Below are 72,089 nucleotides of genomic sequence, written 5' to 3' on the forward strand. Positions count from 1 at the left end.
GACAAGTCTGAGGTAGAACCGGAATTAGACATGCCAGTCTAATGGTTATTGAATAATTAGACGTGTGGTCTAATTAATGAAAGTTAAACTTGAGTCTAACTCCTTTAGACAAGTCTGAGGTAGAACCAGAATTAGACGTGCCAGTTTAACTCAATGGAGTTAGACGTGCCAGTCTAATGGTTATTGAATAATTAGACGTGTGGTCTAATTAGAGAAAGTTAGACGTGCGTCTAACTCCTTCAGACAAGTCTGAGGTAGAACCGGAATTAGACGTGCCAGTCTAACTCAGTGGAGTTGGAGGTGTCAGTCTAATGGTTATTATAATTAGACGCGAGACTAATTCTATTAGACCAGGCGGTCTAATAGACGTATTTCCATTAGAAGGAAATGACTTATTTCATTACACTGATTTTCACAATTCGTTTAACTGAAATACGTCTAATACTCAGTTTAAGCAGTACGCTTGAATCTAGCATTTCTCCTACCCACGTGCTATAGCTGTACCCTACTTCTGCTCCACTTTCTAGTGAAGATTAGTACAGCATCTATATGCATCCAATCAAGGAATGCCATGTAAGAGAATTTTCCTCACATTACCCGTTTTGTAGGTACATCCCTGATGGAATATTCGGCGCACTACCAGTTCTGTACGGCAACGATCCTTGTGCTCAGAACCTGCTGTGTACAATGGAGGCTTTCCAATGGAAGAGTGCCACGTATCATTCTTGAAGATTCGACCGTTAGCTCCTGCTCAGTATTTAATCAATCCTAAGGACAACGGACGAAACACTGGTCTTTCTCGCCTTACGAACAAGAGAATACAACGAACAAGCAATCTGATTTTGCAGAGAGAGAAATTACTCAATCATCTTGCTTACTGAACTTATTCTGTGAAGCTTCTTTCTGATTGTACTATGTGTGAATCGAGAGAGAAAGCTAGAATCAAAACACCTTTAGCTGAGTGATATTCTTCATCTTGTAATTGAACAGAAAGTATTTTGTTCAATAGTGAGCTAAGTGTGTGTGTAAACTGTATTTGATTCTAATCATATTATAGTGAATTCTTCCGGTGGTTGGAAGAAGGGGTGACGTAGAAGAGTTTCTCCGAACATCCATAAACAAACTGTTGTGTTCTTCATTTCTATCATCTTTTCATATTTCATCTTGTGCTTCGAACACAAGTAAACAATTCCGCCTTGAATCCGTTTCAAGTGTTTACACAAGTTTGCGTAGAATAGAAAGCGAATTAAATCCCTAACAGGATTTCTTTCAAACTGTTTTTCATAAGCCTTCATCCTTAGCTAGACCCCTGTCTCTATCGATAAATTCGATCCTATCAATTTCTCTCTCAGCAAGCAAGATTGTAGATTGGCTAATCAGTTCGTTCGGTTAGACTGATTGTCCGTTGTCATTGAGATTTGATAAATACTGGGTAGAGACTAACGGTCGAATATTTTAGAATGATATGTGGCACTCTTCCATTGGAAAACCTTCATTGTACACAACAGGTTTTAAGCACAAGGATCGTGGCCGTACACCACTAGTAGTGCGCCGAATATTCCATCAGAGATGTACCTACAAAACAAGTAATATGAGGAAAATTCTCTTACGTGGCATTCATTGGTAGGTTGCATATAACTGTTGTACTAATCTTCACTAGAAAGAGGAGTAGGAGTAGGGTACAGCTAAAGCATGTGGGTAGGCGGGTGCTAGCCTCAAGCAAACTGTTTAAGCTTAGCATTATACATATTTCAATTAGACGACCTCGTCTAATGAAATCAAACATCCCCGTCTAAAGAGTAGAATTCATTAAACCGCCTGATCTAATGGGATTAGACTTACGTCTAATTACAATCACTTCAGACTAATCTGAAGGAGTTAGACTTACGTCTAACTTTCACCAATTAGACTACACGTCTAATTGTTACAAACCATTAGACTGCACGTCTAACTCCACGAGTTAGACTGCACGTCTAATTCCGGTTCTACCTTAGACTTGTCTGAAAGAGTTAGACTCACGTCTAACTTTCAAGTTCTATTAGACTGCACGTCTAACTCCGTATATATTAAACTGCACGTCTAACTCCACTAAGTTAGACTACACGTCTAATTCTGTATACCTTTGACTGCACGTCTAACTCCACTGAGTTAGACTACACGTCTAATTCCGTATACATTAGGCTGCACGTCTAACTCCACTGAGTTAGACTGCACGTCTAATTCCGAGATCTATTAAACTACACGTCTAACTCCGCTGAGTTAGACTGCACGTCTAATTCTGTATACATTAGACTACACGTCTAATTTTGTGCATTCATTAGACTGCACGTCTAACTCCGCTGAGTTAGACTGCACGTCTAATTATGTGTATCTAATGCCAAAATCGGTCTAATGAGCCTCATTAGAGCCAAATCTCATTGAGATATGATTTCGATATACCTGCATCAAAACGCATAAGTCATTTCATAATCAAAATCCCAATAGGTAAATTATTTCAACACTTAGTCAAAATAATTTGACCGAACAATGATCGAGTCTTATTTACTGCTCGTCGTTCACTTTACAACACTCACGCAGTGATGTAATACACTTTTACAACAGAATATTTAACGTTTACAACTATTTCACTTTGATCAAAAGAACTTTGTAGATTCAGTATGTTTCTGATGTTTTTTGAGCTTGATCAGGTGAAAGCAGGTTGGTTGTGCGTGTGTCTCTTCAGAGCTTTGGCTTCCTCTTATATAGAAAATATGACAACGGTCATATTTCTCATTCTTGAGCTGATTGGTCATAGGTAGTCGAGCCGGTCAAAGTAGGTAGTTTTGCTTTTCGTACACATGACAGCCATGCAAGAGGGTGGTCGCCTGCACCTTGAAGGGTGCTTGTGAACTTGGATAAAATCTACAATCATTAGATTTCTGCATGCCTTATCTCAGAACCTTCTTTTGTATATTTACAAGATATATTCATTACGTCATCTTCAGATTATTCATAATTTTGAATAATCTTCCTGTTGGCTTTGTGATCTTCAATGAGTTGAGCCAGCCGAAACTTATCGGTTAGCACTTCTAGTCGGACCTGAGTTTGAGCCGATCCGGTTTGACATTGAATGAGTTTGATCCGATTCTATTTAACCGAGAGAATAGATCAGGTTGAGCATTTCGGTTTGGCGATCTTGTTGATAGATTCATCTAATTCAGTTGAAGCTGTTCCTGCACAAATAGTTAAGGATTGATTAAGTTCTTTAGATAGTTAAATAAATTAACTATTTTGATTTTTCTAACAATTTCTCCCTTTTTGATTATTTAGAATAAATATTCAAAATTTTTGATTGTTGGCCGGGGTTTTTTAAAGAACTTAATTTTTAATTGGCCGGGATTTTTAGAAATTTCTCATCGATTCCTCCCTTTTTGATGCTTTTAGCTGAAAAGTATCAAAAGCAGTGTAATGACTAGAGAGTTATAATATATGTATTGTAAAATAGAGTCATAAGCCGAAATTTCAAAAAATATATAGTACTTAGTAGATTATAATGAAAAGACAGAAAATAAAGCTTAAGTTCAAGAGTTCGGATTTTCTCCTGTTCTTTTTCCTTTGCCTTCTCCTCCTCAATCCACTCTCTTTCCCTCCTATCCGCGTCGAAACACCAACCAGATATGAAACTCGGTCTCGAAGCGGTTCGGTCGAAGTTGAAGAAGTCGCCTTCCGATTTGGTCGGTCGAGTCTGATTCCCGGAGGGTGGAGTTCTTCCACCCCGTATGAAGTTGGCAATGGTTCCGGCATTTGTGCCCTGATTCGGCTGAGTGGTTGGCGTAATGGAAGGAGTTGGTACGGTTTTGCGTTTCCTTGTGTTTAGAGGAGTATCATCATCTTCTTTGTCATCGGCGAGTGGAACAACATGAATTATAGTCGTTTAAGGGTTTCTCTGTTCCACCCGAGATAATAGTTCGTTTATTTTCTTCCTTTTTCTTTTATTTGTCTATGCCCTTGTCGTCATGCCAATCAACTACTCGGTTGATTGAGGATTTTGAGTCGCTTCGGCATCTTCTATTTCGGCTACTTTTGTTTGGCCATTTCTTCTTCTTGAATTTCTCGGACTAAACATGCATCGGTTGTTTCAAGTTCCTTTCTTTGTCGTTCTTGTTCTTCTTCAACGGCCTAGATTTTTAGAGCCGTTTCTGTATCGACTCGGATCTGCTCTTCCGTGGTTGTAGCCTTGACTCTTGCAAACTCCTCAATCTGAGCGGACATAACTTGCATCATTTGAAGGAGTTGAGAGGTGGTCGACTCAACCGTTGACTTAACCGTTTCAATCTTTGAATCGGTTGTGGAAGCTCTAGCTTCCAAGGATGCCTGCCAGTTGGCCATTGATTTGTCGATAGCATCAATAATAAGTCCTTTCATATCATCCGAAAGATAGGCAACTTCATGACTTTGCACAGGATGAGGTGAGTGGACCAATAAAGCCATTCTCGGTTCGCCTTGGTCAACCGAATTTGTTTCTGCAGAGTTAACATTAATAAAGAACTTACTTGCAGATTTGACCGATGGGAAAGCGGTGCGACCGTCTTTTTCTTCAGGAGATTTCGGGTGACTTTCTTCATGCTGGTCCCCGTCGGTCTGGATGACTGACCGACCTCAAAAATTGACTTACTCGGGTAATCTTTGTAATTGTCAGAATCTTCGTTATCCGGGTAATACCCTTGAACGTCTTTTGCCAATTTTTCTTCTAACCTTGCGATCTCGGATTCAAGACTTTTTATGATTGTGAGGGCGGTTTCCTTTACCCTCTTTTCCACCTCGGTTGGTTCCCTTTGAGCGTCCTCCAGCATTTCGGTCAGCGCTTTTAGTTTTGCGTTTGCGTCAACGAGTTTCCCTCTGGCCATGGACAGCAGAATATTTTTTTTCGCAAGGTCGAATACTGCGTCTTCCAAAGCCACTAGTTTCGGCCCCGTGTTCGTTTTCGGTGTAGTTGGGGAGCATATGCATGAAGTGAACTTTATTTCTAATTTTAAACCAATTGTAAAATGGATAGGATATTTCTTTGGTCAGATCCTCCGACACACTAAGAAGCCGATTAACCATGTTGTCGACTTCTTGTTGAGAAACCGGATCTTTAGGATCCGGTATAGAGTCGCGATTATCCGTCTCCTCATGAGGCGGATTTTGATCGTGTCCGGTTGAAAGAATTTCTTCAACAGCCGGACCGGTGGTATCTTTCATAGATTGACTGTCTCCTTACACTAGAGGATCTTCCATAATCATTTCTTTTTCATTTTCGGCCGTTTCTTTGGCCTTGTCAGTATCAATTATCTAGTCTTCTTCAATTGTCTGACCGGTTTCAAGGAGTTTGCTCGTCACCTCAGATTCCATAACCCGATTGACAACAGCTACAACATCATTGATTTGATCCGAAGTCCTCTGAGGGACTTCTTCATCCGCACCCCCAGCAGGCTGGATGGGGGAGTTTCTAGTTTCAGGATTAAGAGATAGAATAAGGGTACTTATCTCATGCATTGAGCCCCTTTAGATGTAGACTTGTTGTCTTTACTTGCCGATGATTCTTCTGGATTTGGTAAAGGGACCCGTTCAGCCATATTCTGCTCAACACCCATAATGGCCGTGGGAAACTCCATATTGATCGGAATCGGATTAGGGGAAACCGTGCGGTTTCCCGAGTCGGCTAGTTTTGTAGATTGGGTTCTTTTGGAGGAATCTGACAGACTCTCCAATCTTTCAACCGCCGGCTTTTTGCCCTTCTTAGCCGCTTTCTTGACTGAAGACTTCTTAGCCTTTGGTTCGACTACAATTGCTTTCGGCTTCTTTGCTCTCGGTTGGGTTTCCCTTGGATCTTTTTCCCTTGGAGGCTTTTCTGCCTTTTGCAGACTTTTCTCGATGTTTTCGTAGTTTAAAATTTTGGACGAAGGAAGAGGAGTACCTGGTCCGTTTGGGATCTCAAGAAATTGAAGGATCTTGTCGATTTGCATGGCATACCCAAGTGACCGTTTCTTTGTTTCGACTACTATATCGCATAATTTTTCAAACAGCACGCCGACCTAGTCCACCTTATCTCCTCTAATGATACTGGCCATCATCTCGAACTTAGGTCGAGTCAAATTATCAAAGTTACCTCATTTCCCTTGAAGGGACTTGGAGACAATATCAAGGAGCCAACGGAATTGGAAATCCAACGTGCTCTTCTTTCCGGTGTGTTCAACCAGTTTATCCGAATTTGACATAGTCTTCTTTACTTCCACAACTTCGGCTTCCGTTAGGTTGGTCGTAAAGTCGCGCCCTTCCGAGGGTAATTGTAGAGCCGCCGCAAAAGTTTCCTCCGACAGATCAAAGGTCTTTCCGCCCACCGTAGAAGAGATCACCCTCTTCTTCTGACTGGCATTCTCAAAGAATGTTGTAACTTCCTCTTGATACAGGGTGAACGGTCCGCCTAGGAAGGTTTCCAGCCCAAAATCCTTCAAGGATTCTATCATGTTTTTGATGTCAGTAGTTCCGTTTTCTCGAATATCCTCGAATTCGACCTGTAAGATGTAGACAAAAAGTGCATTATCACGTCCCATTTTGAGTTGAAAAGATTGAAAATTGGGAGAGTTGAAGGTTTTTAAGAAAAGCAGTTTTCAAAGAGAGAGAAAGTAAACGTGTGTATTGTAAGTAACCCACTCTTTATATAGGGGTTTGGTTGTGACGGTTATGTAACCGAACCGTCACGTCATCTTAGATAATGGCGCTAAAAACTCCCTCCAAAAGTTATTGCAGTAACTGTTTTGGCGATAAGTTATGGGCGGTAAAACAACGCGGTGAATTAGGGGCGGTAAACTATGGGCAGTTAAGTTTGAATATAACCGGATTGGTTTTGTCGAGTTTTGATGTGAAACCGAGTTTTTTGGTTTATCCGAAACTGAGGAATGTTGGATCGAAGTTATTTATTTATTTTTTATTTTTTTTACCTAAATTTTGATTTTAAGCCGGTGTTGTTTCAGTTCACCGAATGACTTAGGTTAAAAAGTAAGACATGCATTTTAAGTTTATAATAATCAATTGTACAACAAAAGAACCGATTAATTCATAGAGAAATAACATCCTAGTCTAGATTGTGCAGTCTCTCTATGGTTGTGCCATCCTTGCTTCGATTCTTTGAATCCATCTTTCCAGCAATTCATTCGTCAGGGTGTTGGTCGGTCTTACTAGGATCCTTAGACCGAAACTGGGAAGGATAGAGTGGAGATATCGGCTGATTTGAGGAGCAAAACCGATCCTTCTTCTGTTGACCGAAATGCACGCCTTCAAATGATTGAATATGAGAGAGGCCTAGTTGATGGGCATACGTTGATGTATTGCGATCATGATTTCGAACACTTGCCGAGTGTAGCGTTGGTTAGGCATGTGTCCCATGATAGAACGTTGAATGATATCCTGGAGGATTTGAATGAGCGGATCTAGATTGTCTTTTAGGCCGTGACAATCGACCGAATAGGAGGAAGAGCCAGAGAAAATGTAGCCGAAACGCTCATTTATCTGGGTGGAGAGTGTTGGAAAATCCGAAAAACCATCGGATGGAAGATCGAAGAACTCTGCAAATGAGTCCTCGGTGAGCTGATAGATGTCGGAATCAATGTAAGATTTTATACTTCCATCATTTCTTACTTCTGCGTTGTTAAAGAATTCGGTTACCTCCTCTTCGAGGATGTTGTCCGAACTTTCAAGAAATTCTCTCAGCCCGGTTTCAATCAGCGGGTAGAAGATCATGCCCTTTGCTCTTGGGTCTTGGATTGATTCAAAATCAACGATTAGGGAGTTTCTGATTTGAGCACTCATCTTTGGCGATTTGAGAGAGATACCAGTTTTTGAGTTTAGAGAGAGAATGATAAAGAGTTGTGATTAGATTTATGAGAGGGTAGGCTTCTTATATAGGGAAATGATTACACATCCTTTAATGGGAATATTTAAAAGAATGTCTGACCGTTACGTGTTGTCAATATTCTCACATTAACTGTTTGTTTGCTTATTCAAGAGAATACTTTGAAAAGGAACAATTGTAGACTGACCAGCCTATTCGTACTAGTCACGACTTTTGAGGAATGAGCGCGTCTTTTCCCAAAGTTTTGAGTTTGAAAATTTTCAGTTTTAGTTGATTTTCGGTTTGAATATGTGAGAGAAGAGGTAGCTTCTCTCTGAGAAGATGTCGGATTGGCCAGAATATTTAAAATTTTAAAGTTGAACCGATCCGAAAAAGAATTGATTTCATTAGATGTGATCCCTAACCGATATTACAGCAAAATTATCGGTTAGAGACAGAAGGAACCTAGATTTAATAATGAGATGGACCAATTGCCGGAGTCTTCTTGGCCTTGGCTTTGTTCCATCGATCAATTTGTTCTTGAATCCTCTCCTTTGTGAGTAGCTTGTTCGGATGAAGAATGATACCTGAACCACGATGGGTGTTGGGATCATTGAATAAACCGCTTAGCTGTGGAGCATAGCCGGTTTTCTTGAAGATGATTAACTCTTTCAAGTTTTCAAAGATGATATGTGACCAGTTTACCGAAGTTCCTTCGGTGATGGCAACAATCATCTCGAAGATTCGTTGGGTGTAGGATTGAACCTTTTCCCTGGCAAGAACGCATTTGCCCAGAATCTCATTGATAATCTGGTATTCATTAGTAAGGAGGCTCATGGGTCTCCATGTGTTAATCGGGGTCATAGAACCAGAGAAATGGTGGCGCATCTCGTCGATGAACACCGGAGAGTAAGTGAGATCGGTGACACCTTCAGTAGGCAGTTCACAAGCTATTGCGAAGTTAGTCTCACAAAAGAGAAAATATTTTCCATGAACTTGAGCAAAAATGATATCTCGGTGTATCACTCTTGCGGTTTCGAAGAATTCATTGACTACATTGTAGTCAATAGCATAACAGTTTTCGAGGAATTTTCTCAAATCGGAGCTTTGGAGAGCTTGAAAAATACATTGGACTTCATTTTCCTCGGATTGAGCAACCGATTCAAAATCGGCTAGAAGGACTTTCTTAGAGAGAGAGCAGGGCATTTTTCTTGATGATTTTGCTTAAGTGTTTTGTGATGAACAGTGTTTTGAAATGTGATTTAGATGTGTGGTTTAACTAGCCAAGGGATGATTAGCATGTCATCATTACACTTAGGTAGAGTTAACGTGTTAAGCATAATGGTTATTTCCAATGAAAAAATAATGATGAAAAAAGATTTTCATTATGGTTTAAAGATATTTGGAAGGGATGTTAGTCTTTCTCTTGTCAGTGATGGACACGTGTCGTCACCTTAATTGAGATTTAGACTGTTTTTATTTTCATAGGGTAATTATCAAGCATGCACAATAACAGTGGCCAGTTGTCCCAAGTTAGCCGAAAAATTCACTTACCGAAATTATGATGTAACTTATCGGTTGGTTTTCTGTGACTGGATTATTGAGATAGCTTATTCCGGTGTGAGGAAATATCGAGTTTAGACAACATTTATTCAGGTTGCGGAATAGACCATTTGTTTCGAACCGAGTCATTTTAACCATTCGATTTATATACAGATAATTTGCTATAGTGGTTTTGCCAGGCATAGCTGGAGACATCTGTCCGGTTAGCATACTTGAACGTTTAATTTCCCATTAAAGCGTTTGAGCTGATTTTCCAAACGTAAATTTACCGAGCATTGTTTGAGAAGCGTGAGCTTCTCCCTAAAATCATGCCCCGGTTTTTCATGAATGTGTTTTTGAAAGACATGCAAATTTAGTTACGGCAAAATTTTCTTACTATCATCAAGTCCTAAAATATTTCAAAAGAAGGAAAACTTAGCTACATGTAGTGGCTTGGTGAAGATGTGGGCCACTTGTTGTTCGGTTGATACATATTCCAGCCGAATATGTTTCTGTTGCACGTGTTCCCGAATGAAGTGATGTTTTATGTCAATGTGTTTTGTTCTTGAGTGCAACACCGAATTATATGTAATTGTTATCGCGCTGGTGTTGTCACAGAAGATCGGAGATTCCTTAGCGGTTACTCCGAAATCCTTCAATTGTTGTTGGATCCAAAGTAGTTGAGCACAGAAACTTTCGGCTGCTAAATACTCTGTCTTTACGATTGAAGTTGCAACTGAAGTTTGTTTCTTGCTGTACCAGGAGACAAGCCAGTCTCCCAAGAATTGGCATGTACCACTGGTACTTTTCCGGTCTATCTTGCAGTCTGCATAGTCTACATCAGAATAACTTATTAGATTGAAACTAGAATCCTTCAAATACCACAGTCCCACATCTTGAGTGCCTTTTAAATATTTTAAAATTCTTTTGGCAGTGGTGTAGTGAGATAATTTCCGATTTGTTTGGGATCATCCGCATACGCCAACTGCAAACAAAATGTCTTGTCGACTGGCTGTTAGATATAGAAGTGAGTCGATCATCCTTCGGTAGGCCGTAATGTCTACTCCTTGTCCATTTTCATCTTTATCCAGCTTGATGGAGGAGCTCATTGGGGTAGCCGCTTCGGCACATGTGTCCATTTCAAATTTATTTATCAATTCGATTGTGTACTTTGATTGGTTGATGAAGGTTCCTGTTTCGATCTGCCGAACCTGAAGACCTAGAAAGAAACTAAATTCCCCCATCATACTCATTTCAAACCTATCAGTCATCATTTTTGAAAATTTATTACATAATTTTGGATTAGTTGACCCGAAAATTATGTCATCCACATAAATTTGAACAAGTAAGATGTGTTCCTTTTTCTCGAATTTGAATAAGGTCTTGTCTACCGAACCTATTGTAAAATTATGATCAAATAAGAATTTTGTCAAGGTATCATACCAAGCTCTAGGAGCTTGTTTCAAGCCGTAAAGGGCCTTATCCAGCCGATATACATGACTTATTAATTTTAACTTCTTAAAACCGGGTGGTTGTTCAACATAAACTTCCTCATTTAGCTCATCGTTTAAGAAAACGCTTTTAACATCCATTTAAAAAACATTGAAATTTTTGTAAGACGAAAAAGCAAGAAATATTCTAATGGATTCAAGTCTAGCAACAGGAGCAAATGATTTTTCAAAATTAATGCCTTCTTCCTGTTTATATCCTTGGGCCACTAATCTGGCCTTGTTCCTCGTAACCAAACCGTTTTCATTAGTTTATTTCTGAACACCTATCTTGTTCCTATAACCGATTGGTGTTTCGGTCTTGGAACTAGATGTCATACTTTATTTTTCTCAAACTGGTTTAATTCCTCTTGCATTGCCAAAATCCAATCGGGATCTAACAAAGCTTCATCCACCTTTTTCGGCTCAAATTGTGATATGAGAGCCGAGTTTTCATATTCTATTCCTTTTAAAGTTCAGCTCGGTTATGTCTATAAAGTTTCGGTTGTCTGATCAAGGTTAGACGGATCAGTAGGCTGATCAGAGTCAGGACAATCGATTTCCTCAGTGGACACTGAGGTGTCAACTTCCTATTGTAAAGCAGCTTGATCAGGCTGAGTCTCAGCATTAACCGTTTGATCATGGACAAATCTTCTATAAACTGGAACCTCATCTTTATCATCAGAATGAATATTAAAATTTTCCATTATGTTGTGTAGATCAAAGGATGATGCAGTATTGTGTTCAATAGATTTATCAAAAACAACATGCGAAGATTCTTCAACAATTAAAGTCCTAAAATTGTATACTCTATATTCTTTGTTAACAACCGAATATCCCAACATTATTCCTTCATCTGATTTTGCATCGAAAGCGGTCAAATATTTGTTACCGTTGATATGATTGTAACACTTACAGCCAAAGACCCTAAAATACTGAATATTAGAAACTCTATCACGGTATATTTCAAACGGTGTTTTAGTTAGCCGTTTTGTAATTAAAAATCGATTTTGAGTATAACATGCAGTGTTGATAACCTCTGCCCAAAATTTTTTAGCAACACCCGAATTGGCTATCATGGACCTTGCGGCTTCCTTGAGAATTCGGATTCTTCTCTTAGTCAGTCTGTTTTGTTGAGGTGTTCTAGCACTAGACAACTCGTGCCTAATACCGGAATCCTCAAGAAAAGTAGTAAAGGTACTGTTTGTAAATTCGATTCCTCTGTCACTTCTAATCTTATTTATTCGAATTGATTTCTCATTTTGCAGTCTTATAAGCAGTTTAATCAAATTCGGTGTGGCTTGATTTTTAGATGCCAGAAATGTCACCCAAGTAAATCTAGAATAATCATCAATAACCACCATAGTGTAATGCATACCGCCTAGGTTTGTGACCCTAACCGGTCCAAACAAATCCATGTGAAATAGTTCTAAACATCGGTTAGATTGATAGTTTCCTTTACTTTTGAACGTTGATTTTATTTGTTTTCCCATTTAACAAGCAGGACATACTTTATCTTTTGCAAATTTAATATTTGGAAAACCATGAACTAACTCTTTAGAGCATATAAAATTTATCGTTTTGAAGTTTAGATGGTTTAGTCGTTTGTGCCAGAGCCAATTCGGGTCATTCCTAGCCATCATACTTCTCATTCTCAAAGGATGTTTCAACCAGTTCATAGGTCTTGGTTCCACTTGACTCGCCGATGGTTCCACTTGACTCTCCGGTGTCAACGTTTGACCGGATCGGTAAGATTTTGGATAGGTTTTTGAACTCAGCAACCATGTCGTTGAGTGCAATAACCAGATCCTCTTTAGGGAATTCTTCACTTGAAAAATCAAATTCCTCTTGAAAGTTAGGTACCTCCTCTTCCTTTTCCATGAAGCAGGTGACTCCTTCTTCGTCACTATCGGAGTAAGCCCACTCACTTCCACCGTCAGAAGCTATTAGTGCTTTTTGAGTCTCTTTTCCTTCACCATTTTGTTGGTTGTCACCCCTCTGATAGTTGTTTGCCGGTTTTCGGTCATCTCGTCTCGGTCTTCTGCATTCCGACCTGTAATGACCCAAAGCGTTACAGTTAAAACATCTTACATTGGATTTGTCGGCGTAATCATAGTTGTAGTTGTTGTTTGATGGTTGGTTCTTCTTCATGAATCTTCCAAATTTCTTTGCAAGCATAGCCATCACATCATCACAAATCTAATCAGGGATTTTGACTGGTGCGGATCGGCTGATACATGAGCCGTTTGTTCCACCGAAGTCACCAAAGCTCTGGTTGCGATTGAGGTTGAAGCTTCATCTTCGATTCGAGACTTCATCTCAAACTCATATGCTTTTAGATCCTCAAACACATCATGAAATTTCATCTGCCCAAGATTGCTCGATTCTCGTATCACCATGGTCTTTATGTCTCATGCACTTGGTAAGGATCTCAATACCTTAATAATGATTTCTTTGTTATCGTATCTTTTTCCAAGTGTGTATAACTCGTTTACCACACTAGTGAACCGATCATTAAATTCCTTCATGTTTTCTCTCGGCTTTATTTTGATGTTCTCAGACTTCTGAATTGCCACTAGTATCTTAATTTCCTTAGTCAAATCGTTTCCCTCATGGAGCTGAATAATTCTTTCCTAGGCTTCCTTTGCACTTTGACAATCTCTGACTTTGCCAAAAGTGTTGTTGTCTAGAGATTTGAAAATGTGTCTCTTGCAATGGTTGTCCAGGTTGTTTCTTCTTCTGTCTTCAACCGTCCATGTATCGTTCTCCTTCTCAATCTTTATAGGACCATTTTTTAGGATGGAGCTCATTTCATCATCCATAGTGATCAAATGTAGATACATCTGAACCTTCCAGTCAACAAACGCCTCACTATTCAGCATCGGGGGTCTTTCATTGTGAGTCATGTTTGTCAGCTTTTCGGTTGCTTGAGTGTTAAGATCCTCGCTCTAATACCACTTGTTATGATCGGGATCGTCGATAGTGGACTGGGGTCCGGCTAAAGGTAATCACTTACAACAACACACACACAGACTGACACTAATCCGGTTAGAGATTAGAATCGTTCTTAACACTACGCAGGTTGTCACAGACTCTTGAACCGAGTTCAAGGGCGGAAATGTCTGTTTCAACCTGAAGCAACTTCACACGATTCGGTTAAAGAAAGTAGTATGGAGAAATCGGTTTAGGTGAAGTGAGATTGGTTCGGTTGGAATGGGGAGAGATCTAGTTCGGTTAGTTCAGCGATAGAAGGTAAATGAAGAACACAAACACAGGTTTTTATGGATGTTCGGAGCAAACTCTTCTACGTCACCCTTCTTCTAAAATAGTGAGAAGGATATTCACTAATGGAATATTCAAACAACACAATAAGATCAAGTCTTATTTACTACTCGTCGTTCACTTTACAACACTCACGCAATGATGTAATACACTTTTACAATAGAATATTTAACGTTTACAACTGTTTCACTTTGATCAAAAGAACTGTGTAAATTCAGTATGTTTTAGATGCTTTTTAAGCTTGATCAGGTAAAAGCAGGTTGGTTGCGCGTGTGTCTCTTTAGAGCTTTGGCTTCCTCTTATATAGGAAATATGACAACGGTCATATTTCTCACTCTTGAGCTGATTGGTCATAGGTAGTCGAGCCGGTCAGAGTATGTAACTTTGCTTTTCGTACACATGGCAGCCATGCATGAGGGCGGCCGCCTGCACCTTAAAGGTTGCTTGTGAATTTGGATAAAATATGTAATCATTAGATTTCCGTATGCCTTATCTCAGAACCTTCTTTTGTATATTTCCAAGATATATTCATTACGTTATCTTCAGATTATTCATAATTTTGAATAATCTTCCCGTTGGCTTTGAAATCTTCAATGCGTTGAGTCAGCCGAAACTTATCGGTTAGCACTTCTAGCCGGGCCTGAGTTTGAGCCGATCCGGTTTGACTTTGAATGAGTTTGATCCGATTATGTTTAACCGAGAGAATAGATCAGGTTGAGTATTTCGGTTTGGCCGATCTTGTTGATGGATTCAGCCGATTCGGTTGAAGCTGTTCATGCAGATATGGTTAAGGACTGATTAAGTTCTTTAGATAGTTAAATAAATTAACTATTTTGAGTTTTTTAACATATAGTATATATATATATATATATATAATTGTTGTTTTGTTCAGTCTCTGTTGAAGATGAACATTGACTGTAATTTCTCAAATTTCATGGCTATGAAGGTCTCGGCCTAGGTTTATCTGATCTTCTTTAGTATATTTGTAACACAGCTTTGTAGATCTTCTTATCTAAGTTTTTATAAGTTGATGATTCTGAAGGCAACAAAAGGAAAATGGTAGCCTTTGATATTTGTTAATGTATTATGGGTATTCATCTTTCCCTTTAAGCAAATGGAAGATAATGATGATAGTATCCTTCTAATAAACCATTGATATTGGCTCTCATGTTTTGTAAATTTGAAGTTGATGGTGGACCAGCGGCGAAGACCCTGAAACCGAAGTTCCAACATCTTCTTGAAGCATGTGACTAATCATACTAGTTTGAAAGTGCCAGATGTTGAAGTAATAATCAACTAGTCAATCTGATATAAGATAGTTTTGAAAAAAAACGTAATTGTTTTAAGATATGATTGTGCTTTTCTTTGGCAGATCAAACATTTAATTGCAGCTTCAATTGTTATGAAGGGATTGAGAAGTTTTCTTTTCATCTTTAGGAGTTCAATTGGAGTCTATTTGTTGGTCTGTAGTGGGTATAATCTTTTTCTTTTTTATCAGAATTTTAATATTGAATTCATCTCATAGTTTAGTTTTATTTTAGCTTCTTCATAAATTGATAGTCACTCCAATCTTGTATGACTTCTACAACTACGATGATGACAAAAAAAGAATATGGTCAACTTTTTGTTAAGTTTACACAGGTACAAATAACAGTCCATTTTCTCTTTATGATTGAAGATAAGGAACATAATTGATGGTCATTTTTTTTTTAGAGTCTGGCATTATTTGGGGCAATACTGTTCTTCATCGGTATGAATAAAAGATCTTCATCACTCTTTGTTCTTCCCATTTCGTGATTTGTAAGTATTCCTCCTTCATTTCATAAAATTTTTATCTATAGATTTGCATTTATCCATGTAATATCATCTCTATTAAGTCGATTCGAGCTTTATCCATTTCCGATCTCAATTTCTCGATCTTATATGAATTAGAAAAGTATACACCATAGGTTAAAATTAAATGATGAATTCTTTTCATGATTTGTGATAATTAGGTATTTTTTGAATCAAAGATGTCAACAGCTATTGATGTTCCTCCTAAAGGTGGAGTTAATCTCGACCTATGTCGGTGAAATGAAATGCTATTGAACAAAGGACTGAAATCTTTGTCTTTTCTTAAGACTGGAACTACCATTGTTGGCTTAATCTTCTAGGTAACTTGTTTTCTTCACGGTTCTATGTCTTCTCTGTATTGAACAAGCATTAATTATCATTTCTAAATTGATTTGCAGGATGGTATTATTCTTGGAGCTGATACCCGAGCTACTGAAGGACCAATTGTGGCTGATAAAAATTGTGAGAAAATTGATTACATGGCTCCTAATATCTATTTTGTGGAGTTGGTACTAGCTGATACTGAGGCTGTTACATGTGATGTTATAGTTTTCTATATGTTATTATGATAGCATCGATTTACAAAATGTTAAACGTCTTTTGTCGTTTCTATTTTCTGTTTAGATATGGTTAGTTCACAGTTGAAGTTACATCGATTCGATACTAGTCGTAATTCGAGAGTGGTGACTACTCTTATATTGTTGAAAACTCGTATTTTCGGGTATTAATATTATCTTGTTATTTGGATGTTTGTTATTTAGATTAGTTTATAAACTTAGATTTGATGATTCTTTAGTTACCAAGGACATGTCTTTGCTGTTTTGGTTCTTGGTGGAGTTGACATTACTGGTCCACATTTACACATTGTGAGTTATATATATAGAAAAATAATCAACTATATAAGAAAATGTTATTTTTTATACAATAATCGGTTTACAGATTTATCCTCATGGATCAACTAATACTCTTTCATTTGCCACGATGGGTTCTGGTTCACTTGCTGCTATGGCAATATTTGAACGAAATATCGTGAAAGACTTACTGTAAGTAAGATTCTGTTATCACTTATTAAAAAAACAGTCTTTTAAATTATTTTTCCTGATTATGGCCTTCGGTCCTTAGAAGGAGGAAGGGTCAAGTTGGTAACTAAGGCTATTTGCTCTAGTATATTCAATGACTTGGGCAGTGGAAGCAATGTTGATGTTTGTGTGATCACAAAGGTTAGTTCACTTTCTCACATTATTTTAGGAGACAGACAAAGATGACCATTTTTACCATTTTGAAGAAACACTTTCTTAATGTCAGTTATTTTAGGTTTTATATTAGACATCTAGAGTTTGTTTGATGTTATATGAAGGATAATTTTTTGATAGTTTGGTTGATAATGAAGTGAATTATGATGGACCCTAATGTTTGATTGTGAACGATCTTTACAGGGACAAACAGAGTATTTAAGAAACCATCTAGCGCCTAATCCCCGTACTTATCTTAGTGAAAAAGGCTATACCTTCTCAAAGAAGACTAGTTAGTAAACCTCGTTTATTCTGATTTATTATTCTACATGTCTGCATCATGTGTCCTAGGAGAAAATGTTTCTTCATGTTTGTAGTTCATGTCTTAGTCATACTCCTTTTTCTTTCTTTGAAAATAAATGACTTCGTTACTTGTGATAAAATACGAAAGTAGAACCAAACCTAACATTAACTATGACTATTTTCTTGGTTTCAATTGTCTGGATTCTTTTGCTTTCTAATTTATGTTCTATATTTAATTAGGGTGAAGAAATAGAGGTTTTGCTTCTTGAAATGACAATGCCAGACTACAAAGTGAGGTAAAAACCTACAGTTATCCTAACATTAATGGTACTGAGTTATTTGTCTAATATGTTTTCACAAGTTCATTAATAGAAGTTGAGAAGCAAGTTGAGAGAATTGTGCTATTAATAGAAGCTGAAGCAATTATACCAACACTCAATGAAGCACTCAAATCGCTTAAGGATCTCAAATCGTCAAATGATCCTAAATGAAAGTGTGACAGAAAGTAATTAAATTATTTTCAGGAACTATTTATTTGAAATTTAATGCATTTTATTTAAATAAATTGAATATTAAATGTAAGTTAACTAATTAATGTTCTTTTTATTTAATTATTAAAGTTTTTTTATTACCTTTGAAAATTGAAATGATGTTTTTCTTTAATTATTTAATTTATAATAAAAATTAAATAAAAATGTAGAATTATAAATAAAAATAAATAAAATTTTAAAAAAATTGTTAAAATAATAGGTTAAAAATAAATTAGACTTTTGGCGACGTTTAATTACTGTTACCAACGCTTAAGCGTCGTTAAAATTTCTCCCTTTCGACAACGCTTAAATTTTTAATACCGACGCTTAAATAAACGTTGTTAAAACTTGATCCCACCCTGCTTTCGGCGACGCAAGAATAAGTGTCGGTAATATTTTTGGCGACACTTTTAAGGGATGGCAGAGATCTTTTTAAGCATCGTCGTTGGTCTTTTTTGTTGTAGTGAAATATATATGCAATGTAGTTTACAATAATAACATTTTATACCATTACAGAACTGGTTGCAAAGAGATTATATATAATAATTAATGCATAACTTAATTCTATATTATTACGAATATTTCGAAAAAAAATTACAAAATTATTATATAAAATTATAATATAGTTTGTAGTATTATATTATAATATAATTGCAGTACCAATTGCGAATATATTATTTATTTGTATTAATATAATGTTTATTACAGATTTACTTATCAATATTATCTTAGTTACTTGCAATTTTAATTTGTAATAATCACATCCTTATTTATATAATATTTGTTACTATAGTTAATAAAAATAAATTTATTGCAAAATTTTTTACAAAGATTGACGTGAATATATATTAGTATTATTATCAGCATTAATATGTGGCTTTCTTATTACTAGTTTAGTTGCAATCATATATTAATATAAATTTAGAAAAAATATCTGATTTTTTCATTTCTAGTAATATATTTTGCATTAAATATTTTTCAGATTATATTTTTTATGAAAATACGTTTTCGTTGAAAATATATTTGGAAGATTTGCAAAATTCAAATTTTTATTGCAATGTGGATTGCAGTTCTTCAAAACTTGCATTAAAAAACAAAATATTGCAGTTATATGTTGCGATTTGACAATTCTTTTGTAGTATATATATAAGAAACAGGATATCATTGATGGGGATTAGAACACACTTCTGAGGCAAATTCCAAAAGGTGTTAAAATTCTTGAGTTGATAAATCAAATTAACATTCATGATCGAGAAGATTTACACTTGTAAAAGATTAAGACAAATGGTAAGTTCAACTCTAGCTTGACTTGGCACATTATTCCTAAGAGGGGGAATACAATTGAGTGGGATAGATTAGTTTGGTCTTCAAAGATCATTACTTGACATTAGATTACTCTTTGGCTTGCATTTCGGGGAAAGATTATGACAAGGGATATGATAATAAAATATGTACATCCCTAATACTAGTTGTGTTTTATGTTCGAATGGAGAGGAAACAATTTCTCATATTCTTTGAGGGTGTTGTTATACTAATACAATTTGTGTGAAATTTTCTTATGTCATGAGATTATAGAATTTTCCTTTAGATTGGAATCAAATCAGAGAGATGGTGCTTGGAAAGGTCAAAAGTGATTCATTTTTCGCTAATGTTATGAAATGCTACATTGGTGTGATTGTTTATCAAATTTGGAGGGAAAGAATGCAAGAGTGTTTTCAAGGACAAGAAGGAATGAAGATCAAATTTTGAATGAAATTGTTATTGACGGTCATGCTCTCATTCACACATGAATGAGAATTCCCGTAAATTTAGATAATTGAGAGATTTGTCGAAATTGGTCAATCAAATTTGAAGAAGTCGTGAAAATTTCTTTGTTTAAGACGAGATAGACTTTTATTTTTTGGTTTGATTGTAGGTTGTTGTATGCTTGATGTTGGTTGGTTCTTGTTTTTTTTTATGGATTCATTGAAATTAGGATAAATAGTTTCTACTACAATAATTTTATGTCCCATAACGCCCAAAAGGTCTCTACTACAATAATTTTAGCTTTAGAAATTTATTTTTACCTTTCATATTTTAGTTTCTCCATTTTTTTCTTGTTTAACCTAAAAGAAAGGATGATTGTCCATATTTATGTGGATTTTTTGTTTTGTTTACAAAGTATAGAAAAACATACAAACATACGTTTACAAGCAAAGAAAATACAAGAATGAACATATATATACAAGTAAATAAAAGACCTACAAAAGATAGAAATGATTAGACAAAAGCTCATAGGTATCATATCTCAAAAATAATTGTCCATTCAAAGTATATCATGATAGTCTCAAATATATTGATTTTAAATTTTTAGACAAGTGATTTAAAAGATGTAGTAATTCAAAATGGAGGAAAAGTTTAGTTTTTGTATGTTTTGGTTATGGATTTTATTTAAGGTCTAAAAAATAAAACAAACACAAACTTACACAGAGAAAACACAAGCAAACAAAACCTAAAAAATGGAAAACATAAGCCAAAAAATATGGCTAATTTTTTTCGGTCGAAAACTTAGCCAAACCAAAATGCGATCGGATGTCTAAAGAATCCTCAGTCAGCTGCATATAGAGACTCTCAATTGAATGACAAGGACATCTCAGTCGAATGGTAAATGAATTCTCAATCGGGTGCAAAGGAGGTCATTGATCGGATGCAAAGGGAATTCTCAGTCAAGCTCTCGGTCGGCCAAGAGACTGACTAGAAATTCTCAATCGGACGCGTTTTGGATAGTTTTGTTGGTTGACCCATAGGTCAGCCCTCAAGAACACGGTGATAAAGTTACCCAAATCCTAACCAAGAACACACGACACCAAGTAACAAAGAACAACCGAAATCAAATATCTTTTAGGTTCAAATTCTTGTTTTAACTTTAATAACAACAATGTTATCAAATTTCAAAATATAACATCAATTAACCATGAATATTGAAGAAAATCATCCAAAATCTTTTAAACCAATCTCTTTTATATTTTAATAATATCAAAATATATTTTTTTTTAATACTACAATTATTTTATTACATTAATATAGCATATTAGGCATCTTTTCAGTTTTTTCTTTTTAAATAACCAAATCAATATAACAATTTTGTAAATTCAATTAAATCATGCAAATTTGAGTTTTTTTATCTAAATTGAATTTGTGCAATTGGAAAAGATAGAAAGCTTTTAAACACACCGAATTTCAATACCATTAACTCAATTTGATAATTAAGCCAACATATAATGTAAAAATATAAGATAACCAAATGCAATTTTATTAGAAATTAAAAATTCAAATGAAAGAATTACAATATAAGGATCCTTACAATGATTAATGGTATCCTCTAGTGGTGAAATGTAGAATTTCAAAATAAATTGGACCTAGTTAAGTCACCAAGAAGATAATTCTTTGGTTTTGGCTATCAAATTAAAAAAAAAAAATCTGGGAGGTCGTCCTTACTGGCGAGGGTAAGCTAGGGTAGTGTATTTATAAGGTGTAAAAAAAATAGGTTACAACTCCAACCTTATCCCATGGAATTTCGATATTAATCATTTTTTACCTAACAGCGTTTGATTCGTACTAGCGATTTCTGAGTTTATGATTTGTTAAATTTGTTTCCACATCTTCTTACCACGTAGAATTTGGATTTGAATTGAGGGAGAAAAAACGTTTTTACCACATCAATGTTTTTCAAAATCGCTTTTGACCAGGTTTTTCGGAAGTTGTTGAAGAACTTCAAGAAGTCCTACGACTTCCCATTTCTCGGTCGGGCTTTCGGTGGAGTCTTCCAACATTTTTTTTATAATTCTCCATCGAAACACCTACAAAAACAATATATATATATATATATATATATATATATATATATATATATATATATATATAAAAAAATTGATTGGGAAAGGGTATTTGAGTGAGGGAATGATGTGGCGCAATTTGATTAGCCAAAAAAATAACAAAATTTATCTCTCTTCTCTCTCCTCATCTTTTATCTTTTTCCAATGATGTAGTGACACATCATTCCCTATTCTCTCTCTCAAATTCTCTCTCTCAAATTCCCTCTCTCAAATTCCCTCTCCTATCACTCATCTATATATATATATATATATTAATTATAAAATTAATTTATAAAAAAAATCATTTATATATTAATATATCAGTTTATTTCAAAAAGTCTTTTTCTAAATCAATTTATTAAATTTGCTTTAAGTGCAATTGCCACACAATTGATTTAAAAATAATTTTTTTTTGTAAAAGACTTGATCAAAGATTAGTTATAAATTAAGTTTTCAAAATTCATTTACATACTAATATTTTATATGTTTAAGTCAATTTAAAATCTCAAATCAATTTTTAGAGTTTAATCCACAAATAATTTTCTTCAAAACTAAATACTCATTTTAGAATACTAAACTATAATAATAGTTCAAATTATTTCAATTTAGTCTATTATCATTTCACTGTTTATTTTAAACTCGAAATCAACTCACAGTGGCTCTAAAAATAATTGCTTGTGTTGTAAATTTATATATTATCTTACATAAACAACATACTAAATATTTATTAAAATATATAAATTATATAATTTGGGAGTAAAAAAATAAGTGTATATTTTATTATAAATAAATTTTAAAATAAACTAATATAAATAAATGATTAAGAATAGAGAGGTCATAATTATTTAAGAAAGAAAAAACAAGAGTTTAAATATACCAATTTTAATATATTTGTTATATATAAATAAATGAGCTTTTTTTCCTTTAATTTATTTCAATTATATAATGATGTATAATATATTTTTTAAATAAATTTAAGATATAAAACTATTATTAATATCTTCTATGAGAAATGTTCTTCAAGAAATTTTAGGGATCAAATGCTTTGACAGTTCATGATGAAACTATCAACTATAAAGGGGTTGATTGGTATTGAACTGGATATTGTATAGGGTTGATTGGTATTGAACTAGATACTGTAGAGTCATAAGATAACCTCGTAAGGAAAGTTAACTTAGAATTTTGCATCCAACTAATATTAAAAAATGAGTTTTGAATAAGTGAAAGTTGTGTTATTTTCAGTGAAAGGAGACAAAAGTCTAGGACATGTTAGTTTCAATGTAAGCTTCTTCAAATAAAACTAAGACATTATTGGAAAAGATGTTTGTGATGGTGTTTTGGAATTCTTCCAGAATCAAAAAATGTTGAATTAATGGAATGTGACATTGTAGAATTTGATTCAAAAGAATTCAATTCCAAAAAAAAAATCAAGAATTTCGTCATATTTTAATTCCGTAATGTTTTATACAAAATAATTTCCAAAATCCTTTAACAACATTTTAAAGTAGTCATTGATAAACTTGTTGGATTAGGTCAATCAACATTTATTCATAAACGTTTTATTTTCTATAACATCCTACTTATGAAGAATTTATTAAAAAGATACGGTAGGAAATCCATATCACCGTGTGTGGCTTTAAAAATCGATATTAAAAAAGCTTTTTATTCGATCAAATGAGACTTCATCCACGAATTCATTTTAGCAGCAAGGTTTCCAATCATTTTCATTGAATGTATTATGCAATGTGTTTCGACTCCTCACTTTGTGGTAAGCGTGAACGACATTCATGGAAGCTTCTTTAAGGGTGAAAGTAGAGTTAGGCAAGGAGACCCTCTGTATCTTTACCTCTTTGTCATAATCATGGAATTTTTTGATTGCATCTTTAAAAAGATCATGAGAAGTCGTACTTTTAAATTTCACACGTATTGCAAAGAGGAAGTTATAACTCATATGTTTCGCTGATGATCTATTTATAATGGCTAATGGAGATGTTGAATTTGTTATTACAATCAAAGAAGCATTATCAATTTTATTTTCAAATATTACAGGTTTACACATCAATGAAGATAGAAGTCAAGTTTCTATAGAGGGGTAAAGGATTAACTGAAAGAAAACATCTTCAACATCATGAGAATAAAATAAGGTTCTCTACTAGTGAAATATCTTGGAGTTCTCCTATCATCTAAACAACTCCAATGCTCACATTTTAGACCACTGATTGAAAAAGTTAGAAACTCTGTCTTAGGATGGACAACTAAGAAACTATCTTATGAATGAAAAATAGAACTCATGAAAAGAGTTATAATGAGAATAATTGATTACTGAACGCAACAAATAATCATCCCAAAAAGAGTTATGGTTGAAATAGACAGAATCATGAGAGAATATATATGGGGTACACAAGGTAGAGGGAAAAAAATCAAATAGGAGAATGTTTATACTCTCAAAGAAGAAGGAGGTATGGGAATAAAGAACTTCGTTGAATGGAACATAGCACTCACTATACGTCATCTATGGGAACTAGAGCATAAAGCTGATTCTTTATGGGTAAAATGAGTTCATACGAGATTTATGAAAGGAGAATCAAGCATCTGGACATGTACAATCAATTATCAAATGGCATGGTCACTGAAGAAAATCATAATATCAAAGAAGGATACTTACAAAAATGATACAATGCACCATAAGAAATTGAAGGGAATTACTATTATGTCATGATCCTTGGTTAAAAAGTAATCACATAATACTCAAAGTTGAATTTCAATGATGTAGAATCAGAATAAGTTGTCTAAGATTCTCGATTAGAGAAATTTATGAAGGAAAATGTGAATCAATTTTGAGGTGAATTTCAGAAGAAGATTGAATTCTGAATTTGATTAGTAATTTGCTAGTTAAATGAAAGAAGTGACAATTTATCATGGGAAATCGAAAAAAATGAAAAATGTGTCGCTGGTTTGGCATGAGAAAGCATTAGAACAAATGAACAAGTGGTCGACTGACATAAAGTGATCTGGTCTACAAAGATAATCATTCGACACGAGTTCATCCTTTGGCTGATTTATAGGAAGAGACTGACGACGCGAGATAGAATTCAGAAATACATGAATATTTCTGATGATAATTGTCTAGTCTGTGAAGGGAACGAGAAAAACATAAACTATTTATTTGTGAAATGCTCATTCGTATTTATACTTTGGTCTAATTTTACAAAGAATATTAAAAACTTTAACTTCTCATGACATGAAATGAAAAAACCAAATAAATGTAATGATGAAAGGGAAAAAAGACAAATTTTACACAAATTTGTTGAAATGCTTTTATGGAGCACTAATATACAATGTGCAGATCAATGGAGAAAGTCTGGGAAGATGTAATTGCATACGAAAATGTACTAATTCATACTTGAAGAGGAATTCAAAACAATGAAAAAAAATTAGAGCTTAAGTCAAAGATGAAATGTCCCCTATAAAAGTAGTCACCAACAAAACCAGATTCAAAATGTTTCTTGTTTTTGTCAAAACTAGAATTTGTCTATATGGATATCATAACTCTCGAACTAATCTCCTATTTTTTAGTTTTTAATGAAATACCACTAAACTTTTCTTTAAAAAAAATTAATTTAATTTACTTTGAAATTTTTCTTTCACCAAACAATAAAAAAAATAAAGGGAAGAATGTCAATTTTACACACCAAAATCAATTTACTTATTAAGTATCAAAATCTTATTTATACCTATTAACTTGTAAAAAAATGTCAAATTTATTTGAAATAACGGAAATGTTAAACACCGTCAAAAATTTTGCCACATATAATATCCACATATTTTATATTTATTTTTATATTGTCATTACTTTGATTATTTTTTCATTCAAACAAATCATTAAAATTGTCCTTATCCATTATTTCTCTCTCTTTATTCCACAACTATCCATTTTTCTTCTTAACTTTTCCCTCTTCATCTCCTCTTTAATATGCATAGGGATTGCATACACAAGTCTCTTCCTAAAATAAAATTGAGACATTATCCTTGTAATAAGTTCATTCAATATTTATCTCTATTTTTAATTCAAATGGAGATATAAACACAATCTATTTATATTATAAATCAAAAATAATTTATATTAAATTGAGTCTTTATAAGTATCCAATAAAACTGTAAAATTAAGAATTAAACTACAACAAGTTCAACTAAAATTGACATTAAATGATTCAAAATGAATTATGTGTGACAAAAATTTACTGTCAATTTAATATAATCTATTAATTTTGAATAATGTAGTGTCATTTTAGTTGAACATGTTGTAGTTCAATTTTTAATTTTATAATTTTTTTGGATTGTTTAGAAGTTAATATAAAAACTCAATTTAATATAATTTATTTTTTGTTTATAATATAAAGAGATTGTGTTTATCTCTCTTTTCATTTGAATTAAAAGTAGGGATAAAATGATACGATGATAATATGATATGTAGAGGTAGAATGAACTACTTACAAGGAAAATGTCTGCTTTCCATTTTAGGAAGTGATTGGTTTATACAATCCTTATGCATATGGAGAGAGAAAATTAGAAGAAAATAAATAATTGTGAGATAAAGAGAGAAAAAAAATAAAGAAAGATTTAATGTGTTGTTTAAATTGAAAAATAATTAAAGTAATATCAATTTAAAAAAAAATATTACATGTGACAAAAAAATTAACGGGTGTTTAACATTTTCGTTATTTTAAATAAAATTGACACTTTTTTTGACAAGTTAGTATATATATATAAATAAAATTTTAATACTTAATAAGTAATTTTACAAGTTTGGTGTTTAAATTTGACACCTTACAAGTGGTGTATATAATTGACATTCTTCTACCCAAACAAAATAACAAACAGCTGGAAATAGGATTCCCACTAAAACTATTTTCTGTTGGTTCTATATCTTAAAAATTCAAGTGGGAGCCCGTATGCTCAATTTGATTCCAAGAGTATATAAATCAACAAAAAATGGGCTTTTTTAAATTCAATAGTACAAAATCAAATCATGCATAAAATCTAGAGTAATTTAGGGGGGGAAATTAAAGTTCAGTTTTGAATCTTGATCTTCTGGTTGTCTGTTACAAAAGATGGAAGGAAATAGACAACTGATTCTAATCCTGTAGGTTGAGCACCATTTTCAAGAAGATAAACTCTAAAGAGTGGAAGAAAGACCGGTTATGAATCTACCGCTTTCCACCACCACCACCACCAATCTTCTGACCCTTTGGCGCACCGCCCTTAGGTATGTTAACTCCCTTATTCACCTTCTGAGACTTTGACACTGTTTCAGCCTTCTTTGCCTTCTTTTCATCCTTGGTCTTCTTTATCCTCTCTTTTATTTCTCTGTCAATAAGTATATTTTTGTCATTTTCTATCCCTTGTCTGATCTTAATCTAAGTATTTTAACATTTTGGTTGATGATTTGAATGATTGATATTTAACCTAGATCAAAAAAGGGAGATAAAAACATACCTCAAAGCAGCTTCTCTAGCTGCATCTCTGATCTCTGGCTTTTCACTTCTTTTCTTCTGGATAACTTCTAAGGTTGCACCAACAATGGACCTTGAGTAAGGCTTCTTCGCGGCTCTGCGCCTCTTCTTCACTGCCTCAGCAGCAATGTCCTACAATTGAAAATTAAACACTTACAGTTATTGATTTTGTATAGAATTCAGATGAGATAATAAAGAATTTCAGGACTGCCCTCCGCCAGTAACGATGGCAGACGTGTATAATAGAGAAGATAAAAAAAAATCCTAAATACTTTATTCAACACTTATTGAATTGAGAAGGTTAGTCATTACATAATAAACATAAGGTAATCAAATCTTAAATAAAATCCAATTAAACTCAATGATATTAATATTATAATCTAAAAATATAATACATTTCAACAAGAAACAACTAGGTAATTTCTGATCATACGTCTGCTGACTAAGTTTAGATTCCTAAAAGAATCTCATCCAGGTACATTTCTAGATCCAAAATTTTGTATACATATATTCTCAGATAAGGGACATTTTATGTACTGGATAATATTTGGTTACCTTCTTGTGCTGTTTTCTATACATTGCTGTCCAGGTAAGCTTGGATGGTTTCAGGCGGTTATGGAAATACCTCTTGCATTTTGAATTAGCAAAGAGGAAAACCTTCACAATGAGAAAGATCGAATTGTTATGCACCCTAAAGCATACATAAGGGCACAAAGGAATGGAACACATAGATTAATTGATACCTGAGAATCTGAACGGATAAATCGAATACCCCTTCCTGGGTAAATCTTGGCACCACTGAAACGGCATAATTCTGTTCTGATAATTCAATAACAAATAACGTGTTAAGATATCCTCATAACACATAATAAAAGAAGTTTAGACATCAACCCTAGAATTGTGTCATGGAAAGACCTCCATTCTGTTAAAACAATGCAATTTCCAATCCCTAGAAAGGGGGACAAGAAAATGATGCAAAGAAATAACTTAAGGGGTTCACTAAAAGCATTAAACCCATATAAGCTATTTCAGCAAAATCATGTTAACATTTGTCTAAGATTAATTAATTGGCAAATGAAATAAATAGTCTTTCCTGTTTCAAGAACTGTAGATACAAGACTCCTGATTACATCAACTACAATGCAAAAGGGAACATGGTGTCTTTAAGGGCATTTTCAAGCGAGTAAAAATGGCACTAGAAAACAAATTCAAAAAAGAATTAGAGTACACGTGATGGTAATCACATGAAAGATATTCTCATTGATCGTATTAATAGATCTGAAATTTCTGCAGCGTGCGTTTCTAAAGCTACTTAAGATTAAGATATGACTATTAAAATCGTGAATTAGAAAAGAGCACGTCGATTGGACAAGCAGCAAAAGTATGGTAGAATTGGAGAAACGTACTTGAGAACCATGGTGGTGCTGCTAGAGTATCTTGAATCACACTCTCTCTCTCTCAAGGGATATGTCCTTCCTGTTGAATGTTGAAGAAAAGAAAGAAGAGAGCGCCTTTCTTTGATCTACAATAGTGCAGAAAACCTAGACCGAGAAAACCAACAACTAAAGCCCAACAACAACATTTATCTCTTTTAGATTCATGAAACTGGCCCTCTTTTTAATTACTTCATGGCCCATCAATTTTTACGCACACAAATAATAATAATAATAAAAGATAATCATTAAATAAAATAAATAATAATAATATAAGTTATAATTACAACATCAATTTATCTAAGTTATAAACTTTTTTAAATATTTTTTTAATTAAGAAAAACTAGAATAACACTTAATAATTATGACACTCTACTTCCATTTTTTAGTTTTTTCGGTGAAAATTAGGAATCGAACAGTGAGTTTTGATTTCTTAAGTCGACTTTTTTATCGGACCACTTTAATGGGTCTAAAATATAAATATAAATTCACTTTATTTTTATAAAATTATATAAAATTAAAATAATTTTAAACTCGTAAAATTATAAATTTATAAATCGTAAAAATTTAACTAATTTAAAATTTTACATAAAACTGAAATCGTTAAACTTTTATAAAATCATAAAATGAGATTTTAACTCTAAAGTTAAGTTCGTTAAATTTCAAAATGTTATTGTTAATTTGTTCAATGAACAAAACATACAAAATTTTCAATAAAAGAAAATTTACAATCAGAAACTATAATAAATAAATTTAATTTAGTAATTAAAAAATACCTTTAAATTATAAACTGATTTTAGTATCCATTATAAATAATTTATCAATTGTAAAAAACTATAGATTTCTTAATTGCATTAGTGTTTTTAATAAGCAAATCATGTATTTGTAAAACCCATTTTTTCCCACATCAATTCTTTGAAGAAGGTTAAAAACATATAAGATTATAGTTCTCTATTCAAATGATATCAGATATCATATAAATAAGAATAAACCTAACTTTGGAGCGGTTTGATGACAATGAATTAGGCTTAAAAGGCTCAATTATAATTTCTGTTTTCTGATCCTGTCTAAATCTAGATGAGAAACAATTTCCAAACATAATCTCATTCATAAGCATTATAAATTTTTGTATCCATGTATTTCTAAAAGGGACCATTATAATACAAATGAATAAAGAATATGTACAATATGATAGCTTTACCTGACCAAACTTGACTTTGCTTGAACATCTTCACCCATATTTACATTGAATGTATTTGTCTCAGCATTATGCATTTTTAGCTGGGTCTTTTAATCACAAACATGAATGACAATGTCAATCATGAATAGGGATCCTCTGTAGGAGGGGTGATCAAGGATCAGATTTTTCTGTTTTTCTTCTGGGATATTCAAGCTACGTCTTTGAGACATAGCCTCCATTTCCGCAAAAACAATGTGAAGGATTTGTTGACAAAACCACTTCACGTTTTTTGAGCTGTTAATCTTCTAACAAATTTTCTTTTCCCAACTCTTCTCTTCTTCTCTATCAATGTAGATTTCTCTAACTTTAACAATTTTTCTTGCCTACCTGTCAACTCAGCCTGAATAACTCTATCTCTTTCCTCATCAGTCATTAGAGCCAATCTTGCAAATTTCTTCGGCCTTATTTGCCCAAGCTTCTCACTTATGTCATTAAAAGCATGAATGAAACCACGTCTAATGAAACACCCTTCAAGTAAGCGCATCGAGTTCAATTTGGGGAGAGAAGGATTGTTTTTAAGCTCCAGGTCCAAACAATATGGCGAGTCTTTTAGCCACATCCTAAGGGAGTGTGCTTTTGCAATAAGGAGACCAGTTCGTGTTTTGCAGGGGAGAAATGGTGAACCCATTTCCCAAAGGTATGCCTTCAGTGTGCTATTCAATGAAACTCCATTGTATTCTGAATTACCAGTAATTAGTACAACAGATTTTGGAGACTGTGGAATGCCTCTCAGAGATGCGTCCTGCAAAATAGTTTGGGACAAATGTCAAGGACTAACTAATCACATAAGCAAAATGTCCCCTTCTCAGAGACTAATCATATTAGTAAAATGTCTTCTGAGATCCACTCATATAGAAAATGTAAGGAGATGCTAATCAAAGCAAGAAAAACTAGGTTTTTTTTTCTCTTTTCGGAGGAGGCTAACACAAGATCCCGTTACAGAATTCAAATTACCAAAAAATGTACTTTTGCCCAAAATATGGATGAACAAATCTCTAGCTCATGAGCTCCCAAGTGTCCATTCTTAACATATGTTAAAAGAAAAAAAGTTATAGCCTTCCTTTCGCCTTCTCATCCTACTTCTATAGCTTTTGCAAGCAATCAAGAATATACTAAGCCTATCCAAGGAGTTCGCTTCCCACGAGACACCAATCTGTTGGACAAGTATCAAGAAATACCAAATGGTTTTGTATTTGTTTCTCATAATAAATTTACTCTTTTTTTTGTGAAACTCGGCTACAAATCAATCTATGTTACTAAAACAGTGTTTTCAAATGGGCTCACTAATCTAGGCTTATAATAACAAAAATAAAGAGAAACCTGTAAGTCAAAATTTGTGGGAATTATTGAAGAAAGAGAGATTGATAGGGTATACACCAAGGTGTAATGGATATAGGCCTCAATGAATGGTAGGACTGCCTTAAGTCTATCAGTTGAAGAATATAATTAGTTAGATGTTGTTAGGATTACTATTATAAAGAGAGAAAATAGCTTAGGGCATTTGTTATCAAATATATATGTTGAAAGACAAAACTATCCCTCAGGTTATTTCTTTCTCAACTATAATATTCTCTTGTTCTCATTTCCTTTCTCATATGAGCCCTAGTTTCTCAAGACTAATTCTCCCTCAAGTTTAGTATATTTCTTTCTAAAAGTCTTATCTTCTTTCTTCTATGAACCTAGTTTCGCAAGATTATTCCTTTCTAAACTATAATATTTTACGATTCTCATCCCTTTCTTCTATGAACCCTAGTTTCTCAACACTATTTCTCACTCAAGCTTAGACTATTCCTTTCTCAACTGTAAAATTCTCTAGTTCTCATCTCCTTTCTTCTATGAACCCTAGTTTCTCAAGATAATCTATCCCCCATGCTTAGGCTATTCCTTTCCTAACTATAATATTCTCAAGTTCTTGTCTCTTTTCTTCTATGAATCCCGGTTTCTCATTTTACTTGTATAAACCGTAGAGGTGTGCCCCTTTTATATCACAAATATTTTTAAGGGTAATCACATAGAAATTAAATATAACTGGATTCCTGAATTTAGAGATTATCTCCACTTTGAGTTTTGTTAAGTTTCCAGCAAGGGTCAGTTTTAAGAATAGGCAGAAAGGAAAGGAGAAAGGGAAAAAGGTAGTATTGCCTGCATATGGTCAAGCCACAAAGTCAGACCAACAAGAGCCGCACCAGCAGAGAACTTTCTGAAATCAGCACCCCAATCCTTTTCAGCAACTCTGCAACAATAAGAATAGTTGGTAATACTATTATAAGAACATGAGACCACTATGCATGTCAAATCTTAAAGTTATGAAGAAATAATTTACTTGGCATCATGAGAATACTTTTAATATTTGTTTCACACAACCATAACAAAATTCATTTTTTAGAACAAAAACTTCCGCTAGAAGAGTCTAGTACAATATTTCACCGCTGTGAGCATAAACTTCAATTAAGGTGTTCTTAGTGGGACTCAAACCTCTAGCTATCCTGGTTGTGTAACCATATATAACATCCCATTACCTTAATATAGTCATTTAATGGTTTTGTTACAAGAGCTTCTTCTCTTGCAACAATACATAAGCTTAGATTTGATGGAAACTAAATAACTGTTTGGCCAAGTGAAGCTTTTGAATCACTTTGTTTAGATGGGTTCTATTAAAGTTTACTTTTATGAGTTGACCTTGAAGCCTCAGAAAAAGCCAGGCTAGCCAAGAAAGAGAACGATGTTTCTACAACTTATGTCACTCTCAGTTTCAGGAGGCGTAATTAAGACATGAACAGGCAGCTGCATTTCTTCGTCTTGGGTTATATACATGTTTAGGGCTAAACCTGCTCCTTTTTCCCTTAGAGGGTTGGAGAACTGCACAAATAAACTTTGTTACCATTTTCTAATTTTCAGTTGAATGTATAAAACACAGGTAAAAGTACCTGAATGTATCATGACGATAAATCCCTCTCCTTATTGCCAATTGAAGAACCCAAGAAGCTGCGGCCCGGAGTTCAAATGCCCATAACAGATCTTCCAAAGCATTGACAAAATTGAATGCTGCATTATCTACTAAAGGCCCTAATTTCTCCATATAACAATCCACTTCTTGAACCAACAAATCAGGTTTCTCTGTCAGAAGCCTTCTCAATCAACATACAAAAAAAAAAATATAAGTTATTTTTCATCCATATAAGCAATGAATGCACTAGAAAAAGACAAGATTGACTACCTGAGTGGAAGATCAAATCCAGCATCTGCAATAGCATTTAGAAGAACTAGAGCTTCACTTGTTTTCTCGACCAAACTCGCAGCCCTTATAAAGCAAGTCCATATTCGATGGTCAGGCTCTAGACTACCATCCGCTCTCATCTCTTGAAGCTTTTGGATGCCGATTTGATAATCCCCATTCTTGAGATAAGCATCAATGACTGAAGTATATGGCAACATAATATCCGCATCAGTTAACTTCAAATTGTTGAGCACTTTCTCAGCTTCAGCTGGTTTTCCAGAGCTTCCATAAGAGACCATAAGCAAATGCATGGTAGCTAGGGTCGGCTCCACTCCTTCTTCTTTCATCGAGATAAGCATCTTTTCGGCTTTTGAATAATTACCAGTGCTTCTATATGTCTTCATCATTATATGATAAAATGAGCGATCAAGTTTGTACCCTTCTGATCGCAGCCTCTCGAAAAGCTCTTCCACTTGTTCCACATCTTTCTGCTTGTCAAATGCCGCAAGTAAGCTTTTGTACGTGTCGAGTTTCGGTTCCAACCCTTGTTTCTTCATTTCATACACCAAAGCCAAACCTTCAGCAGGTCTACAATCCCTACAGTACATCAATATCAGAGTGTTGTAGGTTTCTTCATCAGGTTTATGTCCATCTTCTAGAATCTTCTGATATACACAGATAGTTGTCTTGAAATCTTCAATTTCGGTATATAATTTAAGCATGGAGTTCCAGATCGAAAGGTCGGGTTTGAATCCTAACTCCAACAATTCAACAACCATAGCTTCAACGTCTTTCACTCGTTTTCCTCTACAGAAAAGCTCAATCACGACTCTGTAAAGATGCATAGAAGGAAAATATCCAGAGGCCTTCATTCCTTCGTATACCTTCTTCACTTCAAATATGTTGCCTTCTCGAGCAAACGCATCAAGCATTAAAAGAATTGAACTCTTGCTAATCTTAAAACCCATATCTTGCAATTCTTCAATCAATACATAGATCTCGTTTAATCTCTTGTCGATAATCAAAGACTGTATAAGACCATTAATGGTGTCATTAGTAGGGGCAGGACCGTCTTTCATCATTGTATTGAAAGCAGCCCTGGCTCTCTCGTATAATCCACTTTCAGCATAAGCGTTTATTAGTGCGTTCCAAGCTTTCCTATCTACCAAACCGAGTCTCCGTCTAAGAACACTAACTAAATTTTCTGCTTTCTCGAGAAGTTTCAACTTTCCATATGCTTCAATAAGGCCAACGTAAATAGAAACATTGCCAATGTTTTCTGCTTCGTCAACCAAATGGTGTGCCGTCTCTGGAAGGCCCATTCCACAATAAACAAGCACCATACATTCATATAAATCCTTAGAAGGTTCTATCCCATTGAATCTCATGTCGGAAAATAACTGAGAAGCTTCTGGAAGCAATTTGTTCTCACGGCAGCACTTGATAAGGAATTCATACATTGAGGAACTCGAACGGAAGAGAATCGGATTGTTTGTGCTGAAGTATTCATCCAATGCAGCGTTTATCTGACGTGCCTTGCAGTGAATAACAATCGTAGCCTCAATAATCAACTGTCGGGAAGTCGATTCCCGTTCCTTCAGAAAATTTAGCAAATCCAACGCTTCTGAGTACCTTTCTGGAGTACTATATGAACTTAAAATAGACAAGAGGTTTTCGCGATCCATTTCATAGCCTAGGCCAACCGCTTTTCTCAACATCTTTCCTGCATGATCATAGCATTCTCCTTTAACCAAGATACATGAAATGATTTGTGGATTCAAGTTTAGTTCTTCAAGATCATTAACAACTCTTTCAACATCTTCCTCTCGATTATTCTTCTTGAGAACTCGAAATAAAGCTCCATAAAGGCTTTCATCGGGTGCGAAACCGTTTATAACCATTTCCCGATATAAAGATATTGCCTTTTTAGCATCGTCAGACCTCAAATGAATATCAAGCATTATCGAGTATGCTATGTGATCTGGTCTAATTCCCGATCTTACCATACAATGAAACGTCTCTTCAGCCTCTAAGCGCATTCCAGATTTCGCATATCCACAAATCAATGCACTATATGTCTTCAAAGTAGGCTGTAAACCGATATCAATCATCTCCTCAAACACTTTAGTAGCTTCTCTCATCTTATCAGCCTTCCCAAGAGAATCAATCAGAACCGTATAAGTCACAACATCAGGATTCCGTCCAGACGACTTCATTTCTTCGTAGATTTCTAAACCCAAATCATGATCCCCGTTTCTTCCATGCATATGGATGATCGTGTTATAAGTCATCTCATCCTTTCCAAATCCATTTTCCACCATTTTTTCACAAATTTCTCCAACTTTTTTCACATCGCCTTCTCTCGCAAAGGCAAAAAGCAATGAATTGTACGTCACTGCATCAGGAATAAAGCCTTTCGACTTTAATTCATTGAAAAGATGTTCAGCCTTTCTGGGGAGTCGACATCTTCCGAAAACAGAGATCATGGCATTATATGTCCATAAATCGGGTTGACATTTACATGCCTCCATGTCGGCATAAACTTTTATAGCCTCCTGTAAGTTGGATTCACGTGAACAAGCACTGATGAGTGTGTTGTAAGAGATTGTATCGGGTTTGAGACCCGATTTCCTCACTTCATCTAGAAGCTCAACACCTAGGTTTTCGGTTATTGGAGATGACTTGAGACGTGCGTTTATCAAAGTGTTCATACTTACAAGGTCAGGTTCAGACCCTCTCTCCTTCATTACATCTAAGAGCTCTTTGACTTTGCTGAATTTACCGTTTCTAGCGTAAACACCCATCATGGCATTATAGACTTGGACAGTGTTTCCAACTGTAGATTCTGCCCTAGTAAAGAGTTCAACTGCTAAAGCCTCTTGATTGGCCTTGCCAAGGACAGAAAGTATGGTGGCTAGCATCCGAGCATTGGGAGAATACCATTGCCGGAGATTTAGCCACTCATAGACCTCGAGAGATCGTGTCCAAGAAGATTGCCCAACCGATTTCACAACGAAACAGTAATCAGTAGGAGTCATTTGCACAATTTTCTCATCTAAAACATCAGCTACAAACTGACCTGGTTTCAATTGCAATATTTTGTGGGTCAGCAAGCTAACCCTCTGGCGCCAATCTTTCGCCCTCTTAAGAGCCAATTTCGTCAATTTCTTCGCCCTAGTCCTACTCGGCCTACCTAACCGTTCTAGGTTTTCGTCGTTCACTTCCAAAGAATCCGTGGTATCCTCATCCTCAATTTCAATCTCAATCTCAATCTCCTCTTTTTCCTTTTCATCACGTTTATTCAGTGGAGTGGAATCCACATGATTGAAATTGGGGGAAATATGTGAATGAGTTTGATTATCGTTTAGCTTAAGGTGAGGCCATCTGACCGACGGAGTTGCCCTGCTATAGTTGAACTTGTTTGTACTTTCTGACTCGGTTACAGTAGAATTTGAGGTTGAGGAAGAGCAGATTAATAAGGAAATAACAGGAGACTGAAGAGCAGTTTTTCGACTTACATTGCTAGACGACCTTCTTCCGTTTGATTTTAGTGGAATAGATATACCCACGAGTCCCGAGCATACCAAGCTCTGCATATCCGTGACAGAAAAAGAGAGAGCGGGAGAGAAAGACTGAAAAGCTTACCACTGGTTTAGTTTGTAAACATAAATAACAAATCTTAAGACCTATTATTGTTTTGAATATATACTTTAGAAATAAAATTAAGTTAATTTATTATTAATTAAAAATTTTAAAGCATGCTTATTTGAACTAGACATCCTATTTTATTGAATGAAATGTTTTATTCAAATTGTATGTTTTTTTAGATATTTTATATAATCAATTTATAATTTTTTTTAAATAATTTCAAGCATAAAAATGATTTAAAAAAATATTTTTTTTAATTTATTGTGCAAAATTAAAGTCATATTTCATTTATAATCCATGTCATATTAATTATTAAATATAAGACAATTTTAAATAAATCAAAATAGTTATAAATAAATAAAAAGATAAATGGTTATAAATAAATAAAATGATAAATGGTGTTGGTGGAAAGGGAAATTTGATGAAATGGCCCATGTTTATAGCATGTGTAATTCCAAAAAAGGCCCACGTTTCATCAAGTTGGCAAAAATGGCCATTTTCTCCGACGAAAAGTCTGAAATACCCTCGCGCGCCTAATTTTACGTTCATTTACGAGAAATGTCATTCACGCATTTTCATCTAAAATGTGTGAGTTGATTAACGCGTTTCAGATGAAACACGTGAATGACACTTCTCGTTTTTCAATTTACGAGAAGTATCATTCACGCATTTCATCTAAAAAGCGTTTATCAATTCACGCATTTTAGATGAAACGCGTGAATGATATTTCTCGTCTTTCATCGTATACATAACTTTTTTGCCCTAATTTTCTAAAAAACTATTTCCGCCTCTCGCCTCTCGACGAGTCTACTCTCCAACTCCCGAAACCCTATCCCTCCCTCCCGCCCCTTTGGCACGACGCTCCGTTCGTTCAAGATCAGGAGCTGCCACGACCGCCACCACAATCGGGTTGCTCCGTTCGTTCAACAAAATGGTACGTACAATAAAATCCTAGTTAGGAAACCACAAACCTTAAACCCTAGTTCGTTTAATAAAATGGTCGTTATGTTGAATTGAAATGTTCATATTTATGTTTTTTCACAAACCCTAGTTAAGATAATGTGATGAAATCGTTCGAATTTAATAACAAAACTCATTTTTTTTATAATATGCAGGCAACAAACACTGTTATGACCTTATGTCCCAATCAATTATCTTGTGAAGATAATGTACTATTCTCTCTACTATGTCCATATTATCTAGTTTTGAATGTAATGACCACAATATTATTTTTTGACGTAGTTATTGATAGTGCAATTTGTTCGCACTTTTGGTGCAAGGGTGTCTATGAAGTGGAGAGATAATGTTACTCATCTTATAGCTTACACTGATGTTAATGGTGCATGCGGCCGAACTCTAAAACTAATGAAGGCAATATTGAACGGGAGATGGGTCATTACAATTGATTGTGAGTCTCTCTTAACACGATTTGTTTCATACATATGTTCTGTTAAATTAAAATTGTTTTTGTGTAGGGATAAAAGCATTATTGAAAACCAAAAACTATGTTGATGAGGAACTGTATGAGGTTAAGCAAGATAATCTTGGGGCCCAAGGTGGTCCTAGAGCTGGGAGACTTTGGAGCAATGTAAGTTTGGTATGATTCCTCCTCTGTGTACTTTCATTATCTTGCTTGATAACTGAAACTGTTTTGTTTGTTTGTTTTTCAGCTTTTGAAACTGTTCAACAATTATATTTTTATTTTTGTAGGGAATTTCTTCCCATCTTACAAACAAGATCTCATAGAGTTAATAATTGATGGATGAGGTAGCACTAAAGAAATGGATAATCCATTTGCTGAGCCAAGGGACGAAAAAACTGTAATAGTATATTTGGAGATAGATAGCAGGAATCGACCAATGGAAAATGATTTTGATGTTTTTCTCGACAATTGGCTATTTGAGATAGTGGCTGATGTGTCATTAATATTGGATGAACATGTTGTTCCTCACACAAGGTTACTTGAATCTATTGTTGCTTGTGATTTGCAGCATATGCTTACTTAATTTCTCCTTGTTAGACTTTTGTTAACAATACTGAATATTATGGTTTATCATCATTATTTATGTAATACTGAATATTCTTCTATTTATGGTTTGTTGATTTATTACAATACGCCTTAGTTATTGTCATATGCGTTAGTGGATGTAATGGAGGGTTATTACATGTGTTGGTTTTCTTGTAATTTAGGTGAGTTAATCGATTTGATGATACACCATACTACAACATAACTCACGTATGTTGTAATATGCGTGAGTTATGTTGTAGAATGTAGTATCATAACTCATGCATATTAAGAACAATCTAACACACGCATATTGTGTATCATCAACTCACGCGGTTTACAACATAACTCACGAATATTAAACATATTACAATATTCGTGAGTTGATTCACGTGTTTAGATGAAACGCGTGAATGACACTTCTCGTTTTTCAATTTACGAGAAGTGCTATTCGCGCATTTTATCTAAAACACGTTAATCAACTCACGCATTTTAGATTAAATGCGTGAATGGTACTTCTCGTCTTTCATCGTATATATAACTTTTTTGCCCTAATTTAAAATAAAACTCGATTCACGATTCACGAATTTCCTTTTCTCTCACTTTCCCCACCCCGACTTGACTCTCAAACCCTACTCCCATGAAGACCACGACCACGACCACGAGCAGCAGCTGACGACGACAACGACCACAACCTCTCTGTTTGAATTCGTGACCCACTACTCTTCGTTCTAAAAAATGGGTATGTTTATTTTATGTTTTTTAGTGATTATGAACACTAGGTTGGTTATATTATAGTATAGCTAGGTTGTATTCGATAACTCCTGAATGAATGTGAATCAATACTATGTTATACTAGATTTTACCCGTATTTTAGGTTGTCACTCACTCACGCGTATTGTTTCTCACTCACGAGAAATACTCATTGAAGAGGAGTTTGCTGGTATGTTTCATGGAGATACAATGTGACAAGAATTGTCCACAAGTTTGCTTTAATGAACCTATTGGATAGGGGGATCCTATCCCATTAGATTCATTGAAGCAAACTTATGGAAAAGTTTTTGCATTGGATTTCCTGAAACTCTAACAGTAAACTCCTCATCGGTTATGGTTCACACCATCTTTCAAAAGCAACAACCGAAGTAATACTTGTAATGTTGTTGAACTGTTTTCAATTGCAGCTCAAGTACTTCTTTACTTTGATGGAGAGTGGAAAACTACAGATGATGTTACTCATTTTTCTGCAAAGTCAAACAACGATATGATTGTTCCCCAAAATTCTACTTATGCTCAATTAGTTGATCTTATTTATTCTGCTACCGATGTTGAAAAATCTAGATATGATTTATTGCTTCAAGCCAAGTATAATGCTCCTGGCATGAATGTCAAATTTTCTTATATAACTGATATAAAAAAGATGTGGATGTGGAGTTCTTTTTACATGAAGTAGTTTCAGTCCACAACCGCACTCCATTGTGTGTATCCTTAGTAGAGAAGTGACTACATCCAACAAACCAAACTCAAGAAAGTGTAGTGGTTCCATAAATTGATGATCCTAACATATTCCCGAACCAATGTGAGGTTTTCTTTGAAACTGAAAATGACATTAAAGATGAACCATGTTTGCGTCTGAATGAGGCGGATGATGATTGTGTTCCTATTACCCAACCTAGTAGTTCTCATTGGGTTCCTAGTACCAATCCAAACAGTGCTTGGGTTCCTATTACACAACCAAACAATGTTGTTGCTCGTACCCAACCAAGCTGCGGTGATTGAGTTGCTAGTACATACCAAGTAGTGAAAATCCTATACATGATGCATTAACTTGCGAAATCGGATTGGAAGTCAGTTCGTTGTTTGAGAATAAAAAAGAACTTCAACTAAGGTTACATAAATATGTGATGGCTAATCATTTTGAATTCAAAATGGCGAAGTCAAAAAAAGAACTTTGGTGTGTGAAATGTTTGGATAAGAATTGCAAGTGGAGATTGCGTGCTGTGAAAGGGAAATCCTCGGAGATGTTTGAGATTCGTAAATTTGTAAAAGATCATACATGTTCAATTGTGACGAGGGAAGAGAATCAAAGGCAAACACTGACATGGGTTTTTGGGGAATGCATGAAGAGCAAGTACATGGACCATTACCATGACCACATGCCCAAGAAAATAATGGAAGACATACAAAGAACTTATGGAATAAAGATGTCTTATAATAAGGCTTGGAGGTCTAGAGAAAAGGCCCTAATGGCGGTGCGAGGAACTATAGAAGATTCCTATGATAAATTGCCATCATACCTGTACATGTTGGAGAAGAAGAATCCGGGTACCATAACAGACATCTAGACGGATGAGCACGGTCATTTCAGGTATATGTTCATGTCCCTAGGCTGCTCAATTAGGGGTTTCAAAAACTGTTGTCGTCCGGTATTATGCGTCGATGCCAGTTTTCTTAAGCACAAGGTTGGAGGTCAGCTATTGGTGGCGATAACATTAGATGCAAATGAACAACTCTATCCTATTGCATTTAGCGTTGATTCAGAGAATAACAACTCTTGAACTTATTTCATGCAAAAACTTAGAGATGCAATTGGATTAGTTGATGATCTCGTCTTCGTATCCGATAGACATCCAAGCATCGCCAATGTCTTGTGTGCTGTTTTTCCAGAAGCTGACCACAGTGCGTGCACATATCATATCAAGATGAATATTATGGCCAAATTCAAAACAGATCACTGCCACACCGAGTTTGGTATGGCTTCTCAAGCATACACAATCTTGAAGTTTAATCAGCATTTTGACAAGATCAATGCTAAGGACCCTCGTATTCTCATGTATTCGGTAGATATTGGGTTTGAGAGATGGAGTCGTGCCTTTTTCCCTAGTAAACGATACAATCAAATGACAAGAAATTACGCTGAGAGCTTTAATAGTCAAAGCAGGGAAGCTAGAAAGTATCCCATATCAATTTTAGCTGATTATTTAAGATTCACAATACAAGATTGGTTTAATATTAGAAGAGAAAAAGAGTCCAATCACAAGGAACGTTTAACTCATTATTATGAAAAGTTCTTACGTGATCAAGTTGAGAAGGCCATATTATATAACGTCCATCCACTTAACCGATTCGAGTTTTATGTGCATGACGGTGAATCTGATTTTAAAGTTGACTTGAAAGGATTGAGTTGTAGTTGTAGGGTATTTAATGTATCTGGTCTTTCTTGCACTCATGCCCTGGCTACTGCCCGTACCCATAGATTGGATGCCTATGAGTTCTGCTCAAGGTTACTTTATTTTCTCTTTAATCTATCTAACTAACTAACCAATTGCTCACATGTTCAATTGTTATCTTTCAGGTATTACTCAACTGATTTGTGGATCAATGCATATGCAGAGACATGCTATCCAGTTTGTCATGAAGATTATTGGGATATTCCAGAACATATCAAGCAACGAGTGTGCCTTAAACCACCTGTTAAGGTTAAGAAAGGGCGGCCTCAAACAAAGCGTAGGTCATCCCAAGGTGAAATTCGTAAGGTAACGAGAAGATGTAGCTCATGTGGTGGTCAAGGTCATAACATGGCAACATGCAAATCAGTGATGCCTGCACCCTCTACCACAAGAGCTGCAAGAGAATTATCTCAGCAACCATCAGCTCAGCCGCCATCATCTCTTGCTTGAACAAATGTTGATTTTGTCTTATGAATATTGTCAATGGTTTTGTCTTATGAATATTGTCAATGGTTTTTGTCTTATGAATAATTGTGTGTGAATACATTCCAGTATCATTATTATGTCCCATTTCAGTTTATCCAAGTTTTTGTGTTTGAATAGTTTTTGTGTGTAAGTTTATCAAGTATCATTATTTCTGTTTTTGTGTGTGTCTTGATTCAATATTAGTTTTTATTAGCCAATGTTGTCTGATAGCTTAGTAGTGAAACAAACAGGTATATGGAAACTTCTACAATGATCTGTTATTGTGTTGTCATTACAGATTCTTATGTGTTGAAATATAGGGGAAATCTACACCAACTGCGATAAACAGGCCAAATGCAAGAAATCAACCAACATCAAGAAATCCACCAACAACGAGAAATCCACCAACCGCGAGAAATCCACCAATAGCGAGAAATCCATCAACTGCGAGAAATATACCAACCGTGAGAAATATACCAACTGCGAGAAATGCACCAAATGCAAGAAATATACCAACTGCGAGAAATATATCAACTGCAAGAAATGCACCAAATGCAAGAAAAAATGAGAAATATACCAACTGCGAGAAATACACCATAACTTATGTTACAACAAAAATATTTAGTATTACACATAATGTTAAACATATTACAACTTCATGGCTCTAAAATCTGGTGGAACAACTTAACTGCCCACTTTTCTCTATATAATTTCATCTTATCTGATATGCAATTTTCTAGACCAAGTTTAACAGTCAAGTACTCTATATACATTCATACAAAAACGCCACAGTCCCCACTTCATGCTGCTTTTGGTACTTCTGGATGTGGGATTCTCTGAAATCTTAAAGTCTCATTTGTCATGTTAGGATACCTGGCCATTTCAAATTCAGACATTACTTACTGAATGAAGGCCGACAACATTTCAAAAATGGGTATCATGAATTTTCCAAAATCCTCGGCATTGAAAATTGTCTGATCGCAAGCATAAACATTAATTCTCCATTTTTGCAATCGAAGAACACACAGTACCCAGTGTTTGAGGTCGAGGTTGAGGGGGAAGTAAATGTCATCAACAATGCTCCATTTGAGCATATGTTTATCTTCTCTACCCCAATAGTAGTGGTAAATGGCTTCATCGAAAATATGACCTCCTGATTTAGAAGGATCAGCCGAGTCAGCAACAAAATCGTCATAGTATGATGCAATCAAAGGGACAAACTGACAATCTAAGACGGTGAAATCCGGCAGGTACGTCTTAGGGTAGGTGAATGCTCTTGCTCTTAGCAGAGAACATCCGACATTCATCTCCACATCAGTTAGCCACCTATGTGTCCTCAGAATTGTATTGAAGAATTCATGGCCTACAGTGCCATCACATAGGTGGAGCATTTTAAATGCAACTCCTTTTGCCAACTCTTTCATGAACTCTTGCTTCAGTTTCAGATTACACTTCGACACAGGATCAACAATCATTGGATCCTTCACCAATTTTTGTCTTGGACGAGGGACGCTGTAGGGACTAAGTAGAGCTCTTGACCTAGTCCTCTTTCTCTTAAATGCGATGTGGGATGCATCTTCTAATTCCACCACATCCTCCTCTATCTGCTTGTCCTTCTTCTGCTCTTCCTTTTTCTCCACAACGAAATGATCGTCCACCTTCTTCTGCACCACCTTCTTCCCCTTCTGCACCACCTTCTTACCCTTTTTCAACACCTTATTCTGTACCTTTTCTTCATTCTTCGGCACAATGAAATCATCGTCCACCTTATTCTTCACCACCTTCTTCTTCCTCTTCTGCACAATGAAATCATCGTCCACCTACCTACAAAGAAATCATTGAATTTGGCCAAACGCGAGAAATAGGCCAACTACGAGAAATAGTCCAAATGCAAGAAATGCAAAATACATACCTCAATATCCTCCACCTTCTCCTCCACCTCAACATTCCCATCATTGTCTTTCTCCACTAGCCCATCCTACAAAAAAACACAAAATGCTTTAATTAGACCAACTGCGAGAAATGCACCAAATGCAAGAAATGCACCAAATGCACCAAATGCAAGAAATGCACCAAATTCAAGAAATGCACCAAATGCACCAAATGCAAGAAATGTACCAAATGCAAAATACATACCTCAATATCCTCCACCTTCTCTTCCACAAGAACATCAACTTCCTCAACAATCCCATCGTTGGATTTCCCATCAAGCACATGATCTTCCTCAACATTCCCATCATTGGATTTGCCATCAAGCACATCAGCTTCCTCAATAATCCAAACATTGTCTTTCTCCACTAGCCCATCCTAAAAAAAACACAAAATGCTTTAATTAGACCAACTGCGAGAAATGCACCAAATGCAAGAAATGCACTAAATGCAAGAAATACACCAACTGCGAGAAATGCACCAAATGCAAGAAATGCACCAAATGCAAGAAATGCACCAAATGCAAGAAATGCACTAAATTCAAGAAATGTACCAAATGTAAGAAATGCACCAAATGCAAGAAATACATACCGCAATATTATCATGAATCAACAAATCCTCAATACACACATCATCATTTTTGTTCTCCTCCACAAGCCCATCATTGTCTTTCTCCCCATCCTACAAAAAAAAGTCTTTAATTAGACCATATAATAGAAATGCACAAAATGCAAGAAATGCACCAAATACAAGAAATACATACCTCAATATTATCATGAATCAACAAATCCTCAATACACACATCGTCATTTTTTATTCTCCTCCACAAGCCCATCATTGTCTTTCTCCCCATCCTACCAAAAAAAAACAAAAGTCTTTAATTAGACCATATAATAGAAATGCACCAAATGCAAGAAATACCTCAAATTTATCATCATTCAATATATTCTCAATACACACATTCACCTTATCCAAATCTTTCACATTCACCTCAAAATCTTCCTCATCCTTGTCTTCCTCTTCCTCATTCTCCTTCTTTTTCTTTGTTAAATCTTTCTCATTAAATCTTCTCCTTCTCTGTTCCTCCCCTGGTGTGGCTGATAATATGCCAAACTCTTGTTGTAGTTGGTTTAACATCTCATTAATTAGATTTATTTCAGTTCTCATTTCAATTTTGAATTCATTTAGCTCCTTCGTAAGTTCATCCAATCTACATCTATCCCGGGGAGTTGTTGCTGTTGGAGTCGTGGGAGATGATTCATCGTCTTTTCTACTCGTGGCGCTCTAGACAAAATAAAAGTTGTTGGTGCTGGTGCTGGGGGTAGGGTTACGGGTTCTTCTACTCGTGGAAGGTTTGGCTTTGGCAGGAGTAATTTGTCTTTTCTTCCTCATGTCAGGTTTATGAGGAACTACATCTTCAATATCTCCAAATTTCCTCTGATAGGACCGGCTTAATCAATAAAGAAGGGGGTCTGGCGATTGATGAAGGCTTATGAAAAACGGTTTGAAAGAAATCTTGTTAGGGATTTAATTCACTTTCTATTCTATGCAAACCCTTATAAACACTTAAAACAGAATCAAGTGCGGAAATATTTACTTAGGTTTGAAGCTTAAGATGAAAAATGAGAATATGACAGAAAAGAACAACACATCAATTTGTTTATGGATGTTCGGAGCAAACTCTCCTACGTCACCCCTTCTTCCAACCACCGGAAGGATTCACTATAATATGATTTGAATCAAATACAGTTTGCACACACTTAGTTCACTGTTGAACAGAACACACTCTGTTCAACTTACAAGATGAAGAATATCACTCAGCTAAAGGATGCTTTGATTCTAACTCTCTCTTGATTAACACACAGTAAAGTAAGAAAGCAGCTAACAGTTTCTGGATATCAAAATGATCAATCAAATTCTCTCTGTAATTCAGGCTTGTTTGTTCTTTTGGTTCTTGCAGTTCTTCCGTTGTACTTTAGAATCTTTAAATATGAGCAGGTACCAACGGTCGAATCTTCATAATGATACGTGGCACTCTTCCATTGGAACGCCTTCATTGTACACAACAGACTCTAAATACAAGGATCGTGGCCGTACAAAACATGTAGTGCGCCGAATATTCTTCAGAGATTTACCTGCAAAACAAGTAGTGGTAAGGATATTCGCCTACGTGTCATTAGTTAATTGGTTGCATCGGGTTGTCGTACTGATCTTTACTAGAAAGTGGAGTAGGAGTAGCGTACAGCTATAGCACGTGGGTAAACGGGTGCTAGCTTCAAGTAACTTCTTAAGCAAGACATTAGACGTATTTCAATTAGACGGCCTCGTCTAATGAAATCAAACATCCCCGTCTAATAACAGAATCCATTAGACCACCTGGTCTAATGGGATTAGACTTACGTCTAATTGCAATCACTTTAGACTAATCTGAAGGAGTTAGACTACACGTCTAACTTTCACTAGTTAGACTGCACGTCTAACTTTCTCTTTCTGTTAGACTGCATGTCTAACTCCACGAGTTAGACTACACGTCTACTTACGGTTCTTCTTCAGACTAGTCTGAAGGAGTTAGACTACACGTCTAACTTTCACAATCCATTAGACTGCACGTCTAACTCCATGAGTTAGACTTCACGTCTAATTACGAGTCCATTAGTCTGCACGTCTAATTACGAATTCATTAGACTGCACGTCTAACTCCATGAGTTTGACTGCATGTGTAATTACGAGTCCATTAGACTGCACGTCTAACTCCACGAGTTAGACTGCACATCTAATTACGGATTCATTAGACTGCACGTCTAATTACGAATTCTTTAGACTGCACGTCTAACTCCACGAGTTAGACTACACGTCTAATTACGAGTCCATTAGACTGCACGTCTAATTACGGATTCATTAGACTGCACGTCTAACTCCACGAGTTAGACTGCACGTCTAATTTCTTCAGTTAGACTGCACGTCTAACACCATGCATCTAATACCAAATCTGTCTAATGAACCTCATTAGAACCAAGTCTAATGAAATTTGTTTTCAATACACCTGCATAAAAAACGATTAGACTCTTATATACTCCATTCATCATTTCATCATCAAAATTCCAATAGTCAAACTATTTCAACACATGGTCAAAATAATTTGACCCAACATCCTCTTTCTGCAATCAAGATAAAAAAAGACATCATAAACATTACCTCCCATGTCTTCAAAGTCCTCCCCAGCATATAAGATCTTCTCTTCTTCAGACAATTCCATTTTCTTGACAATCTTGCCTTGCAGGGCAGTGTGAAGATCAGAGGAAGTGTTCTTCCTCCTGGATTTGTACTATATTATCCTTGGGCAGACAGGCGCTTGCGTTTAAAGCATCGTTTTACTTGCAAGATTGGGGACAAACGTTTGGATAACCTCATAAGTCCACACTTGTAAGGCTAATGCGAACCCATATACGGTATAAGAAACATCGACATCCTTGTCTTTGTTCTTCTTCCCCATGGCTTTCTTCTTCTCCAGATATAGCAACCTGTAGCGATTAAGGTCCTTGGTAAAACCCTAAAGGACACCTTTCCACATGGAAAATTGAGGTAGGTGTCGATGTCATCGACCATGTTGAGGAGTTTGATATTTATTATCCTCTTTGGGTCAAGGCAAAGAGATAAAGGGAAACTAGGTATACCAGCCCCAATTTCCATGCATTTTCCCTATTAGAGCAGGACACAAATTTTGAATGAAGGTCTGCTGTTCTAACAAGTTGATTACTTTTAAAATATTTAACAACCAAATGTGGAGATTCTTCAACCTGATTGAAAATTGTTTCCTCCGTAGGGAATCTCCCGAAATTGAGACCTATGACCAATGCAAACTCCTTCATCCCGAAGCACAATTCTTCTCCATTCACAAGGAACTTCATCTCCATAGAATTTGAGCTGGACTTCCTGAGGAGCATTTGGTGTATAACCGTTCCTAAGAACCGCAGTAACAGGTGCCCTTTGAATAAGAATCTGAATTGGGTTTGCTCTACCCTTTCAGTTAGATTCATTGACGCAAACTTGGTGACAATTTTTTCCATATTGGTTTTCCATGATACCCTCCTATCAAACTCAGGAATTATGGTGGACTTAATCTAAAAAACAAGGAACAACATGGGAGTAAGCAAATCCAGAAAATTATAATTACCTAAACTATTTCAAATAAGGTCTAAGTTGCCCAGTTTCATACTACAGATCATACTGCAACCAAAATTATGTTAAAACTAGTTGTCTTATTAGTTTTTAATAATCCAAAATCACTAATAGAATTAACCATTGAGAAATGCTTGCAAATTGACAGTTCTAAATACATTAATATGAAAAACATAATATAACAACTCAAACAACATCAAAGAATACACAAAAATGCCATTTCTTAACAAGAACATAACAAACGAGAAATTAATAAACGAGAAATGAATGAATAAACGAGAAATGCATGCATGCAAAATAAGAACACTGATATAATACTCGTCATATACCCTAAAAGCATATACACACATAAACGAAACTAGAACCTAACCCTAAACCTAAATACATCAATATCCATCAATATAAATGGTAGAATATACATCGAAACCAAAACCTTAAGCCCTAAACTCACCTGAATATATCGAAGAGACGGACGGACGATGGACAGACGACTTACGGACGGACGAGGAACGATGATGTTGAACGAGGTTGATCGATGATGTTGAACGATGTTGGAATGGAAAGTCGGCAGTTGTAAAGACGAAGTTTTGGAAGTCGGGGTGGGAGAGAGTAGAAATGGATATTCGTGAATCGAGGGAGTTTTGTTTAAATTAGGGCAAAAAAGTTATATATACGATGAAGACGAGAAGTATCATTCACGCGTTTCATCTAAAATGCGTGAATTGATTAACGCTTTTTAGATGAAATGCGTGAATGATACTTCTCGTAAATTGAAAAACTAGAAGTGTCATTCACGTGTTTCATCTAAAACGCGTTAATCAACTCACGCATTTTAGATGAAAATGCGTGAATGACATTTCTCGTAAATGAGCGGAAAATTAAGTGCGCGAGGGGTATTTTAGACTTTTCGCAGAACAAAAAGACCATTTTTTTACCAACTTTATGAGGCGTGGGCCTTTTTTGGAATTACACCTGTTATGAGGCCATTTCATCAAATTTCTCGGTGGAAATATATATATATATATATATATATATTATCATGAACAAGCGAAGGCTAGCTGGTAGGCCTCCCACCCGAACTGCATATCCTTATGACCTGTTCGAAAAACAATTTTCTTTTCTTTTCTTTTCATTTTGTTTTATTTTTTACCTTTCTTTTTCAAGAAATAAATAATGATTATGTAATAATCATAATAAATAACAAATAACACATATAAATAATAAATAAATTTAAATAGTGATATAATAATTATTATGATAAAATTAAAAAAATAACTTAAAACAATTAAAATTATCAATTTAATTTTTAAAAAACACTGTCATCTAATATTAATATTAATATCAGTTGAAAGACTAATATTTTGAAGATTGCAATGTGTTAATTTATTTTCATGCCACTAAGACAATAATTAAAACATGCTAAGAATAGATACGACAATAATTATAAAATGTTAAAAATAAAATATGTCATGGTTTGAAATCATTTCCTCTATAATAATAAAAAAAATAGTCAGATGATATGATTTATACAATATTATCTAATTTTGCATAATAGGCTTGAGATTTTGATATTATTCAACTTTGGTAGTATCTTGGTTTCTTTTGTTAAGGGAATATTTCAATATAATTATTTTTCCTTTTTTTTTTATAAAATGATCTCGACAACTAGTTGAAATTCATTTGTTATAAACTATATTTATGAACAATTAACTCATGTTTTTGGATAAAGGGATATTTTTTATTTTCCAAGTTCTATCCTTATCTTCTTTTTCTTTATTGGTTGGAGCCTTGATCCTTTTAACGAATCAAGATGCTTTGGATTTGAAATCAGGGTTAGGCTCTGAACATCTTTATATGTCTTTTTGTGATTATTGTAAAGGAATCAAATTTCTTTTTCCCCATTTTTTTAGATATCGACTATAAATTTGATCTCGTGTATAAACGATTTTCTAGAATCATAACTCTCGAAGAAGATGATCAAAACTCCGATGCTTTGACATGGATACACATGTTTTTTTTGCTTGGCTTTGAACCACATTTCTTTGAAAGTTCACTCATCTTGAAATATCATTTAGAGATGTTTATCAACTTTTCGCTTTGGGTTTTTGTTTTTCATATTTGTTTTTTTTCTTTTGTTGACTCTAGGAATATCTGGTAGAATCAATACATCATTGCCCTTAGCAATCAAGACTAGAATCTAAGTGAGCAACATTTGGTGATTTGAATACCTCAACCTTTTTGAGTTTTATTTTGGTTTTGGGGTATATTTGGTAGAATCGATACATTATTCTCTTGCCGTAACAATGGAGACCATAGTTTGAGTGAACACGATCGGTGATTTCAATACCTCAACCAACATATAAATATTTTTCTATTTTTATCCGAGATTTTCAGGGTTTATTCTGATTTCTCTTTTTGGCATTTTATTTATTGTTTTTTTTCTTCCCAAAGCGTTGAGTTTTAAACCTCTAATTTCTCTAACTAAGGAGTGATGAGGTGTCCTTTCTCGATTCATGGCTCTCAGTCTTACTTTTATATGGGTTTATTCTAGTTCTTTTTCTCAAAAACCTTCTTTGGAGGGTTATTCATAATCGTTTATGACAAAAAAATCTTATGACCGATATCCCTTAAATTAGATCATTATGAAATCCTCGGTTTTATTTTTGAGAGTATCACTTGGTCGGAAGCAATGCTCTTTACTTTGCTCATATTTGTTTCCTAAAATCTGCCTCATCTACTTTTTTTTAAGACAAAGATCAAGTTTTTCCTCCTTTCTCAAAGATTTTCTCTTTCTCTTTTGAGGAAGGGACTTTGTTTTTATTTATTTAAGATCGGGCCTACAAAAAGTAGGTTTCCTACATATCTTCTCTCTTACTTTTATTTTTATACTGAGAAGAATTAGGTCTATCGTAGTTCAAACATGAGTTCTCTGTCCATGGTGCATGTTTTACAAAACATGAGATTGAATTTTATTGAGATAAGCTTCTTTCATGGTTGAGTTTAAAACCATTCCATGCGTAGCTTGATATTATACAAAATATCTTTTAAACGCGTCGAGATTTCTCAAGGAAATGAATTCTTTGCCTTCTATAGTAGATAAGTGGACGGCTCCTTCAGAGAGTATTTATTTTATTAGGAAGGGTCTTTCCCATTGAGGACGAAATTTGCCCCTAGGGTCTAGGAGTTCCCAGGTTCGTTTGAGAACCAAATCACCTTCTTTAAAGTTTATGAGTTTCACCTTTCTATTGAAGGTGTTTGACATTCGTTTTTTATAGGCTTGAGTTTAGCACATATCGTTTAATGTCTTGTCCTTTATTAATGTCAATTTCTCATATCGAGATTTAAGCCAGTCTTCTTAATTTACATGACTTTTTAAGAGTATTCTTAGAGTTGGGATCTCGATTTCGATTAGTTGCATGGCATCTTAGTCGTAAACTAGTGAGTACGGGGTTTCATTCGTCGAGGTTCGAGCGGTTGTAAGATATCACCATAAGGCACATAGTAGTTTCTGATGTTAGTTCTTATATGTGTTGGTCATCTTATTGATAATATTAATCATGTTTTAATTCGCCTCTTCAACTATACCATTGGTTTAGGGTCTGTAGAGCGATGACTTATGATGATTTATTTTAAACTCTTCGAGCAACTACAACATTTTTCCTTGAAAGTGTCGATCATTATCTAAAATCAGGGCATAAAGGACTCCTCATCTATCAATAATTCTAGTGCGGATGAATTTTTCCACTTTAGATGATTTCAAGATTTTGTTGAAGCTGCTTCAACCCATTTAGTGAAGTAGTTTATACCTATGAGTATGAACTTGTGTCCGTTTGAAACATGTGGATATATTTTCCTGATGACATCAATGCCCTATGTAGAAAAGGGCATTGAGATGTCATATTGTAGAGGAGCGAGGCCGGAGTATGCTTTAGGTTATCATATATTTGGCACTATGACAACTCCTTACAAAGCTCACAAATTCCTACTCTAGGTTTTGTCAATAATATCATAGATGGAGTATTTTCTTGAATAAAGATATTTCGTTCACGTGTGGGTCGCATGTCCATACATATATTTTTGGATCTAGATTATCTATGCAGAGCATGTTCCGACCGTCAAAAGATCGTTGGTAAAATTTGTTTGTAATCCAAGCATAATTGGTGGAATATTGGAGCAACACATGTCGTTCCTTTGTTAAGAAGTGGGATGAATATTCTCCGTATTTTATTTATTTTTTGAGAGTATTGTACTAGGGTTTAAGATAATTCTCAAGGGAAATTACTGTTCCTTTTTTTAAAGCACTTTGTTGCTTTTGTCGGATTTTACAAGGTTTGACTTTAATTTGAGTCATGGATGATATAGTATCTAGGGCATCATCAAAGCGGTTTTGGCTCCTTGGAACATGACCAAATGATACTTGATCAAATTTATTCATAAGTTGTAGATGGGCGTGATAGAGTTTTAAATTTCCCCCTCTTACTTTCCATGTGCCATTGACTTAGATATAACCAAAATAGAGCCACCAATTACTTATAATTTTTCTCCCCTTTTTCATAATCCAATTGAGATCTGAGAGGTATGACTCATATTTGGCCTCGTTATGGGTAACAAGATGTTCTAGTTTTATGTTATTGAGTTGTACGTCCCTTTTAGGTCAACTAATAGAATCCCAATTCCGTAATCCTACTTTCCCGAAGATCCATCAAACATCAATTTCAATGTGTTTGACATGATACTCATAATTGTGTCATCGGGAAATTTGTGTTCGTCTTCTGACTGAACGATGATGGGTTGGTCATCTAGGAATTCTATAACAACGCTTCCTTTGATAGAATTTTGTATCGTATATTCTATGTCGTATTCGGATATCATCATCATCCAGTTGGCTAGCCTAGGAGATAGAAGAGTTCGTTGGAAAAGGAAATGGATTGTATCTAATCTTGATACCAACTTGATGGGATGGGCTTGTATGTATTATCTCAAACTTTAGGTGACCCATGCTAATGCCCAATAGATGTTCTCGACTAGAGTGTAATTGAGTTCACATCCAGTCATACTTTTACTAATCTAGTAAATAACTTTTTAGAGTTTATCCTCGTTTTCTTGAACAACAGGCTTCACATGTTTGTTTTTATTACAGTAAGGTATAAAATGAAACTGATGCCTAGTTTAAGCGACATGAGTATGTGAAGGGATTTTAAATAATATTTTATTCTGTCAAACACTTGTTGACAATTTTCATCCCATACAAAATTTCAATCTTTCTCTAGAAGCTTAAACAACATATCGCATGCCGTAGGAAGCTTTCTAATGAATTGACTGATATATTGGATTTTTCCAAAAAATCCTCAGACCTCTTTCATTTTGATGTACCAACATAGCCGTTATTGCTTTTATTTTAGAAGGCTCAGCTTCGATTTCTCTTTAAGTGATTAAGAAGCCTAAAATCTTGCCAGATGTGACTCCAAATGTACATTTCTTCGGATTGAGTCGTAACTGATATTTCTTAATCCTCGAAGGAATTTTTTGAGGTTTTGAATATTCCATTGTCGATACTTTGATTTGACAATCATGTCGTCAACATAGACTTGCACTTTTTCATGGATCATGTCATGAAGGATCATGGTGACTGTATTTTGATAGGTTGCTCATACGTTCTTAAGTCCAAAAGGCATGACAAGATAACAGAAGGTACCTACCTCTTTTATATATGTGGTTTTTTCCTTGTCTTGTTGGGCCATTAGAATTTAGTTGTATCATGAAAATCTATTCATGAATGATAACAGTTCATGACCGACAACATGGTCGATAAGTATGTCAATGTGCGGTAATAGGAAGTGATCTTTAGGGCTGGCCTTATTCAGATCCTAATAGTCCATACACACATATATGTTCCAATCTTTCTTCAGAATATGAATTATATTGGCTATCTAGGTAAGATAATCCACTATCTTGAGAAATCCAACTTTGAGTTGCTTTTGGACTTCTTCCTTTATCTTGGTCACATCATCATCCTTCATCCATTTGAGATTTTGATTTATTGGCTTAGTGTCTGGATAAAGTGGAATAAGATGTTATGTGATTATTGGATCAATGTCTGGAATGTTCTTGTATGACTAGGCGAAAACGTCTTTGTTTATTTTCAACAACTCAACTTATTCATGATATTCTTACGAGTTTAAACTTTGTCCGAATAATACTATTTGAGAATCGTTGACCGTGTTTAAATTGATTTCAATTGTCTTTTCTACACAAGAGACAATTTCATCCTCATTTTCTAAGAAGTTCTTTGTTTCAAAGTTTAGATTAAAGTAAATGGAAAGATTGTTTTTACTCATACATTCGAAATTTTCTTTTTGTGTTACATTGATGAATTAATTACATGTATGAAATGATGATTTAACAAGACCATTGTTCTCAAGTTCCTTACAATGTACATTATTTAAAACCTATCTACATATGAGAGGAGAAAGAGTTTTGTTCTCGTCAATTAAAATATCGACGGATAAGGGGACATTGATTTCATGGTGACTAGAAGGGCTGATTTTCTAAATTGGATTAGCCGTCGGGGATTCCGAGCCAAGTTTTTCAGGGAATCGTGCTAATAGTTTGTTGTTTTCCTAATCATGAAAATAGAAGGGTTATGATTATAAGAACAATATGAAAATATTTCGAGACTTGGAAAATGTCTCTACAAATTTGGATTGGTAAAAGGTTTGGGGAAGTTGAAGCATAAGGTGCTTTGTCCTTCGTAGATTGTTAGGATCGAGATCGCCGAAGAAGACTGGGGGTCTCGCTAAGGTAAACGCTTACACAACACACCGAGTGATACTAACCCTGTTAGAGGTTAATATCGGTCTAAATACTACGCAAGTTGTCACAAACTCTTGAACCGAGTTCAAGTGCGGAACTGTTTGTTTTAACTTAAAGCAACACACACACGGTTTGGACAGTGATAAGAAAATATGAAGTATAGGAGAAAAACAATACATGATTTATGGATGTTTGGAGATAAAGTTCCTATGTCACCCCTTCTTCTCAAACATTGAGAATGATATTCACTCAGAATATTCAAACCAGTTTACAATACGTCGAAAAACTGAGGTTTATTTACTACTCCTTTTCGACTTCTTACTTCGCTCACTCTGTTGAACAGAAACAAATTGTCAACTTACAAAACTCACTACTCACACAGAATAGATAAACTTGTAATACACGTGAAGTTCTAACACACTTTGAAATTTTTTAGATAATATTTGAACAAAAATGATTTAAGATTTCTAGTCTGATTTAGAGAGTTGGTTGTGTTCGCTTGTCTATCTTGTTGTTGAGTTCTGATTTCTAAAATAGAAAATATGACAACGGTCATATTTTCATCTTCAACGGATACTTGCATGGTACCCCTTTGTTTCTTGATTCTGATTGGTTGATCAGGTAGGTACAACAGGGCATTTAATGGGTTTAATACTTCCCAAGGAGCATATCAGCATGCATCTTTGTCTTCTACTAATTTGATTACCTAGAGTAATGTGATAAATATCTACTCCAATTAGACTGTTGTTAGACTTATACTAAAATAGGTATTTGAGTATTTTGATAGTCTTCTGTTTTCCAAAAGATATTATCAGACTTGTATTAAAATGGAAATTATACAGTCTGTACGTTTGATATCTTCCTTCTGTATTTTCTGAAAGTGTTCTGTATTGCACTGAAATGGAAACTGCCAGCCGCAATCAGTATAAGTCTGTTTTAGCATAAAACTGGTTCCGTCTCTAATAGGTCAAACTACCGATCATTTTACAAATTGTCTTGTATAATAGCTTAGGATTATAATCGGGCAAACCACCGGTTGCGCTGTCTTTTTAATATCGGTCAACCGGTCATACTGCCGAAGTATAAAAACCGATTTCTCTTCTTGAGGAATAACTGATGAGTTTACCGATCATGAAGCTGAGCGATAAAACCGTTTTCACTAATGAGCTGATCCTCTACTGGTTTCGTTTCTTGTAAAGAGTCGAATATAAAGTATTAGATGATCACGATTTGCACCACCTTTTTAATATGGAGAAGTAAAACCGATTCCTACATTTCCAAACTTCTTTGGTCTTTCCGGATTTCTTTTATCCTGCACAAATAGTAGATTTGGTTAAGTTCTTTAAATCGTTAATTACTTACTAATTAACTATCTATTTTATCTAACAATTTCTCCCCTTTTGATTATTTAATTTAAATATTCAAAACTTGTAATTGTTGGCCGCTTAAGTTTAGTTTTTATTCAAAATTTGATTCAAAAATTTTTGTGAGTTGATCTTTAGCAATTAATCTTTAGCAATTAATCTTTAGCAATTTCTCTATTTTTGATATTTTAACTTATAAAATTATCAAAACTAGCATATGGAAAATCAAGTGGCATTCCTGTTTAATAGCCATAAGTAGAGTTAGTGAATATAATTGAAAGTTTTTAATTCCAAAATCATAACGGTAAAAAGAAACATTGTAAGATAGGAAAAGAATTTAGTGTCTCCCTTGATTCGGTTTGGCTAGAACTTCATTCACGAAGCTGCGCATAAAACCGACAGCTGGTTGTCCAAGGGTATTACATTCATGACTCCTTTCCAGTTGACCAGGAACATTGGACTCGGTATCTCTTTCACTTGGATTAGAATTATCCACCGAGCTCCCACCACCTCTACGGATTCTCCAGTTTGACAGAGCACTGTGGGGAACAACCTGTAGAGGTGCTACCAGGAGAGGCTGAGACATTGTTCTGGTTCTTCGAGTCAAAGGTTCATCATCCTCTTTATCTTCTTCAGAATTTACTCATTCAGTTTTTTGAGGTATATTCATCGGTGTGTCAGTTTCTAGTTTCATATTCACCGCATCAGACTTCTTAGTTCTTTTTCGTTTAGCTGCCTTAGTCTTCTTGGCAGTATGAGCAAGCTCATCATTTTCTTTATTAATGTCCTCCTGAATTTTTTGTGCAACTTCTTCATTGGCCAGTTCAGCTTCCTTAGCCTTCGCATCTTTTTCCTCTTGAAACCGACGAACAGCCTCTTCATGCTCCCTTAGCCTTTCAGCATCGGTAGCACCTTGAGACATTACTAGCTCATAGAGCTGGGAGGACATAAGTTCCACTAAAGTTAGTGTCTTGGAGATGGTAGGTTGTATCCGGCCTACCTCCTCCCATACTTGCGCCAATTTGTGATCGTGGGACTTTGATGACGATGCGCGCTCTCTGAGTGCTTCGGTTACTTGAGATTCCATGGATGCTTGCCATGGACCTAAACCCTTTTGAATCAACTGCTCAATGGTCACCCTTAGGAATTCTTCAGAAAAGGGTCGTAGTGAGCCGAGAACTCAAGATTGCAAAGGGTTTAGGGTTTAAGAGGGACATTTCGGTGCCAGCCGGTCTATCAATACTATTATCTCTTGTTTTATTTTTGTCAGAAGACTTACCCGATGGAGATTTGTCCGTTTTATTTCCAGAAAAAGATGGGTTAGAGTTTGCATTGTCCTTCCCTTCTTCATTCTCGGACTTATTGTCATTTGAACTCGGTGAGCCGAGATTGTGTTCTTCTGACTCAATTCGACGTTGTTCTTTAGCCTCGAACCCGTCAAACATTTCTCTTTCTTCTGATGGAGTCCATGTAGGTTTAGAGGATTGACCTTTTTCAAAACATGGCTTCACGAATTCATCCTAGTTAATATGCTCTTCTTCAACCTTACATGTCTGTTTTCAAACTTGGATATAGACGCCAGAAGGTCCTCCATAACGGTTTTTAGCAATGTGATAACAATTTCATCCACTCCTGTGGTAGCTCCACTCGAAATAAGATCCTCCTCCCTTTTTGCAATGATTGGCAATAATACTCTCCATTTGGAATTTTCTTTGGCAATATTGATTCTTGATAGAGCTTCATGTACAGATGTTGTTTTTGTTAAACCGAAAACCACCTCTTCTAGGGAAAGAAGGGCTGATCACTTCTTATCTTCCGGAACTTCAGAGAGTACTTCTTTAAAACTTGTTTCCAATCTTGCATTTTCCCATGCATAGAATAAGTCTATGGTCTCATTTTCCTTCTCATCAACCTCTTTGAGAATACTATTCACAATGTTCTCAGTTTCTTTCTCGTCTCTATGAGGATCCGGTGTTTCAACAGAGTCTGGAACAATTGTTTCAATTTCCTCCTCATTTAGACTTGGAATGGCCCTAGTTTCGGTCTGGACTTTTTCTTGATTTCCTTCATTTGAGTGATTAGTGACATCGTTCTCTAGATGACCGGTGTCAAGCTCGATAGGCTGCTTGGTTTCAGCTCTTTCCTACTCATTATCGGCCAACTGATCTGCTTCATTAACAAAATCTGTCCGGTCGGTTTCAGCATTCCGACCGGTCTCATCAACATCGTTTATCTGATCGACCTCAGCCAACCGATCAATCCCATCCACAACATCATTTATAATGTCAGATACTACCGGTTGAGCTTCTAAAACCGCAAGCTCAAGCGGAAGTACTAAGGCATCCTTAGGGGCGATAATAGGAGATGGAGTGGGTATATTTACCTTAGGTAGAGCTGTTTGTTCAAGAAGGGGAGTCCCCTTTGTCTTCTTCTGTTATTTATTATTTAGACTAAAAGTGCTGGCAGTGGACTCGGCATTAGCTTGAAGGTTGTGTAGTGATTCCGAGCAGTTTTCTGGAGGGGGAGTTTAGAGCCGGTATCGGTATTTTCACTAGCAGTTCCTTCAACAGCCGATTTTCTCACAGGTACCTCGGGCACGGATCCTTTACCCTTACTGACTCTAACAAATTATTTCTCAATATTACTTGAGTTTAAGATTTTGTAGTTCATGAAGGGAATACATGGACCAGTAGGAATATTCAAATGACCTAGAATCTTGTCGATCTGCGTAGCATAGCCAAAACTCCTGGTAGACTTAGGAGTGATCATTTCACATAGGATCCCGAATAGAATTCTCCCCCAATTGATTCGGTCGCCTCTTAGAATACCACCCATCATGTCGAATTTTGACCGAGTAAGACTGTCAAAATTTCCTCCTCTCGCTTAAAGTGCCTTAGAGACGACATCGCATAGAACCCTGTATTCGCATCCCAATGATTTCTTCTTTCCGTTCGACTGTACTGGCACACTGGTGTCGGAGAGTATCATCTGAAGGTTGTATGTTGATGTGTTTGATAGAGCCATGGAGAAATCTCCGCCTTTCGTCGAAGTTATAAAGCATTAGCAAATACACTTTAAGAGATAAAGAACTCTACCCCGTTTACCTTTGAATTAATAACATTATTCGTTAGCTTTTCTGTTTTGAAGAACTCTCAAATAGCCTCCTGATAGCATATCATTGGTCCGTATAGAAAGTGATGCAATCCAGACTACTTGATAGCCTCCATAACCTTTCGTATCTCGATCGAACCTATATCCTCGATTCCATCGAAATCCACCTGAACAATATGAGTAAATAGTGTGTTATCCAAAAAGCCTTGATAGCCAATGACGGTGGAAGCTAGTAGGCACAAAGCGATTCAGAAAGCAGCGATGAAGGAATCAGATGTCTTAAGGCAAACGAAGAAGAGGTATTTGACTTTGCCTCTGAGGAATTCACCCGAGAAGATTTGATCACTACACTCAATGACATGGTCATTAAGTATAAGAGCTTGTCAAATATCGTACCAACCCGGCTAAATACCCAAACCGGTGGACCGATTGAACTATTCTCTAAGAACGAGAAGCTCAAGGAGACAGTCCAATCGTTGACAGAAGAAAATTGAAGAACTAAATACGTGATTGCTGCATGGAAGAAATCTGGAGATGCTGTGAGCCAGATGACGAGTCATCAAAGACCTTATAACTGCAAATTCGGTCTAGACTACGACAACAACAATTCAGTTAAGTCTAAATCTTCTAACTGCAGAGAGTTGAAACTCAGTAAAGACAAGTTTCCATTTATAAACTTTGTCAAGAGTACATCAACCGATAGTGAAGCAAGTCAAAACTCAAAATTGCAAATGAAATAACATATGTAGGACCAACCGACACATCAAAATGGCTTAATCCTGAGAGAAGGAAAGCCAACCGGCCGGATAGGATTCATCTAAGATCACCACCACGATAGAATGAGGTACTCAAAGTCAGACAGGGAGATGTCAAGTTTGGTACAAGTAAAATTATTAAGACTATTACAGGGAGATTCATTCGATTAATTCGAGTATGGATTCCCAAGGGACTAACCAACCGTGGACCCAATTAAATGTGGGTACCAAAAGATGTAAACAACTATATTTTGCAGGTTAAAAAGATTAAACGCTTAGAAAACTCAGAATGGTACTTAGACAGCGGACGCTCTAGGCACATGATAGGAAACGACAAACTACTAACCAACATTGTGAAGGAATCCGGTTCAAAGATCATTTTCGGTGACAACTCCAAAGGTAAAGCTGTGGGAAAGGGTAATATTGTCCATGGAAACCTAACCATAAACAACGTATTACTTGTTGAAAACCTATGTTTTAATCTTCTTAGCATCAATCATATGTGCGATATAGGATACATAATAGAATTCCAGAAACAAACATGTTTAGTTAGAAACCAATAGGGAAACACTCTACTAACCAGAAATAGGATAGGAAACATATATAAGGTAGACTGGAAAAATAAATGTGATAACACTATATGCATGATAGCTAAAATGATCAAAACTGGTTGTGGCACAATAGATGAAATCACTTGAATTTTAAAACAATCAATCATATATGTACCAAGGAATTAGTTCAAGGTATATCTAACATGAAGTTTTCAAAAGATAAAGTATGCTCTGAATGTCAAATGGGTAAACAAATCAAATTCACTTTCAAAAGTAAAGGAAACATTCAATCGAGCCGATGCTTAGAACTACTTCACATGGATCTTTTCAGACCAGTTAGAGTAACTAGTCTAGGAGGAATGGATTATACTATGGTAATTATTAATTACTATTCTAGATATACTTGGGTTATTTTCTTAGTTTCTAAAAATCAAGGTACTCCAAATCTGATCAAGATGCTTAGACGAGTACAAAATGAGAAATCTGTACGTGTTAACAAAATTAGAAGTGATTGAGGTACTGAGTTTACCAATAGTACTCTAACTGCATTCTTGAGGAATCCGGTATTAGACACGAGTTGTCTAGTGCTAGAACTCCTCAACAAAACGGACTGCTTGAGAGGAGAAACCGAACCCTCAAGGAAACTGCAAGATCCATGATAGTTGATTTAGGTGTCGCTCAAAAACTTTGGACAGGAGCTATCAATACTGCATGTCATACTCAAAACTGATCCATGATAAATAAGCGTCTAAACAAAACGCCTTTTGAAGTATACCATAATAAAGTTCCTATTATTCGGTATTTTAGGATCTTTGGCTGTAAGTGTTACATCCATAACAATGGAAAAATTATTTGAACATTTTCGATGCTAAATTAGATGTCGGCATCATGTTAGGTTATTATGAAGTTAGTAAGGCATATAGAATATACAACAATATGACTCTTTGATGAATCCATTGAAAGTAATACTGCATCAACCATTGATCTATCTAACATATTGGAAAATTTAAATATTCAATCTGATAGTAAAGATGAGGTTCCGGTCTATAGAAGATTTTTTTATAATTAGATGGTTAATAATGCTTAAGTTCAGCAAGATCAAGTTGGTTCACAGCAGGAAGTTGACACCTCAGAAACCACTGAGGAAACCGGTCGACCTGACACTACTCAGCCTACCGGTCTGTCTAACCTGATCAAATAACTAGTCAGTCATAAGACATCTCTAGACCGAATCTTATGTGGAACAAAGATCATCCTCTTGAGCTTATTATACGTAATCCCTCCGCACCCATTCGAACTAGGCATCAACTGTTAGAAGAATATGCAAACTCAACATTTATCTCACAAATTGAACCAAAAAAGTTGGATGAAGCATTGTTGTATCCCGATTAGATCTTAGAAATGCAAGAGGAACTAAACTAGTTTGAGAGAAACAAAGTCTGTCATCTAGTTCCAAAACTAGCTAATAATTCTATCATTAGAACTAGATGGGTCTTTCGAAACAAGCTCAATAAGAACAGTTTAATTACGAGGAACAAGGCTAGATTAGTGGCCCAATGATATAAACAGGAAGAAGGTATTGATTTTGAATAATCATTTGCTCTTGTTGCTAGCCTAGAGACCATTAGAATCTTTCTTGCATTTTCTACATTCAAAAATTTCAAAGTGTTTCAAATAGATGTCAAGAGTGATTTTCTTAATGGTGAACTAAGTGAAGAATTATACGTTGAGCAACCTCCTAGTTTCAAAAACCTTGATTTAATTAGTCATGTATACAGGTTAGACAAAACTCTTTACGGTTTAAAATAAGCTCTTAGAGCATGGTATGATACTCTAACAAAGTTTATGTTTAGTCATGATTTTATCATAGGATCGGTAAACAAAACCTTGTTTAAATTTGAGAAAAATGAGCATATACTACTTGTATAGATATATGTAGATGATATCATTTTCGGTTCAACAAATTCAAAGTTATGTGATAAATTCTCTAAAATGATGACTGACAAGTTTGAAATGAGTACGATGGGAGAATTGAGTTTCTTTTTAGGTCTCCAGGTCTGACAGATTGAAGGAGGAACGTTCATAAATCAATCAAGTATACAAAAGAGCTATTAAAGAAATTCAGGATGGAAAGTTATTCTGCTGCCTCTACCCCCAATGAGCTCTTCAATCAAATTAGACAAGGAAGAAGATGGTCAGGGTGTTGACATCACAACTTACCGTGGAATAATCGTCTCACTCCTATACCTAACAGCAAGTCGACCGGATATCCTATTTGCAGTCGGAGTATGCGGGAGATTACAGGCTAATCCAAAACAATCTCATTATACTGCTGCTAAACAAATATTGAAATATCTTAAGGGAACTCAAGATGTGGGACCGTGGTATTCAAAGGATTCCAGTTTCAATCTAATAAGCTACTTTGATGCAGATTATGCAGGCTGTAAAATAGACCAAAAGAGTACCAGCGGGACCTGTCAGTTCTTAGGTGACCGGCTCGTATCCTGGTACAATAAGAAGCAAATATTAGTTGCAACTTCAACATCAAAGGCAGCATATCTTGCAGCTGACAGCTGTTGTGCTCAACTCCTCTAGATCCAACAGTAACTAAGGGATTTCGGCATCACAACTAAGGAATCTCCAATCTTCTGTGACAACACAAGTGCCATTGCGATAACATATAATCCGATATTGCATTCAAGAACGAAGCACATTGATATCCGACACCACTTTATCCGAGAACATGTGCAACAAAAACATATCTGGTTGGAATATGTCTCAACCGAGCAACAAGTGGCCGACATCTTCACCAAACCACTAAAGGAAGCTAAGTTTTCTTACTTCAGAACTATTTTGGGACTTGCTGATAGCAATCAAATCATTCCTTAGATATACTGGCATGCATTTAGGGAGAAAATTTCTCAAAAGAACATTTCGCACTTTGCATACATGAAAAACCGAGCATGTTCTCAGGGAGAAGCTCCCGCTTCTCAAAAATAATCTTTGTAGAAAACCATGATTCCGACAATTTACTAAAACCTATCGGATTTCTCAAATTTCGGTATTTTTCAAAAACCGGCCGAACATTAACATTCATATATTACGTGCATAAAAATTAGAAGGAACACAAATTAAGCAAATAAAACCGGATTATTGTCTCTTCTTGAAATCGGTGAAATCACTTTACCAAAATAAGTGTAAATAAAATCGAACGGCCTAAATGATTCGGAAAAACCAATCGATTATTTTCTAACTGAACAACTACCGCCTGATTGCTCTTCTGCTCCCAGCTGAATCGGTTTTTTATTCAGAACAGAATAATCGATCTCTATACAAACCAAAAGCCAATCAATTATTTACACTATAATTTCGGTAGCTTTATTTTCCACTCAATATGGGACAGATGGACAGTGATCATAAATATTTGTTTGAAAATATCTATTCTGAAAAAGTAAACAGTCCATCCGCAAACAACGTGAAGACCTATGTCTATCACTGTTCACAAAGGATTAATATTTCACCAAAAAGGAAATTTCTTGGACATGACATAAATATCTTCTTTCAATAATGATAAGTTTAAATAAAATCTCCTCCTACCTAACAGAATCTAAGACTTACTCTAAAGAGGAAACTCTTGTTTTATCTATTTAAATGGCAATCCTACAATATCAAACAAACTGAAAATATTCAAAAACATTGTCTCTCAAAAAGAACTACTCTCCAAAGATGAATATCTCAAACAACACTCTTTTAGTGGATTTTGAATCAGCTCTACATTGTGAAGACAATGAAGTCTCTGCAATATTTAGGTCTCTTGAAGCAACAGGCTTAAGACCTTTCCTTGAGAATCGTTATTCCATAAACAACGAAGTTGTTCTTGAATTCTTTAGAACTGCACAAGTAATCAGTGAGGACCTTATCTTTGCTACTTTTCGAGGTAAACAATTCGTATTCAGTGAGATAGACTTCGCAAAAAGTTGCGAGCTACCCACTAAAGGCTTCTCCAACCTCTCATTCTCTAACACTGTTATCAACAAGATGCGCCATCACTTTTCCAACTCTCTAAATCCAGTTGAAACGTATGGAGCGAAAGCGTCCCTACAAACTGAATTTCAAATTCTTAGTGAAATCATTGGAAAAAATGTTCTTGCCTAGGAATCCACACAATCTTACTCCCAAAGAACCTTCGAAATGATGGTTGCCATCATAGAAGGGACTCCTGTGAACTGGTGGAGGATCATTTTCGACAATTTGAAGAAGATGATCTCTTCGGACAAAATGATGATCGAATATGCTCCTCAGCTATGCGGTCTATTCTTTGATATCGACATCTTTCTTGGTCGAGGGGCTACTCTCTATCCAACTCAACTACTTTCGAGGGAAAGACTGCAAGCATACATCGACCGTGTGGGAAGAGCTAAAGTCAGAAAAGAATCAACTCTTGGATCCTCAAACAAATAAAATTAGGATAAAATTTTATTAAGCTATTCCTAAAAATAAACCGATCATTTTGCTCCATAAATCGGTTATGTAATGTCTTAATCTTCTTAATGAAATTTCGGCTTTGATAAAATTTCGGTTTTTCAAAATAATTAATTCCAAAAATCTCAATATGCTTATCATATAAACCGGGCACACTCTCAGGGAGAAGCAGTCGCTTCTCATAATCGGCCGTTTAAATCTTCGGTTCTATTTCAAAATCGGTCACTAAAATGAATAACCTGGCGTTTTGAAACCAGTCAATTACTCTTGACTGGTCAGTTACTCTAACACCGTTTTCTTGATATTCTCTGAAAAAGATAAGCTCCTTTCCAATACTCAAAAAGTGTCCTTTCGGGGAATGTGAAAAGACATCTCATAACGGGTAGATATCTTCATTCAATATACTTTTAAATGCCTATCAACCATCTTTCTATTTAATGTGCAACTCATCCAAGATCAAACCACAACAAACTCATATCAGATCTTTTTCTTAACGTCTGAAGCCCCTTTCCCTAAAAACTCACTCCTCAAAATGAATCTGTCATCCGTTCGCACATCTCTCATCATCGATTTCGATTATTTCCTAACTGTTGTCGATAATGAAGCCAGAGAAATTGTTTTTTAATCTCTGGAGAGCTCTAGTTTGCGGAAGTTTCTTGAAGGATCCCGAATGATTCTTGAAGAGGAAGTCAATGAGTTCTTCACCAACGCCAGAATAATAGATGGTTCAATCGTGTTCCGGGTAAGAGGTGAACCCGTCACGATTGACGAGGAAGTACTCATTTAGTTCTTCGATCTTCCCTCTGAAGGCTTTTCCGATTTTCCTCCATCACCAAACAACATCAACTAAGAAATGGCCTTCTTCTTTTCAAATCCAATGATTCTGGTCGAAAATCATGGGATCAAGTCCAGACTATGTCCTCTCATCCAGATTCTTAATGACATAATCGGTAGATCCATTCTGGCTAAGGAATCAACCCACTTCTACACCAGGAAAATCTTCAAAATGATGGTCGCCATAGTCTGCGGTCATCCGATCAATTGGTCTTCGATCAACTTTGGAAATCTAAAAAAGATGATCTCTTCTCCTCAAAGGAAGATCGGATATGCTCCTCAGATCAACGACTATCTTATCTCCCTTAATCTCAATTTCGGATCGGGATCTTCTGTGAGCCCATCCAACATTCTTACCAAGCAAAAGGCGGAAAGATGGATCCATAGGGTAGCTCCGAGGGATTTCCTGTGAGCGGCCATTTTCCTTTTTGTATAATCCTCGGTGATGAAAATTGATTATTTTGTTCCAAAACTGGTCTTTGCATCATAAAACCGAATGTTCTATCTCAACAGTAATAAAATTAACACTTGGTCGAATTTATTAAATGTCTTTCAACACTTAGACTTTAAGTCGACTCTATTCAAAACGGTCATTTATCATTGCTAAAGATCAACTCACAAAATTTTATGAATCAAATTTTGAATCAAAACTAAACTTAAGTGGCCAACAATTACAAGTTTTGAATATTTAAATTAAATAATCAACAAGGAGAAATTGTTAGATAAAATAGATAGTTAATTAGTAAGTAATTAACTATTTAAAGAACTTGACCAAATCTACCGTCTGTGCAGGATAAAAGAAATCCGGAAAGACTAAAGAAGCTCGGCAATGCAGAAATCAGTTTTACTTCTCCATATCTATAAATCGGTTTACCGCTTAGCCCGGGTGGCCGATATTAAAATGGTGGCACAAACCGGGATCATCTAAATAAAATTTATATTCAACACTATACAAGAAAAGGAACTAGTAAAGGATCGGCTCAGTAGTGAAAAATGATTTTACCGCTCAGCTTCATGATCGGTAAACTCATCAGTTATGCCTCAGGAAGAGAAACCAGTTTTTATACTTTGGTAGTATGAACGGTTGACCGATATTAAAAAGACGACACAACCGGTGGTTTACCCGATAAACTACTTGGTATAATCGTGAGCTATTATACAAGACAATCGGTAAAATGATCGGTAGTTTGACCGATTAGAGACAGAACCCGTTTTATGCTAAGACAGACTTATATTGAGAGCGGCTGGCAGTTTCCATTTCAGTGCAATACAGAACACTTTTGGAAAATACAAAAGGAAGATTTCAAACATACAGACTATATTATTGCCATTTTAATACAAGTCTGATAATATCTTTTGGGTAGTAGAAGACTGTCAAAATACTCAGCTACCTATTTTGGTATAAGTCTAATAACAGTCTACTTGGAGCAAATATTTGTCACATTACTCTAGATAATCAAATTAGTAGAAGACAAAGATGCATGTTGATCTTCTCCTTGGGAAGTATTAAACCCATTAAATGCCCTATTGTACCTCCCTGATCAACCAATTAGAATCAAGAAACAAAGGGCTACCATGGAAGTATTCGTTGAAGATGAAAATATGACCGTTGTCATATTTTCTATTTAAGAGATCAAAACTCCACAACAAGACAAACAAGAGAACGCAACCAACTCTCTAAACCGGATTAGAAATCTCAAATCATCTTTATTCAAATATTGTCTAAAGCATTTCAAAGTGTGTTAGAACTTCACGTGTATTACAAGTTCATCTATTTTGTGTGAGTAGTGAGTTTTGTAAATTGACAAAATTTGTTTCTATTCAACAGAGTGAGCGAAGTAAGAAGTCGAAATTGAGTAGTAAATAAGCCTTGGTTGTTCGATGTATTGTAAACTATTTTGAATATTCTGAGTGAATATCCTTCTCAACGTTTGAGAAGAAGGAATGACATAGGAGCTTTATCTTTGAACATCCATAAATCTTGTATTGTGTTTCTCCTCTACTTCAATTTTCTTATCGTTGTCCAAACCGTGTGTGTGTTGCTTCAAGTTGAAACGAACAGTTCCGCACTTGAACTCGGTTCAAGAGTTTGTGACAACTTGCATAGTATTTAGACCGATAATAATCTCTAACAGGGTTAGTATCACTCGGCGTGTTGTGTAAGCGTTCACCTTAGTGAGACCCCTAGTCTCCTTCGGCGATCCCGATCCTAACATAGATGAATTGCCCATTCAATATTGGATAAATGGGTATACGTTGTTTGGATATTTTCTTCTAGAGGATTTCTTTGAATTCTGTAGGGATATATTCTATACCGTAGTGGTCCGAATTGTAGAACGATCGGAGAAATGAAGGTATGTCGTTGGCGTTCGGGCCTAAGCCCATGCTAGGGAAATACCCCATTTTACACATAATTTTAATGGAGGGGAGGCTAAATAATGTACTAAAGTCGTGATTGTTTGAGGAGTCATTACCTTCTCGAAAGATTGAACATATCTCAAATCCGCATAATTCAACCTCTAGGATATCAATGTGAGTGGACCCATTGACAACAACCGTGTATGTTTTACCATTGACCGTGATGACTTGGTCGTTAACGATAAATCTTAGTTTTGATGAAGCGTAGGGGCTAGAGCCTTAGCTTGGTGCAGCCATGATATTCCTAAAATAAGATGTAGGAGGGCTGCATGTTGATGGCACAAAAGTCGAATTAGAAGGGTATGTCAGCCATTTGAATGGTACATTTGAGGAAACCCATTATTTCACGTTGTGACTTGTCAAAACCTCGGATGCACAGGTCATATGGTAAGATCTTATCCCTGAATACGCCTATTTTCTCAAGAGTCCTCCAAGGACATATGTTGAGAATTGATCTATTGTCTATTAGGATCATTGGGATGATCTTTCCCTCCATTTGCATAGAAATGTAAAGGAATTCAGCGTGGTCTGTCTCGGCTTCCTGAAGATCTTTCTCTTCGAAGCTGATCATGTTGTGATGAAAACTAACGAAAATAATCCCTACTAATTCTTCCAGGGTTGTATTAGTAGGAACATTAGTCATACTTAACTCATTGAGGACAACTTTTCTATGCTCGATAGAGTACATTAAAATTTCATAGATGGAAATGTCAATGCTTGTCCATCTGAGTTGGCTTAGGAGACTATCTATAGGGTTGAGAGTTCTAGGCTCATCTTCCTTTCTTTTCCACAATGGTTGTTGAAAAGTTGATGGCACATTTGCCGTCGTGGTTTTTATAAAACTTGGTTGGAAATTTGTTCCACCACGGGTTGTCATGATATCTATCGGGGCATGGACTGGGTGGTCATTCTTGATTCGTCTTATACACACCATTTGGAATTTTTTTCGTGATGGCTTTAGACTTCTTATTGGGCTAGGTGTCAATCATGTTGATTTTGAGCTTAGTGTCGTGGATTAAATCCAACAACACATCAATGTTTAATGCCACTTCATTGGTTATGATCATATTGACTTGATGATCCGGTAACTGATTCTTTGATATTTTGTGCTTGTCGATAACTTTTGATCAATCAAGTCTTACAATAGATGTTTGAGGGCGCTACAACTGTAAGTAGAATTTCTCTTCACATGGTGATAATCACACCAAGCATTTTCATATTCTCCCAAGAATGGTTTGTCCGTTCTTGGGGTAAGGAGTTTGATCAGATTCTTCTCGGAAATAATTTTCATGACCTGACTTAAAGGCATACCTAGGTTGTCAAAGTCTCAAAGACTCTAGGGAGTCTGGATGCCTTTGGAGTTGTAAGCTGGTAGGGGTTGATGTACCCGTCTTAGCCTATGGAGACTTATTGGGATTCGTTTTGGGAAGGACGTTTCTGCCAGGAGGTTGTCACTTGGTGCACTTCTTTCTTTTCCTACTTAGGGAAGCGACTCAAAGGTTGATAGGCTTGAACTGCTTTTCCCGCCTTTCTCTCTTTCTCAATTGCATCATTGAGATTGTTGACGGGTTTCAACAACTTTTTCATGTTCTGAAAGGTTTTGATGACGAATCCTACTGAATATCGATCGTTAATGCTTTCCAGAATTATATGAATTTTTCGTTGTTCACCTTGAAGAGAATCAATTTATTCAGCAACAGTCTTCCATATTTCTATGAAGACTGGGAACTTTTCATTTTCCCATTGCTTAATGTTCTTAAGACTTTTCTCTAGTCATTCCTAATTAAGGTGCGCATAGAAAATCGTTCTATAAACACTACAGCCAGTTCATCAATGGTTTCAAATATGCTACCTTTAGTTGGTGATACCAACGTATAGCAACACCATCGAGGTATTAGGGAAATAGATGTAGAACCGTTGGCTCTCTAAGTTGCAACAAGATCATTGCAGATATGTAAATATTAATGAAGACGTATATTTACCGATGTATTTGGATATGATGGGTAAATTGATACCTAATGGAATGACTACTATTTCAGCTGTTTTCATGGCATCTTTTGCCAATCATAATGTTCATCAATGTTTTTTCCCTTAGCCATCTTGTTTAACTGAGCTTATATTTCTTCCTGCATGGCTCCAACATATACCATTTGTCATTCATATTCAGTAGAGGGCGACGACTATTCATCCACCAGTATAGGTTTCTCATGTGATTCCACAGGGTTGGGTTCATCCTTGTGAATCTCGTGTTGTACATGTGAGGTCTAATCAAAATCTTCATTGGAGTCCTCATAGTAGGAGACTTCCTCTTGAGTTCGAGGACTAGTAGGATTGAGATTGATAAGGGTGAACATAACCGAGATAGACTAGGTAAGAAATCAAAAAGAAGAAGGCATGTTTTGGGATGTGGATGGTATTTGCTGATTAGCTTAAGAACTCGTGATTAGTGTGAGTTTCTTTGTCACATGTTGTAGAGCTACCTTTATTTCTTTGAATTCGACCGTGGAGACCGTTTCTGGTGTCGTTGTTTCCTCAATCATTTTGTGACGGATAAAACGTCTAGATTTCAGATTTCGTTTCTTTGGGGCAGTATCGATTGCTTGTAGTCGTGGATTATAGCGAAGGGAAAGAGATGAGGGTTTACAATTGTAACGTAAGTACAATACAATGCTTATGCATATAAAATGAATTATAGAAAATGAACATCTCCTTGTGATTCAGAAGTTAAGGATATATGAGTTATTATACAAAATATTCGATGAGTTTGTTACATGCATATCTCTCTTGTTGGTATTCATAAGGAGAGCTAGATAAAGAAAAAGTGATGACAAAGGTTATAGGCTTTAAGTTCTACTATAGCCTGTTCCTACACTTGAAGTTTCTTCCTCTTCATTTTCCTGGTCCATTCGTATTCTTTGAGAATATTTGTTAGGTAATTTCTTCGCTTTATTGGTATTCTCATTTTGGAGGGATTGTGCTAATTTTTTAGA

At 35.5% G+C, this 72,089-nt stretch overlaps 2 protein-coding genes and 1 pseudogene across 2 annotated transcripts; 1 reads left to right on the forward strand and 2 right to left on the reverse strand.

Moving 5' to 3' along the window:
- The first annotated feature begins 16,175 nt into the window (after positions 1-16,175).
- LOC124935077 lies at positions 16,176-18,022 on the forward strand (annotated as a pseudogene).
- Positions 18,023-26,927: 8,905 nt separating this feature from the next.
- Positions 26,928-28,987, reverse strand: LOC124936317 (60S ribosomal protein L24-like). The gene is made up of 5 exons (XM_047476805.1): positions 28,835-28,987; positions 28,172-28,247; positions 27,984-28,085; positions 27,412-27,560; positions 26,928-27,282 (listed from the first exon to the last, which is right to left on the reverse strand). The coding sequence occupies exons 1-5, from the start codon at positions 28,843-28,845 to the stop codon at positions 27,123-27,125; spliced, it is 498 nt and encodes a 165-aa protein (XP_047332761.1). The 5' UTR covers positions 28,846-28,987; the 3' UTR covers positions 26,928-27,122.
- Positions 28,988-29,941: 954 nt separating this feature from the next.
- LOC124936404 (pentatricopeptide repeat-containing protein At3g18110, chloroplastic) lies at positions 29,942-36,948 on the reverse strand. Its single transcript, XM_047476903.1, has 4 exons — positions 33,319-36,948; positions 33,029-33,229; positions 32,244-32,334; positions 29,942-30,843 (listed from the first exon to the last, which is right to left on the reverse strand). Exons 1-4 carry the CDS (start codon positions 36,912-36,914, stop codon positions 30,322-30,324), a joined length of 4,410 nt encoding a protein of 1,469 aa, XP_047332859.1. The 5' UTR covers positions 36,915-36,948; the 3' UTR covers positions 29,942-30,321.
- Between the last annotated feature and the right edge of the window lie 35,141 nt (positions 36,949-72,089).

This window comes from Impatiens glandulifera, chromosome 4 (genome assembly GCF_907164915.1).
Source record: "Impatiens glandulifera chromosome 4, dImpGla2.1, whole genome shotgun sequence".
Classification (NCBI taxonomy): Eukaryota; Viridiplantae; Streptophyta; class Magnoliopsida; order Ericales; family Balsaminaceae; genus Impatiens; species Impatiens glandulifera.

Bases quoted from the DNA above. Each gene is read 5' to 3' on its own strand.
- LOC124936317 (XM_047476805.1), bottom strand. The intron at 28,086-28,171 runs GTATCAATTAAT...CTCATTGTGAAG, and splicing joins TTATCCGTTCAGATTCTCAG to GTTTTCCTCTTTGCTAATTC. The intron at 27,561-27,983 runs GTAACCAAATAT...TTTCAATTGTAG, and splicing joins ATAGAAAACAGCACAAGAAG to GACATTGCTGCTGAGGCAGT.
- LOC124936404 (XM_047476903.1), bottom strand. From the start codon at position 36,914: ATGCAGAGCTTGGTATGCTCGGGACTCGTGGGTATATCTATTCCACTA. The intron at 33,230-33,318 runs GTAGTCAATCTT...TTGATTGAGAAG, and splicing joins GGATTTGATCTTCCACTCAG to GCTTCTGACAGAGAAACCTG. The intron at 30,844-32,243 runs GCAATACTACCT...ACTATTTTGCAG, and splicing joins TGTGGCTTGACCATATGCAG to GACGCATCTCTGAGAGGCAT.